This window comes from Emys orbicularis, chromosome 6, assembly GCF_028017835.1.
Source record: "Emys orbicularis isolate rEmyOrb1 chromosome 6, rEmyOrb1.hap1, whole genome shotgun sequence".
In the NCBI taxonomy this organism is placed as follows: Eukaryota; Metazoa; Chordata; order Testudines; family Emydidae; genus Emys; species Emys orbicularis.
This window is the reverse complement of record NC_088688.1, coordinates 129,938,468-130,009,451: the sequence shown is the minus strand read 5'-3', so window position 1 is coordinate 130,009,451 and position 70,984 is coordinate 129,938,468. Positions and strand designations below refer to the sequence as shown.

The following is a 70,984-nucleotide window of genomic DNA, read 5'->3' as shown; positions in this document are numbered from 1 at the left end:
ACGGGGGCAGAACTCAACCTTCCAGCAGCAGTATGCCACAGGGAGAGGGGCAGACTGTCAAACTGGCAGGCCTCAAGCCAATTTAGGCTTTATAGCATCTTAAACTCCACCGAGAAACCCACAGGTAGCCTGTGCAGATCCCAGAGCACTGGTGTCAGGTGCTCATGATGAGAGACTCCACTTTACTAGTGGGTAGTTAAATTCTGCACCAGCTGAAGGGAGCTGAGGTTGCATTGCAGTGGTCCACTCTAGAAGTGACAAAACCTTCCGGGGAGGCGCATGGGCCTATCTAAGCAGTCACCTGCAGGCTCGGGGCTCAGAAGTGTTGTACAATTGCCCTGTGCTGGGGAATAGGCAAGAAATAGCCCTGAATATAACCAGGCAGGATTGGGCCTATAGTGACTAGCAAGTGAAGCAAAAGTTTGATATTCTGCACTGGAACAATATGCAGCTTCAACATGGACCTTCATCTGATTGCAAAGTGGGTCTGACTCAGTGCAACGTTTCCAGGCCAAGACTTGGAGCCCTCACTTTTTAAATTAAGCATGTCTTTTTTAAAAGGCGAGAGAGGTGTAATTTGTTTTATTAATTTCCCCAATAAAATGTACAGTACTTTTAAGCTGATTGAGAGCCATGTCTCTCTTTGGCAAACAGTGTCCGCATCTCTCCCAGATCTATTCACGTGTTTCATCTCTGTCTGAAATTCATACCAGGGCTGCACTGAGATGCCAGATCACTGAAACCGTCTGCCAGCTAGAACTTTGGTTTTAAACTTTTCATAAATATTAAAAATAGAAAACGCCTCTTTGTTTTTTATGTAGACTACAGAACATTTTCTTATAGTAGCCAGTGGTATTTTGGACAGCCCAGTTTCAGATGATGCGCTCGATGGGGCATCATGATAACCCATGGATAGCCAGACTTTTAAATCAACACACTGTAAACTTAACAGAAACTATACAAATCATGATAGAAAATGAACCTTTTTGTAACTAAAAGCTGTTGGGCTTTTTAATTATTCCTAGAACTAATTTCTGACTCATTTTATAGATGTTTACAAAACTGGAGAAAAAGGAGCAAGAGAGATCTGCTGCGTCAGAACAGGAAAAGGGATTAAAAAAAGTTAATGTACTAAAGCCAGAAGAAAGTTAGACTTTATGGGGCAGTGTCAAGGACACTGAGCAATCAGTGTGGAAAACACCTTTGTTTATCGGCAGTCCCTAGAAATGTAATTACAATGTGTTACTGTAGAAGGGAGTGGGATTTTCTAAAGTGTTCCCGATTGGCCTAACTCCCCTCCTATTGAAGCCATTGGGAGCTTTACCACTGGCTTCAAAGGGAGCAGAGTTAGGTCAGTGGGAGTTTTACCATAGATTTCTGTGTGAGCAGGGCTAGGCCAATATTGAGGACTGTGAAAATGACTCTTTGCGGCTGCAACATCAGCTCAGCCATTTGTCCAACAAAAGTCAACTCCTGTAGCCAAATGCCTCCACAACTTTTCTACTTGGCCTCTACGTCCTTGGCAAGGCCTTTAGGCCAATGGCTCTCAACCTTTCCAAACTACTGTACCCTTTCAGGAGCCTGATTTGTCTTGCGTACCCCACAAGTTCCACCGCACTTAAGAACTACTTGCTTATAAAATCAGACATAAACGTACAAAAGTGTCACAGCACGCTATTACTGACAAATGGCTGACTTACTCATTTTTACCATATAATTATAAAATAAAATCAATGGGAATATAAATATTGGACTTACATTTCAGTGTATAGTATATAGAGCAGTATAAACAAGTCCTTCTCTCTATGAAATTTTAGTTTGTACTGACTTTGCTAGTGCATTTATGTAGCCTGTTGTAAAACTAGGCAAATATCTAGATGAGTTGATGTACCCCCTGGAAGACATCTGGGTACCCCCAGGAGCACATGTACCCCAGGTTGAGAACCACCTGCAGGGCTGGGGTTTGGGGTATCCCTGGGGAGCAGCTCACAGACTTGCCATCCTCCTGTGGGTCATCACTCCCCCATTCTTGGCCTGTCAGTCCAGCTCAAGTGGCCCCTCTTACTGCCATAACTGCTGCTGTTTAGCAGCAACTCACCTGTAGTTTTCACCTCTTCTGTAGCATTTCCAAACCAGAAAACAACCCCCTGGTCTTGCTAATTACAGGTGCCATGACTCGATCAATGTGCTCTGAAAGGAGCATTAGTGGCAAAGAAAAACAAAACTCCGAGGGACGTTCAGCCTTCAACGAGGGGAGGGGGCAACATGCCCCTATAGACCTCAGCTCTTTGGATGCAACATCTCACTCTGGTCTTGAAGTCCAATGCAGCCTTAATGCCCTGAATCCCAGTAAACCAAAACCCTGGTTTAATGGAAGGTGGGGTAAGCCCCTTAGGAGTGCACTGTCTGCAGCTCGGCTCCCATGGAGCTCCAGGCTTTGGTCCTGCCGGACTCCTAAGCTCTGCAGCTCCTCTGTCAGGGAGCTGAAGAGCAATGCAGGAGCTTTCTTGATCTGCGTGGCGTAGGAGTCCTTGAGACTGAGGCGCCAATGTACCTGGACCCCTGAATTTACCTGGGTTTTGGAGGCCCACAAGACGCTCCTAAAGTCAAGACTTACCTCTGTAACCAACTAAACAATACAGAACATGATGAGAACAGTCAGAGGCTTGGGGAAAGACTGGGACTGAGGGAAACATCTTCAAAAGCACCCAGGTGACTTAAAATTTTAACCTGGTTGCTTTACGGAGGCAATGAATGAGAAGGGACATGACAGAGGTGTAAAAAAAATGATTGACACAGAGATAGGGTGAATAGAAGGTCCTGGTTTACATTCTCATCACACAAGAACAAGGGAACAGTCCACTGAAATTGAAAGACAAATTAAAACATGACACAAACTAATCCTTTTTCACACAATACATAATTAACCAGTGGAACTCACTGCCCAGTGATATCATGCAAGCCAAGACCATAGCAGGATTCACAAAAGAATTGGACATTTAGGCCTGGTCTACACTGGGGAGGGGAATCGATCTAAGTTATGCAACTTCAGCTACATGAATAACGTAGCTGAAGTTGACATACTTAGATCTACTTACCGTGGTGTCTTCACTGCGGTAAGTCGACGGCTGACACTCTCCCATTGACTCTGCCTGTGCCTCTTGCCCTGGTGGAGTACCGGTGTCAATGGGAGAGTGCTTGGCAGTCGATTTATCGTGTCTAGAGTAGACACAATAAATCAACCCCCTCTGGATTGATCGCTGCCCGTCAATCCAGCGGGTAATGTAGACAAGCCCTTAGATGGATAGTGAGAACTTTCACAGTTGTAGTAACTAGGATTAATTTTTTCAATAAGGCATATAACTCATAGGCTTGAGGGCACTAGCCAGTTTCTGGCTGATGGGTTAGGAAGAAACTTCCCCCAGCGACCAGCTATTCTATAACTGCCCTTTCATGGTTTCTTTCAGGTTCCTCTGAAGCAGCTGGTACAGGTCACTGTGGGAGAGAGAATATTTGACTAGATGGACCATGGGTCTGATCCGCTCAGGCGATTCCTATGACATAAATGTAAGTGATGAAAGTTTCCAACTTCTGTGCTACACCAACTCCATGTCTAACTCCACTTGTTTGTCCTAAAAAGAAATATCCAGCTCCCCAGACTGGTCTGAACTGGGATGCAAAAAATGTCTCCCTTACCCACTGGGATGTGTCAGATAATGACCTCCACTCCCCTGAGTCTACACTGTTGCCCCACTGTAGGGCAGAAAATGCTGGCCCTGCTGACTTCTCTCTGCCCAGTGGCTGCCTTGTAGGAGGGTCTTACATCTAAGTAATGAGAGGAAAAGGTTGCTGAGAGGAGAAAGGGGAAGGTGCCCTGACAGCCACCTCACCAGCCATTACTTCCCATTGTGGACCAGATTCTCCTTATCTCTTGCATAGTGGGTTTTGAGGGAGCAATTCAATTCTGGTCAGCTGATTGCTAATGATGACATTCCCATTCCGGATTCATTAGCACTGCTGTACATCGAGTACAATATCCCTTTGCACATGGGGACAGTATATAAGGTATCTACCTAGTTCCAGGTTTGCATTTTAATTTCCAGGTTACATTGCATTTTCAGGGGCCACTGAATGCTCACGAAGGTATTTATTTTATTGTCTGAAAGCTTCTTGTCATTCTTTTGTTGCTGTCATAAAGAGGCGTTATCTTTCGTGTAGACTTGAACGGTGGCATTTTTAAAAAAAAAAAAGGTGACTCGATTTCCTTAACAGGTTCCTAATTTATTTAAGTACAAACATACTTATGAGCAACAGCGCCACTGTCAGCCGGTGCAGAGATAGGCTCTGGAGCATGGCATCCTTGTGTTTCTTAGGGAAAAGAATGAGAAAGCAAGAAAAGGGAAAATATTTGAGCTGCAGGCTTGGACCTTAGAGCTCGTGATGTCAAGAAATCCCTGGCTGCAGTTATAAAAGGATCACAATTGTATTTTTTTAAAGGCTACATTAAAATAGGCATTTTAGCAAAGTTTTGGGGGTTTTCCAGGACAGAGGGATCAATGCTTCCTCTCCAAATGTTTTGGCAGTGAGTCACCGATCAAATGTCAGCCACAATTTAGTCATTGTTGCAACATTCTGATTTCAACGCAAGGCCTGCGCTGAGTCTCTGAGGGCTGTTCTGGGATTCCTCCCTCTCCAATTTGCTTTTGTTCTTGAATGTCACCAGAGAGCATCTTGGTGGACACAAGCAATCAAAGCAGTTTTCTTAATCCAGCCAATTGTTTGGTAAATGGCTCACCAGTTAACAGAAAACCCCAAAACAAGTGTGCATGGGGGGAGGGGAGCCTAGTAAAGGGCACTGCTGGGTGTTGGAATCTGCATCCTTTTAGCTCTGAATACAATGTGTGCTTTGCATGAGTTCTGGGGAAGGTGTAATGCACCTAGGGGGACCAGAAAGCAAGTGTGAAAAACCGGGATGGGGGTGGGGGGTAATAGGAGCCTATATAAGAAAAAGACCCCAAAATCGGGACTGTCCCTATAAAATTGGGACATCTGGTCACCCTAAATGCACCCCTTAGCCTACTTTTTGGCATTTAAGGATACGTCTACACTGCAATCGGAAATGTGATTTCAGGTCAGGAGACATACCTGAGCTAGCTTTAATCTATCTAAAAATAGCAGTGAAGACTCGGATTACAGTGCACGCTTGCAAACCCTCCCAGAACCTGGTGACATAGCTGCGTTGAAGCCCATGTCAGATTCCATGCCGCCATGTTTTCACTGCTATTTTACCTAGCTAGATTAAAGCTAGTGCGGGTATGCCTACACAACATGCAACCACACCTCCGATTGCAGTGTAGCCCTACCCTAAAACACGCTGCCACACAAGAGTGTAAATACTTCTATACTCACCTACAGCTTTGGGGGACAGACCTTCAGTGTAACAGGTTTCCTAGCTGCCCAGTCAGGAATGTTCCAGGGTCAGTTATGCAGGACCAGGAATAAAAGCACTGCTCCAAAAGCCCGTCAGTAACAGCCAAGAATGAATTCAAAATTCCAGCACAACAGTTAGAGGCTGGATCCACAGCTGGCGGAATGGCAGTGTAACTCGTAGAAAATACAGTTAGACGGGACCATCGTGAACATCTAGTCTGACCTCCTGCACCTTGCAGGCCACAGAACCTCGCCCACCCACTCCTCTAACAGATCCCTAATCTCTGGCTGGGTTACTGAAGTCCTTAAATTATGGTTTAAAGACTTCAAGTTACACAGACTCCACCATTTACACTAGTTTAAACCAGCAAGTTTAAACCTACATGCCTCAAGCTGCAGAAGAAGGTGACCCCCCCCCCCCCGGGTCTCTGCCAATCTGATCCAGGAAGAAAAAGAACAGGAGTACTTGTGGCACTTTAGAGACTAACAGATTTATTTGAGCATAAGCGTTCGTGGGCTACAGCCCACTTCATCAGATGCATCTGAAGAAGTGGGCTGTAGCCCACGAACGCTTATGCTCAGATAAATTTATTAGTCTCTAAGGTGCCACAAGTACTCCTGTTCTTTTTGCGAGTAGCAGGTTTCAGAGTAGCACGGCTGCTACTCTGAAACCTGATCCAGGAGGAAAATTCTTTCCTGACCCCAAATATGGTGATCAGTTAGACCCAGCAGCCCAGACACCCGGGAAAGAATTCTCTGAAGTAACTCAGAGCCCTCCCCATCTAGTGTCCCATCACTGGCCATTGGGAAATATTTGCTGTGAGCAGTCGCAGATCGGCTACATGCCATTGTAGGCAGTCTCATCATACCGTCCCCTCCATAAACTTATTGAACTCAGGCTTGAAGCCAGCTAGGTTTTTTTGCCCCCACTGCTCCCCTTGGGATGCTTTCCCTGAACTTCACTCCTCTGATGGTGAGAAACCTTCATCTAATATAAAGTCTAAACTTCTTGATGGCCACTTTATAGCCATTTGTTCTTGTGTCTACATTGGTGCTTAACTTAAAAAACTCCTCTCCCTCCCTGGTATTTAGCCTGCTGATGTATTTAAGAGAGCAATCATATCTCCCCTCAGCCTCCTTTTGGTTAGGCTAAACAAGCCAAGCTCTGAGTCCCCTCTCATAAGGTGGGTTCTCCATTCCTCTCATCATTCTAGTAGCCTTTCTCTGCACCCGTTTCAGTTGGAATTCATCTTTCTTAAACAAGGGAGCCTAGAACTTCACACACTATTCCAGATGAGATCTCACCAGTGCCTTGTATACTGGTACTAACACTTCCCTGTCTCTACTGGAAATACCTTGCCTGATGAATCCTAAGATTGCATTAGCCTTTTTCATGGCCGCATCATATTGGCGGCTCAGTCATCCTGTGATCAACCAATACAGCCAGATCTTTCCTCTGCTCTGTCACTTCCAACTGATACATCCCCAGTTTATAGCAAAAATTCTTGTTGTTAGTCCCTAAATGCATGACCTTGCACTGTGCACTATTAAATTTCATTCCATTTCTATTACTCCAGTTTACAAAGCTATCCAGATCTTCTTGTATGATATTCCAGTCCTCCTCTGTATTGGCAATACCTCCCAACTTTGGGTCACCCGCAAATTTTATTAGCACACGCCCACTTTTTGTGGCAAGGTTATTAATAAAAATGTTAAGATTGGTCCCAAGACTGATCCTGGAGGCACTCCACTAGTAACCTCCCTCCAGCCTGACAGTTCACCTTTCAGTCTGACCCGTTGTAGTCTCCCCTTTAACCACTTCTTTATTCACCTTTCAGTTCTCATATTAATCCCCATCTTCTCCAATTTAACTAATAATTTCCCATGTGGAACTGTATCAGATGTCTTAATGATTAAATCCACTGCATTTCCTTTGTCTAAAAAAATCAGTGTTCTCAAAGGTTGGTCTGGCATGAGCTACCAGTTTTGTAAAACCATGTTGTATTTTATGCCAGTTACCATTTACCGCTACGTCCATAACTACTTTCAAAATGTGTTCCAAGACCTTGCATACAAGTGAGGTCAAACTAACGGGCCTGTAGTTTCCTGGATCACTTTTTTTCTCTTTCTTAAAAATAGGAACTATATTAGCAATTCTCCAGTTATAGGGTACGACCCCTGAGTTTATGGATTCATTAAAAATCCTTTCTATTGGGCTTGCAATTTCATGTGCCAGTTCCTTTAATATTTCTTGGATGGAGATTAATGGGACTAAATCAGGGGGCCCATATAAACTGTTTAAGCTTGACTTCCACCTCAGATGTGGTAATTTCTACTTCCATATCCTCATTGCCATTAGCCCCCCTGCCACTACCCCTAAACTCCTCATTATCCTTATTAAAAACTGATGCAAAATATTTGTTTAGATGTTGGGCCAGGCCTAGATTATCTTTAATCTCCACCCCCATCCCCCGTGCTTAGTGGTCCCCCTTCTTTCCTTGTTTTCTTTTTATTTATATGGCTATAGAAGTTTTTACTATTGGTTTTAATTCTCTTTGCAAGGTCCAATTCTACTTGGCTTTTGGCAGTTCTCACTTTTCCCCTACATTTTCTCACCTCCAGGAGGCAGCTTTCCTTGCTGAGCCTTCCCATCTTCCATTGCGTGTAGGCTTTCTGCTTTCTCTAAATCACCTGTTTCAGATGTTTGCTCATCCAGCTTGGTCTGCAACCCTTCCCTATGAATGTTTTCCCCTGGCTTGGGATGCAGGCTTCAGATAGCTTCTGCAACTTTGACTTAAAGTAATTCTAAGCCTCCTCCACATTCAGATCCTTGAGTTCTTCAGTCCAGTCCAGTTCCCTAACTAATTCCCTTAATTTTTTTAAGTTTGCCCTTTTGAAATCAAGGACCCTAGTTGCAGATCTATTTTTGTTTATCCTTTCCATTTAGTTAAACTGAATTAACTTTGATCACTGAAACCGAGGTTATTCTCTACAACCAGTTCTTCTATGAGGTCCTCATTACTCACCAATACCAAATCTAAAATGGCATCACCTCTTGTAGGTTCAGTAGCTATTTGGCGAAGAAATCTGTCAGATATCACATCCAGGAAAGTCAAGGCCCTACTATTATTAGTAATACTTGTCCTCCAATCTATAGCTGGGAAGTCTCCCATAATCACATAATTCCCAGCAGTATTTTTTCATTAAAAACTTTAAAGAAGTCTCTAACCATATCCAAAACAGATCCTGGGTGTCTGTAGCACACCCCAAGCACTATCCTAAGGGAGCCTCTGGTAGCCTTCTTCCCCAAAGTGATTTTGGCCCAAACAGACTGTTTTATCCATTCCATCACTTTTAGTTTCTTTACAGTCTACCACATCATTAATATACAATGCTACTCCATCACCTTAACCTGTATTTCTGTCTTTCCTGAACAGCACCCTGAACCCTTCAATACCTGTACTCCAGTCATAACTGCTATTCTACCATGTTTCTATTATCCCTATAATATCGGGTTTCACTTCCTGCACCAGTAGTTCTAGTTCCTCCATTTTGTTACCCAGGCTCCTTGCATTGGTGTACAAACATCTTATTAGTTTCCGCTTGGCTTCGCCCAGGTTCCTCCTCCAATGAGGTACAGTCATTCTACTGCCAGTATCGCCTACCTCACTCTTAATTTCATTGGTACTGGCACTTTCTTTCCTCTTAATGTCCATTCTCCTACCCACTGCTATTCCTTTCTCCATTGATCTTTCTTGATTTTCCTCCTGGTCAATACTAGAATCAGGTGTGGAGATTACATGAGCATCTCCTGACCGTCTCTCCTAAATTCCTAGTTTAAAGCTCTTTTAATCAGTTGCGCCAACCTCCATTCCAGAAATCTATTTCTCTCCCCACTCAGGTGGAGTCCATCCCATAAGAACTATCCTCTCTCCATGACTGCCTCGTAGTGGTCGAACATCTCAAATCCCTCCTTTTAGCAGGACTGCCTGAGCCATCTGTTGATCATTATAATCTTGTCTCACCTTCATTCTCCTCCTCTGTGGATTAGGTAGAATCCCACTGAAGATCACCTAACCTCCATTTCTTTAAGCATCATCCTGAGCCTGGCATAGACTCCCCTGATGTGTTCCAGTGAGAATCTAGCAGTATCATTTGTTTCACATGAAGAACTATCAGTGGATTCTTTCCTGCTCCCATTAGGATCCTCTTCAGCCTCAGGTCCATCTCCCGTATCTTAGCTATAAAGAAACTGTGCCAATTTACACTGGCTGAGGATCTGACCCTGAGTCTTTTCTCTGAGTATTCTCATGGAGGGGCACCAGAGTCAACAGCAGAACCGTGTCCAATCAATGGGGTCCCTTGACTCCTCCCTTATCTACTCTGCCGTGACACAGAACTTTCAAACAAAGATCCCCACGTCCACTTCTTAGGCCTGGTTCTCCTCTCACTCACACCGGTGGGAATCAGGAATAACCCCGCTTCGCTCAATGGCATTACACTGATGTAAAACTGGTGGGAGTGAGAAGAGAATCAGGATCACTGCTGTTGACTTCTCTTTTCTCGAAGGGCTTGAGTGTGAGCCAGACTGTGCACCTGCCACCAGGAGCCCTCGTACCTTCAGACACTGGGAATGCACATGGAGGGTCACAACACAGGAGAAAAAGCCACTACCCTTCTTGTGCACCTGGGTCGGGGCTGGGCAGGCAGGGTTGAGTGGATCATTGGCTTTCTCCCCCACCCCACCCCCGATAATGTACTGGCCAGAGCAGTTTAGGCAGAGCAGAGTGGGAAGCAATCTGCATCAGGTACAGGGCTGGTACAGCTAACTTTCCCCATGGACAAGAGGAAAGCAGGGACTGAATGTTCACAGTTCCTATGCTGTTTCTGGGGAGGCACACCTCCATGCAACCCCTTAGGGCAAATTGCCAGGGGGCAACGTAGCCATAGATCCGTTAATTTAAAAAATGGATGTTACTGCTGTATGTTGACCTGACCTTGTGACTAGAATGAGTCTATCTTTCTCTGGCTTTACCATCAATCACATTTCATTTCATTGAGCATGTTCCTCCCGATTTAATTTTCAAGATTAGCCTTACTAAAGTTATAAGCATTGTTGCTGTAATTACATTAAAATGAATGTGCCATTTTCTTCTGCACGGGAGAGACCACTCCAGAGATTAGTAATAATAAAAGTAACCGGGCTGCGACTTAGCCAGTGTCAGCTTGCTGTAGGTATCGATTTTTCAATTACAGCTAACACAGCTAGCAGGAAATGCATTCCCTACGTGGCTCTGAAATCTAAAGTCATCCACAGATTATTTTTCTTACTGTTTCAAATTTGAGTTTTCATCTTCATCTAAAATGTAGGAAAGGGATGATTTTAAATGTAACCTGAAATTTCCCAAGGAGCAGACACCAGCTTTCAGTGCTGTGAAGGTAGAGGGGAATTGCCGTTCAGCACATTAAAACTAGAGTGGATTTCAGGTGGGACTTTCAGCAGCATTCGGCTCCGGCCGAATACTGCTCCCGTTGAAGTCAAGGCCAAAACTCCTGCTGACTTCAGGGGGAACAGAGTTAGGCCAATGCTGAATGTTTTTGAAACCCCTCCTGCTCCATTTCATTTCCTCACAGGGTCCTAACATGTGCTGCACGCTCTTCCACTCCATTGGAGTTTGTTCAGCCAATTTCTGCCAGTCATCGAAGGCCCATTTCCTTCAATCCCAATTAACAGGCATGAGAAAGAGGTATCCCATATTAGCTGCTGTACAGTGACCTGCAGGTGGCCTGATACTTTTAAGCTACCCATGACTGTAGTTTTCAAAGCTCCATCAGCTTCAAATTTCATTTGTACAATGGCCGTCCCATCGATGGGTCATTAGACTTGGGCTCAAGAACCCTGGATTCTGTCCTTGGCTTTGCCACCAATCTGCTGTGTGACCTCAAGTAAATCATTTTGTCTCTCTCCTTTCCCACACCCAACCCTTGTGTCTATTTAGATTGCAAGCTCTTTGTGGCAGGAACTGCCTCTCATGGGGGTCCATGAACCTCTGTCTTTGTATGGCACCCCCTTTCTGTAGTGACCGAGTGTCTCGCACTCTTTACTGTAACCTCCCAGCATCTCTACAAGGAAAGGAAGTGCTATCGTCTGCATTTTTTCCAAACGAGGCCCTTTCACAGAGGTGCACTCACTGCTAGGGCGCCGCCTCCTGGCCGCTCTGGAGATTAGCTCTTTCCAGGTGCTGTGCCCGCCTTTGGTGATCTCTCCACCTGTCATTCTCTCTCACCCTGCAGCCCCTCTCACGCCCAGAGCTGCATCTTCTGACTTGACCGTCCAGCCAAGTCACTAGGGGCCTTCCTTTCCAGGGGATCCAAGTCTTTCAGAGCAAACTGTCCCAGGCAAACTACTTTCCACTGCCTGGTCTGTGCCACTTCCTCACTGACTGGTAGGGGAACCTGGGCCCACCCTCTACTCCGAGTTCCAGCTCAGGCACCCTCTGATCAGCAGCCAAGGTCTGCACTGTCTTATGCCTTGCTGCTTTTCTCTGAGTCTTTCCAATGTGTCTGGTTCCCCCACTCTCTGGCTTTGCCAGTGCCTCCTCCCTCCACCGCATTACAGGCCCATAGGGACTAAGGCCCAGATCCTAACTCCCTAAATACCTTTGAGGAGCTAGGCCTAAGTGACTTGCCCAAGGTCATACAGGAACAGAACCCCAGGTTAACATCATAATAACTGTAGCATCCTTCCTCCCTGTACAGTGCTTAATACAATGAGCCCCAATCTCGGGTGGAACCTCTCAGCCCTGCTGAGTAAGTCACTCTGGGGCAGAACCGTGTGGTGCATTGTATACATTCTCAGACATGGAGAACTGCTGGGCCATAGGCAGTCACCGTTTCTGAATCAGTCCTTTCCATTGCTGAACACCTAGTCTGCTATTTCACACTTGGAGGCATTAGTGACATATTCTTGGTACCTTCTTCACTGTGTTGCTGTTGCAGGTGACAGCTGTGGGCTGCATGCTACTCTTAGCAGAGCGCCTGCATTGCAGCTGCTTGGAGGTAGGCTGCTGTGGATACAGATCCATCCAGTTTGCTGATGCCATCTGGGATGGGGTGGTCCCCTTGCTGCGCCTCTCTTCCCACCCAGGACACAGTGGCAGAAGTGCCTTTCTTTGCAGACTGGAACCCTAAAGCTGCAGCTCTAACTCTCTCCAGGCCAAGATTTGTATATGAAAAGTGCTCTCTCTCTGTCCTCCTTCCAGGGTCCTTGTCCCAAACACAGAAGAGCTGGAAAGCCAGAAAGAGTTGACTGGGATGACTGGGGTTCCATTGTATCAGATGCCATACAACTACCTGAAAGACATGGTACCTGACCCATGACTTACAACCCAATTCAAGAAAGACACAACAAGAGAGTGTAACCAAGAAGAAGAGCAAACAGCTAGTATATGTGCATAACTTGATCTATTTACTTGATGGTTCTGAATCATTCCATTTTTAATATAAATATAAGCACTCCCAGTGGCACACTTTCTACCTAGCCATTGCCAGATGACAATTTTCTGTATGCATCATGGTGGAACTGATATTGACGAGGACTTTGAAAGTGGAGAGTGACCTCATGGATTAGGGTGTTCCATGCACAGGGAGAAGAGACACAAAAGTGATTTGAGGTCCGGAAAACATGCCTAATGAGAGACATAAGGAGCTTAAGCTATAAAGCTTATCAAAGAGAAGGTTAAGAAGCGATTGGATCACACAGACTATAAGTATCTGCACAGAGAGACGGCATCTGACATCAGGTCACATTGATCCAGCAGACAATGGAATAACAAGATCCAACAGCTGAAAGCTGAAGTAGGGAAAATTAAAATCAGACATCCGATGCAGTTTTGTAGCCGCGAGGGTAATTAACCGTTGGAACAGTTTGCCAGGGATGTGGTAAATTTTCCAGCAGCTGGAGTTTTAAATAGAAGTTATCTTTTTAAAAGGTATGTTTTAATTCAACCTTGATGCAGAGGTCCCTTAGACAGCAAGACAGATTAACTCCCTCTGCTGCAGGGACCACGGAGTGCAATCCGCTCACTTGTGCTATGCCGGAGGTCGGACTTGATGGTCACAGTGGTCCCCTGGTCCCATTTGGCTTTAAAAATACTTCTGGTTTTGCTGTGACAAATATTGGTGCTCTCCGTCCATCTCCAGTTGAAAAGGCATAGCCCACAGACATCACTATACACAAAGCACACTAGCCACGCTGACCAATCTGCATGACCAAGGGGTGAACCCTTCCAAGAACGCCCACTCGCCCTGCTGCCCCTACGGTTCTCTCACCAGCGTCTTGCTGAAACTTGGCAACATGGGAGTGGAGGGAACAAGTGTGTAGGAAAGAAGGGGGTGAGAGCCAGCAGGACATTATGTTTAATTATGTTAAAAGCTTCCTGTAAAGTTCTCATTAATCACCTGGGTAATTCTTCCACATTCATCATTACCCTGAAATATTGGCAATTTTGTGCCTTCTATTTAAAGGCAGAGGGAATAATAGTGTGTCTCCTTTCCCAGAAGGAACTGTGGGGGATGGGCTGGCATAAAGAATGGGGTTTGATGGAGATTGTCAGCTGATTAGATCATGGTAGGGAAGTCTGGGATACCGAGCAGGTAGCCACGGCTTGCAAATAGGCACGGTTATAAAGCCATTTCCCTGGGACCCCACTAGAAAGAGGACTCCGCCCCCCAGAGAGCTAGTTTGTCACTGGCTGAAGACTAAAAATGTGAATGATGGTTTTTTTCAGGTCCCTGGCAATTCCAAAAAATCGGGGAAATAGCTCTGGCAAATCTAAAATTAAAAACAAAATTATTTGGGGGTCAGACAAAATGTTTCATTCGACCTGAAACAAAAATATTTTGTTTAGATTTTGAGCATTTTTAACATTTTTAAATTAAAGGAAATTTCTAAACGAAAAGTCAAAACATTTCACTTCAAAATGCTTGGACTTTTTTGAAATTGTTTAAACTTTTTTTTTTTTACCCAACCAGTTTGGTGAAATTGACATGACTTTTCAAAATATTCTGTTGTCTCCAAATCTGCATTTTACCTCCCCACCCCCAATTTTTTTTTTTGATGAAAACATTTCACCCGTCTCTGCTAATGACAGAATTTCACTGACTTGCAATCCTGTTTTAAGGGTTGGACTTCTTTTAAAAATTATTATTATAATTAACAAATACTGGTTGTGGTAGCACTGAAAAGTGCAAAGCACGTTCCAAGCATATAAGGGCCTAAGCACAGACAACCAGGTAGGTAGATAGATCAGGGAAGGGTAACAACCGGGATTTTCTACACAAATCCATGAGAGTTAGTACAGGCAACATGGCAGAAGTGGGTTTTTAAGGAGGGCTTGAAATTGGAGAGGGAAAGGCCTTGCAGATGAATTCAGGGATGCCAAACCACGCATGGGGAAGCTGAGTCAAAGAAAACATGGAGATGATTGTTCAAGGGTGTCACGACTGTGAGTACCACCAGGCAGACTGTACGAAAACTGGCAGATACCCCATGCTGATGGTATGTTCTATAATTAGATTTCCCCAAGCGAGTAACAAATGTGAACTCCTGGATCACTATAACAGTCTGACCAGGGAGTCACAGGGAGTCCCTTTACACTCTACAATCTATCCTGCCACCCAGACAAACTGGACTTAGTGATAATGGTCACTTACACCAAAAATCACACCACATTTAGGTTGCTCCAAGTCCCACTTACCCTAGATCAATTGGTATTCCAGATCCTACACCAAAGACAACACCTGTAGCCAATCCTGCAATAAACTATCTAAAGGTTTTATTAACTAGGGGGAAAAGGAATAAGAGAGTTATTTACAGATTAAAGCAAGCAAACATGTACACACAAATGAGTTACCATCTAAATCCTAAGAGTGACAGAGCTGTAGAGATCTGTCTATTCAAAGCGCTCTCAGGGCAGCTCCAAGAGGCAGTCCCGAGGGATCTCTGGCTTCACTTTAGAGCCTCTGGTCCTTCAGAGTTCAAACAGCCAAAAGATGCAGCTTGTTCTTGTCAGGGATTTTTATTCCCTTCCCGCAGAGTTCCAGGTGATAGGACAAGTTGACATGCACGTCTCCTCTTCATGGGTGTCGGGGAACAATCAACAAAGACTTTTGTCCTCTGATGTTCCACAACTGTTTGTCTGGTGTCTATGGGCCTTCTTTTGTTGGGCAGGAGATAATACCTCCCGTGGCAAACTAGCATCTCACCCTTGGTAATATTTCTCTCCTGACTATCGGGGTTTACAGCTTCAGAGCAAACACCTACACGTTACCTTATACCATGGGATATAGCTATTATAAGTGAGATTAAATGCATGCAGCAACATACAAGCATTTCATAGATTCTAAACAGCCGCGTGGAACTGCACGGCGACATGGCTGGCTCCGGCCGGGCGGTGCAGCTGCCATTCCTGATGCTCTGAGCAGCATGGTAAGGGGGCGGGGAGCGGGGGGTTGGATAAGGGGCAGGAGGTTCCGGGGGGCAGTCAGGGGACAGGGAAGTAAACAGTAAACAGTTGGATAGGCATGGGAGTCCCGGGGGGCCTGTCAGGGGGTGGGGGTGTGGATAGGGGGCGGGGCAGTCAGGGGACAGGGAGCGGGGGGGTTGGATAGGAGGTGGGGTTCCAGGGGGGTGGTTAGGGGCAGGGGATCCTGGGAGGGGGCAGTCAGGGGACAAGGAGCAGGGGGGTTGGATAGGGGGCGGGGTCCCAGGAGGGGGCAGTCAGGGGTCAAGGAGCAGGGGGGGTTGGATAGGAGGTGGGGTCCCAGGGGGGTGGTTAGGGGCCGGGGGTCCCAGGAGGGGGCAGTCAGGGGACAAGGAGCAGGGGGGTTGGATGGATCGGGAGTTCTGAGGGGGGCAGTCAGGGGGTGGGAAGTGGGAGGGGGCAGATAGGGGGCGGGGCTAGGCTGTTTGGGGAGGCACAGCCTTCCCTACCCGGCCCTCCATTCAGTTACGGAACCCCGATGTGGCCCTCAGGCCAAAAAGTTTGCCCACCCCTGCAGTAGATGCAAACCCTTAGATCTGAAGCTAAAGGAAATTATCTCTAGAGGCTTTGATAATGAAACTGTAAATTAGGGAAGATTCTGAGCCCCTCATTAGTACTAGTGAGCAAGCTCTTCACATGAGCGGTCCCATGGGAGTCAGTGACTTGGGTGATGTCAAAGGCTGCTTCCTGTTATGCAGGAAGTATTGGACCAAAATATTTAATAAAAGCATCAATAAAAGCCACCTTACCTCATTGCTGGCTTGAGAGGGAACAGGTGTGTGTGCCATAGTCACCCTTCTTACTCTTGTGAGTTGAACGAAGAAGAAGAACACTGAGGGCAAAGGGGGATAAATTGGGGACCTACCATCACCATTTAGGGTTTGGGAGGGTAAAGGGGTGTCATTCCACCACTATTTTTTCAGTTCACGCACAGTAAACAGTCAGGCTGATAATGGTTAACAGTTGGGTTAACTGCCCAACAACCAACTCAAGGCATGCTGAGTATTTGATTTAGAAGCGGGTAGCCTGTTGGTGAGAGGCCTTTCCAGCAGCCACAGGCTACCAACTAACCAAATATACTGAGCTGAAGTCTATAAACATCCCCAGTCCAGCAAAGAACTTAAACTTCATGCACAAGAGTAGTAGCTTTGACTTTGATTTCTCCCATCTTAAGTACTTTGCTGGATTAGGATGATAGCGTCAAGTCAACTCCCGCTCAAATCAAATGAAGTCTTTCCATTGACTCCACTGTGAGTTGGATTTGACCCTTAATGAGAAGATCAAAGGTTTACAATGCAGATTCAGTTCACATAAAGCTGGTTGGATTTTTGCACCCCACAACAAATATCATCAAAAATTACGTTTTCATTTTTCCACAAACATTTTCTTCAAAATTATTTAGGTTTTGTAAAAAAAAAAAAAAAATTAAACTTTTTTAATGAAAACCCAATAATTTTAGATGAAAACAAGCATTTTATCAAAAAAACACTGTTCTGTTAAATAAAACATTTGGACAGGAAGTTTGTGACAGGTTCTTGTTTCCGGAATGGTATTCCCCATTTACACGCACAACCCAGGGTTGTGAGTTCAATCCTTGAGGGGGCCATTTAGGGAACTGGGGTAAAAATCTGTCTGGGGATTGGTCCTGCTTTGAGCAGGGGGTTGGCCTAGATGACCTCCTGAGATCCCTTCCAACCCTGCTATTCTATGATTCTATGACAGTTGAAGCTTCTAACTTTGCCAATTGCTAGAGCAATTCTCAAAGCTATCACTATGTAGATACTAAAATTCCTGGAAATAAAACACAAGGAGCACAAGAAATGTAGGAATAAGCCCATTATAAAAATAAAGCACTCAGAATAATGGATTATACCTATATGAACATAGGAATCACACGATTGTATCACACTTAAGGACTATGCAGACCTGTGTCCTGTCTCAAACAATTGTAAACACAGATACCCAAGAACCCCCCTATAGGCCAATGTGGGATATCTGCTATTATTAGTGTCTCATCCTAATCCCTAACCTAAAAGACTGGTTTAAACCCTGAAGCATGAGGTTTCTTTATCCCTTCCAAAACTCAGTTTGCGCTAATTGTAATAACTCTAGATATTCTTGCTAGCCATATAAATGACCAAATTTTGAATCTCACTAAGTTCTTGGCCTCGACAACTTCCTGGAGCAGTGAGTTCCACAATCTAATCACATGTTGTGTGAAAAAAAGTATTTTTTTATCAGTTTTGAATTTACTGCCTTTTAATTTTATTGCATGTTCCTTTGTTCTTGTGTTCTGAAAGCAGTTACCTTGTGGAAAATCTTTGTGACTTTTTTATATTCTAAATTTTGTGCATGCATTTGAAACCTGTACATATTGTTCCACTCTCTGAAGCCTAATACAAGAAGGCATCATTTGGGGTAGCAGGAGGGATTTTTTCTATCGAATTCTGATAAACTTAAGTGCTGCTCATTAATTTTCCATGCCCCAAGAGTGCTTCTGGAATCGGCACAATAATTTTGCTTCCAGCTACTTGCATAAAATTTTGCACTGCACTTTCGCTCTGTGTCATGTTGTCAGAATTATTATTTATTGCAGCTCGTAAAGGCTCTGAGGTCGGATCCTCAGCTGTGAAAATCAGAGCAGCTCTGATGACTTCAGTGGAACTGTGCCGATTTACATTAACTGAGGATCTGGCCCACTGAGTACCCGGCACAAAGACCAAAGACTACTAACAAAGATCAAACTACTGCAGCAATGTGAAAATGTGGCTGTAGGCTGCTTCTGAATAACTAATAAAAGGAAAGGGAGAAAGAAGATAAGAGTCCTTACAAGAGAACTGTCAGTAGCCTGGCCCAAAACCCCAGTGTTATAAGATCTTGGGTTCAGCCCCTTCCCCTTTTCCATGCTGGGACTTTTTAAATCCTTTTGTGCATGTTAACCATTAAAAACAATGTGCCACATTAGCTTCTCCCTAGACCTCAACACCAACCAGCTCTACACCCTGGGAGAGGCAGGCTGGTCTTCTGGTTCCGGTGCTGGCCTTGGGGTCAGGCGAGCTGGATTCTAGTTCTTAGATCTTCCACTAATAATACTAAAAACATGATGTACAACAGGGGTGGCCAACCTGTGGCTCGGGAGCCACATGCGGCTCTTCAGAAGTTAATATGCGGCTCCTTGTACAGGCACCGACTCCGGGGCTGGAGCTACAGGCGCCAACTTTCCAATGTGCCGGGGGGTGCTCACTGCTCAACCCCTGGCTCTGCCCCAGGCCCCGCCCCCACTCCATCCCTTCCCACTCCCTCCCCTGAGCCGGTCATGCCCTCGCTCCTCCCCCCCCCCCGAGCCTCCTGCACGCCACGAAACAGCTGATCAGGAGGTGCAGGGAGGGAGGGGGAGGCGCTGATCAGTGGGGTTGCTGGTGGGTGGGAGCAGGGGGGAGCTAATGGGGGGGCTGCTGACGTATTACTGTGGCTCTTTGGCAATGTACATTGGTAAATTCTGGCTCCTTCTTAGGCTCAGGTTGGCCTCCCCTGAAGTACAAAAAGAAAAAGAAAACCAGCCAGCTGGTCTGGGGCAGTTGCCAAAGGAAAGCTGCAGTGCTGCTTTCCTACGACCGAGGTGTGAAGAGTCAGCTGTGAGTAGCAGTGCTCACAAGCCCTTAACCTGGTGTCTACCAGCAAGGATTGCTGGCTGCTCCTGGACCCAGAGGAGGCCTGGAATGGCAAAGAGTCCTTCCTGGATGTGCAAGTGCCTGGGCTCCTTTTGAGGTAATCACCGTTAAACAACTTGGTGGATGGAGAGCTACAGTCTCCCAGCACTGCCTTGTATCCTTCCGGAATGGGGAGGGTGGCTGGGACACTTCCCAGAGGTACCCATGGGCGTGAGGCACCTTGCTACCACCTGCCATTAGCATGAGAGAACCTTGTCTACCACAGCAGACAAGCACTCCCCTATCATCCGACGCGTGCTCCAGCCTTCGCTGCCCCTTTGCAGGTAAGCAATAGATACACTCCAACCTCCACACGTCCCTCTGGAGTGCCAAGTCCCTTTTCCAATGAACACTCACAGATTCTCTACTCCCCAAGGGAATAGCACGCAACACTTACTAGTTTTACCTCAGGATCACCACACTGCTTAACGCATAGTGTGTAACGTACATATAGTGAAAACAAGGACAAGTTTATTATCGCAGAACAGAGATTCAAATGATAGGTAAGTAAGAATATTAGAAACAAATGGTTACATATAAAATAAATCTTAATACGCTTATTAGAGCCTAAACGTAGCTGACGGGACAGGCCCCTGTCTCCTATGGGTAGCTCACCCCGAGTCCTTTTCCTAGCGTTTTCCACCAGGATGGTTGAGAACTTTTATCAGGTCAATCTGGCTAGCAGCTTGTCTTCACAGACTGAAGGATGAAATCTTATCCCCTCTTCACTTCTGTTATGCAGTGACAGAAATATGGTCCCTTACCCCAGGCTGGTCCCTCTTCAGAGGCTTATTATGGGGTTCCTTTTTCTTTGTAAATGCTTGGGCCTGCACCTGGGCCAGACAGCAAACAGAGCCTGTCTCCAGGCACGTCCATTGGTTTTTATGCTGATTGAGTTGGCCCGGAGGCATACAATACACAATAGTCTGCCAGAGAGAGAACTGTTCGCTACCCCCTTCCTGCCTAGAATCTGTGTATCGCCTTCTGGTGACCTGTCTTAATTTATACCCTTTAAGAAATTAATTTTCTGTATACATACATACATAACTCCTTACACCTTATCTGCACATACATTTCACAACGAGTATGATGACAGTGTGACACATACTTTCAATAGAGACCGTACATGACCCCTTTTGGTGAACCGAGGGGATCCCTGTACCCCTACGTACCCCTGTGTGCTCTGCCAGTTGGCATCAAGTAGTTTCTCAGTCACAGGGGCTAAGCTTAAACCTCTGAAAACTAGGTGATAAAGAGTTACGGGCGTGCCTCTCCTGTCACACAGCTCTGCACTTTGCAGCCGGTTTCTCCTTCTCACTTGGCCTTGGGGCTTGATAGTAATTCCAATGAAGAGGTTTTATTACAGTTTTATCAAATAGCTATTTTAACCATTAGATCTATACGCACATGTCACTCGGGATAACAGGGCTTGAGAGGGAGAGCTATTCAAGGATTAATGCAGATATTTAAGGGTAAATACAAAGGCTGTGTCTATACTGGACTTCCCAGTGATATCACCCACTGGTGCACAATTATGGGTCCAGCGCCCCCCTGTGGTAGCAATAATGGGAGCACTAATCAGTTTGATCAGAGCCAGTCTAGACAATATGGTGGTAAAAACACTAGAGAATTCCGGTGCCTTGTTTATGCTAGTGCTGCCACAACTGCTATCACCAGAGGAGTTGCACTGGTGATAGTGCAAGAACAAGAGATTTCTCCAAAAAAAAAAAAAAAAGTCGAGAGAAGATAAGGCCATTGAAATTAATTGAAGCTCACGTGCACACACATGTGAAAATATATTCTACCCCTTTCCCACACGTACCTAATCCTCTGGGCTGGCCAAGTGAAGGCAAGCTACCACCCATCTTCTTCCTACGAAAATTGGAAAGAAAAGGTGTTTTCCTGCAAGCTTTTGCCATGAGGATCTATCACTGCTTCACTTACTGACAAAGCTAGACAATGAGATCATTATTCTCCTCAAATAAACAGAGTTACCAGCTCTTAACAGCAAAGGCAATCTCTTTTTATACTCCCACTGAGACGGATTCTGTTGCCTTCTCAGATTGTGCATTTGGGCTGGTTGTTATTCTGATTGATCTGTGATATTTTGCACTTTATTTTGTATTGTTCAGCATTGAAATCCTTTGTCCCAGGCACTGTATCAATGTGCTAAAAAAAAGAAGGATGTAGCTGAGGTACCGAAGACAGCAAATCTGTACTGTTAGAGTTTTTGTTTTCTGCAATCTCCAACCCAGAGTGTCTCGTCCTTGTAACTTTTGGGGGTTAGGTTCTTTGTATTCCATTCCTGTACTCAGGTATCTGATGAATTTTGAAAATATGCACCCATCTGAATAGACATAGGTGTGGTGCAGGCCTTTTTTTTATTGGTCTAAAGATATATAATTAGCTGTTTAAATGAGCCAGCTTTGTATTTCAATCTGACCGGGCCCTTTTTTAACTCAACTACTTTGAAGTGTTTGTGGGCCAGATCCTCAGCTGGTTTAAATCAACGTAGCTCCATTGATTGCAGTGAAGAAATGCTGACTATCTAGGCCTAGACCTTTCTTTCCCTGCACTCTCATAGGTCCCTTGACTTCAGTGCAGGGGTGCAGATTTACATCAGCTGAGGATTTGGCCCTACATCTTTCGCTCTCCACACCCTCGTGTTAATTCCTTTTCAGATCTGTGAGGCTGAGATTTTTCAAGGCCACTGAAGGAATTTGGATGATGCATTCCCCTTGAAATGAGTGGGAGTTGGGCATCCAGAGCCCTCATTGGCTTGGCAGATTTCCCCATCATGTTTACTAGGTGAAATGGATCAGTTCTGTAGCTACAGCAATAAGAGACTGATCCAAAGTCCATTGAAGTCAAGGGGAGTCTTTCCATTGATTTCAGTAGGCTTCATAATAGGCTCGATGAGCCTCCAGAAGTACTTTGACCTCTTCAAGTCCTTATTTAGCATCCCCGAACTCTGCCTGTTTCTCATGCACCAGATCTGATTAGCACAGTCTTGACCTCCTTGGTTTTGTAGTGCTGACTCATCATCCACCTACTTCCCCTCCCCCCCCCCCGGATGTTCAACCCGATCGATTGATGGTAGCTCGTGTTTCTGCCCTTTTTTCCACTTCCCTGAGATTAATATTGCTGTTATTTGAAGAGCACATTACAGTGTCTGCTTTTCTTGTCTGGTGCTATTTTTACACACGACTCCCAATCGCACGGAACCTTCTCAAACTTGCCCTGCTGTTGCTTTGTGACATGTTCATTTGAACTTGAGCATGTGTGCCATAAACAGCGGTTCTACATTAAATAGCTCGTTTGGCTTTGGTTATAATCCACTCGTATTCCAAGCCAGGCATATGCTGGAGATGTGCAGGGTGGCTTTCATGTCTGGTGGTTGTGCCGGAGACAGACTGCAGGGAATTGGGACACTGGATTATGGTTTTCAGACCGGTGGGTGGGTGGTCTAGAAGCTCTGAACAACTAACTTCTCCCCTTCTCTGGCTGCCACAGATGATTGGGAGCTCTGGAAGTAGTTGAGTGATCAGCCTCAGCTTTTCAAAAGGCAGCTGTCACAGTAGGGTCTAGTACCAGATACTGCCCTATCTACTTGTTCCAGAGTATCGCTGCATGCTCTTGGTCCCTAGCCCTTAGTAGGGAGCCGAGCACAGTCTGTGTGATGCCTACTTGCTCATAGGAAGAACATATATAGGACCAGGGTGATGTAATGAGGATTGGGTTAGAATTGCAAGCTGTCACTTTAAGATGGGGGAGGAAGGGGAGGTTTCTGGGCTTACTTGTAAGCTAAGGGGCTCTGCAAGGAAGCCTTGATCTGGGCCTCAGCAGTCAGTCTGCAAAGAGCCAGTCTAGAGCAAAATGGTGGGAATTGTGCCTCTCTGCCTTAAGGAGCAGCCTGCTTTGTCTCTTTCTGTTTTGATTCCTTTGTATTGTCGGCTTGAATTCTAAGAATTCAAGCAGTGATACGCTGCAACCTTCCAGCAAGAGTATTCTATGTATTTTTTTAACCTAATTTCTCTGTTTGTATCCCATGAAAAAATATAGCACCCAGGAAGCATACAAGATATCTGAATGCATATGGTACTTGGAGCAGATAGCTCCAAAAGGGAGTTACTGCAGTGGCCAGGACCTTGTTGAAGGGGCAGAATGGCATGGCTGCACGACCAGTGAATAAGGGAGGGAGAGTGACTAAGGAGAAACAATGCTCTCTCATTGGCTATATGCAAATCAGCCACCGAGTGAAACCCCTATTGTTGCAGATTAATGGCTTTGGTGAACAGAACATAAACATAACATATGATCCTGTGTCATATCACAGAACACAGGGAGGGTCACATTGAACTGTAGAGATCCAAAGGGTCTCCCAGCCAATTACATCCATGAACCCCCACACACACACACCCAGAACACAGCAGGTACGTGCCACTGTCAGCACAGTAAGATATTACTCTCCCTTTGAATGATCACAGGCCCAAGGAGGTTGGGGACAAATGAATGCATGGGAGAATGGACAAAAACGCATAGGACCCACTCTGGAAACACTGCTTGGTGCTGTGCGGCCATTTTAAGAATTTTAGAGATGTGGATGTGCAGTTTAAAACTTAAAAAAGGAAACTTCTTCAGAGTGGCTGGGCCTGTTGACAGGGGATCACACCCTTTATTGCCATTTGTATGACAGCAGCACGTAAAGGCCCCACCCAGGACTGGGGAGCCATTATGCTAAGCGCAGTACACATACCTAGGGAGATACAGCCTCTGTCCTCACCGTTTACACGGGGTAGTAGTATCTCCATTTTACAGATGGAAAACTGAGGCATAGATTGTTTATATGGCTTGCTCAAGGTCACTGCGGCAAAACTAGGAATTAAATCCACCTCTCCTGAGTCTGTGCCTTTACCTGAAGGAAATATCCAGAAGTTAGTTTTATGCATGCGGCGGGCTTTCTCCAAACCCCCCTTCTTCTTTTCCTTCCATGTCCCTTAGAGGCTCCTACCCTGTGGCAGTGCTTCCTTTGGTTACACAGGCTGGTTGTGGATCCTTCCAGAATCCATTAGCACCACCCTATGAATAGACAACAAGGGATTGCTCAGGACGGATTTGAGACAATCTTTTCCCTGAGGGTGAGCTGCCTCCATCGCTTTCCCAGCAGTGGTAAGGCTGAGGGAAGGGATGCACAACGTCTATCGCTGAAGAGGAGGAGACTGGCTGCAAGGAGATCCCCACTAGGTAGCATCAGCACAGCCATATTCGCTACAGATGGACCCAAGCCGTGAAGCTCAGAGGCGGGTGCGAACTGCCGCCTATTTTTAGGAACATGTCTGAGCTCTTCTCCCCTGCCCTGTGTAAAAGGCAAACTTGGACAGGCCTTGTCCTTTCAGTTCATATTTTCTGTGGAATAACGAGAGGTATTCCCCTCCAGCGTGTCCATCACACTGAATCTTGAAAGGGAGAGCTAACGATATAGCCACGATCACATGAATTGGTTTTCCTAGTCCTCTACCTGCTGTGTGGCAAAGCTCAGGGATAATATTCCAAACAGTTATTGCTGGTGTTGGGACTTGGGCACAGCATTGCCTGCAGGATCATGAAGTCCTTTGAATGGACTTATGGGAACAAGGGAAGGGCCCCGAGTTTCAGTAGGGTTCTTGTGGTGGAGGCGAAACGGATCTCATTCAAGACTAGGCTGGAGCAATTGAGGCTCAGCAGGCCCCCATTAGCCCACTCTGAGATATGCTGGGCATGAGCATCCCACTAACACCTGGGCTGAGCTTTTTAAAAGGCTTCAGCTCCCCTAACTGGACAGAGTCAAAGCAGCAGTAGGGGCAGGAGGGCCATGTGGGCTGGCCTGGTCCCTCTTCCTGCTCCCTCCCAGGTGATTGGGCACCAGGCCCTCATTGGTACTCTCCCAGCCACGCCCCTCCAGCACATCTACAAAGGGCCCATCCCAGCCCTGACCCCACTCCTCCGAGGATAGCAGAGCTCCTGCTCTGAGACCCCTCTGAGTCAATGGATCAACCTCGCGTGAGCTGGTAGCAGGGAAGAGGGGATGGGCCTGGGATCCCTGCACTGTGTTTGGAATGGACTCTGGGGAAGCTTTCGCTGGGAAGCAGGTTGTGGCTGTGGGGCAGACAAAATTGAGGGGTCGGGGGATAGGGTAAAAAAACCCTGTGTGCAGGGAATAGCAAAGAAAAAACACGGGGAAGACGTTAACCCAAGTGTTGAAAAAGGGAATAAATAGGAAAGAGCAGGCCAAAGGCAGTGGGGAAGCGTGAGAAAAAAGCACCGTGGCCAATCCCTTTATTATTCCTCGTATTCTGGTAGCAGCTAGAGGCTCCAGCCGAGACTGAGCCTCCGTTGTGCTAGGCGCTGTACGGACATGGAGCAAGAGACGGTCCCTGCCCCATAGAGCTGACCACCTAACTAGACCAGGCAGGCACAGGGTAAGAGGGGGAATGGTGGGGAAGTGACTTGCCCAAGGTCCCGCATGAAGTCGGTGGCAGAACCAGCATAGCGCCTCTCCCCCCAGTTTCCTGAGTCCCAAGCCAGGGCTTTAAGCACTGACCTGTGCTGCCCCACTCCTCTCACCCTTGGCTTGCATTTAGCCTACAGTCCCGCATCAGGATCCACTAGCCAAAGCCCCCCTGCCCTTGTGCAGTTCCTGTGGAGAGCGTCATGTAAAGAGCCGCACGCAAGAAGCCATTTGCAGTGCAGCCACTCGAAGCGTTATTGGCTCTACAGTTCCCAGGAACAGTGCAGCATCCTATGGAGCACCATCTACTAGCCCCTCATGTCTGGACTATTTACATTTGTACAGAGACCGCTCCTTTGTAGCGCACGCCTGTAACAATTCCACTGACGTCAATAGAACTCTGCAGACCCCGGTGCAGGACCAGGGCCTTATATTATAAACCCTTCATGGTGGAGACGTGTCTTTACTCTTTGTCTGCAGGGTGCCAAGCACCTGTCTGATAGATGGTAATATTAGCCCTGATTTGGGAACTGCTCCAGGCAGAGGAAGATGTCAGGAGCCCATATATCATTGTTGGGACGATAACTCATGGCATTTTTGAATATCGTGGATGGGTCTGATTGGAACCCTCATGTGATCACTTCACTACCAGCACCTTGTCCTGCTAATGAACCTTACCTGCTACTGTTGTAGTCATGGCTGTTATCTTCCAGCATGTGTGTGTCTGTGTCTGAGAGAGAGGGATAAATGACCGTCTGTTTTCACTTTTAAAAAACTCTGCAGCGTTCCTCAAGCCTTTTCCTTTGTTTGCTCCTCCGGTGACACAGTTGGCAATTCAAACCTCCTGCAGTAGAGGTGGGAGTGGGACACAGCCCATGGACCTCCGGTGACCCAAGTCAGCCAGCATGCTTCCCGGGGGATCTTCTTGTGTTGAGTGCACCTCTGCACAGCCAGAAGGAATGGTGTTGCACCATTTCTCAAACCATTTCTGCTTCCGCAGTGGCTAGAAGTGCTAGGCAAGGGCTTTTGTCATGACGTCCTAATAAAAAAGTGGCCAGGTCCTTCCAGCTGGCTGGAACATTAATACCTTAATTAGAGATTTTTTTTAAAAGAGAGAGAGAGAAATCTGGAAGGCTGCGAGATCTTAATATAAAAAATAGCCAGGTATTGCTGGCACCAGGCTGCTTAATCCATTTAATTGGGCAGAGAGAGCTTTGTAGCTGCACCACAGATGCATTTGGTAATGCATGAAAAAGACAGCAATCTATATCTGCAAGCACATTACAGCAGATTTGGATTGGAGGAAACCAAACTAAAAGCTGATGTTACATTTAGGAGGTTGACATCTTAGACAAACATGACGGGGTCTTTCCTTTCCCCCTTTTTTTCCTCCTTTTCACTCGATCTCTCATTTTGGTCTAGTGTTTTGATTAAACAGCTACCAAATGGCTAATCAAGTAGCTGATCATAACGGTGCAGGTGCAAATGTAGTCTTTACTAACACGTGATTGGTTGGATGCTTTGCTCTTTCATCTCCCAACACACCTCTCCAATACCTCTTTTAAAGCAGTAGTGTGAGCCATACAGTTAAATACCCACATGACTGTCGCTAGAATTCAAACTTGAGCTTTTAACAGGGTGGTGTGGCTTTCAAAGCTCTATCCTATGGAACACAGGTACTACAGCCTCATTCACCCCACAAATCAGGGGACATCAAAACTTGCTCTTGGGATCAGATGGGCCTGAGCAGAAAAGTTCTGCTCTGGAGTGGCTACAGACATGCAAAGAGGTCCTGGGTGTTCCATTCCCAAAGTCTTGACTCATACCTATCTCTATCAGGAACATACTGTATCATTCTTACCCAAGCACAAACACGTCTTGTGTTTGTCATTGAACACTACAGGCTGGTGTAAGCTGACGTCAAGTCAATGGAGCTGTCAGTATTGTCAGCCCCAAGTGTTGAAAAATCGTGAGTCCTCCCCCTCCCCCCACCGCACCCCTGAATCACTGAATTTTCAAAATAATCAATTGTGGGTTCTTTTTTTTTTTTTTAATTTGCCTTGTGACTTTTGACTGCTCAGGAGTCTCATACTCACATAACTCCAGGAGCTGGGGCTTTAAAAAAAAAAAAGCATCAACTCTTGCAAGTCTTGGGGGGCTATAAGCTAAGAAACGGCTCCTTTTGTTCTTGTTTGCTTCTGCGTTCAGAGACCTAGATCTTTGTACAATCCTGGTAAATAAACAAGATTACATCAAAGAAAATACCAGACTCCATCAATTTCTGCTTCAAACAGGAACATTCCCCAGGGCCCTACTTTTGACTAGTCGTTCGAGTCGAAAAGGGGCAACATAATACTAAACCAGTGGTTCTCAACCAGGGGTACATGTACCCCTGGGGGTACACAGAGGTCTTCCAGCAGGGGCTATATCAACTCATCTAGATATTTGCCTAGTTTTACAACAGTAAGCACTAGCAAAGTCAGTACAAACTAAAATTTCATACAGACAATGACTTGTTTATACTGCTCTATATACTATACACTGAAATGTAAGTACAAGAGTTATATTCCAGTTAGGGCTGTCAAGCGATTAAAAAAATTAATCGTGATTAATCGTGCGATTAAAAAAATTAATCACAATCACGCGATTAATCACACTGTTAAACAATAATAGAATACCATTATTTAAATATTTTTGGATGTTTTCTACTATTTCAAATATATTAATTTCAATTACAACACAGAATACAAAGTGTACAGTGCTCACTTTATATTTGTTTTGGATTACTAATAATTGCACTGTAAAAAACAAGAGAAATAGTATATTTCATTTCACCTCATACAAGTACTGTAGTGCAATCTCTTTATAATGAAAGTTGAATTTACAAATGTAGAATTATGTACAAAAAATAACTGCATTCAAAAATAAAACAATGTAAAACTTTAGAACCTACAAGTCCACTTAGTCCTACTTCAGCCAATCGCTTAGACAAAAAAGTTTGGTTACAATTAGCAGGAGATAATGCTGCCCACGTCTTGTTTACAATGTCACCTGAAAGTGAGAACAAGCATTCGCATAGCACTGTTGTAGCCGGCATCGCAAGATATTTACGTGCCAGATGCACTAAAGATTCATATGTCCCTTTATGCTTCAACCACCATTCCAGAAGACACGCATCCATGCTGATGACGGGTTCTGCTCGATAACAATCCAAAGCAGAGCGGACTGATGCATGTTCATTTTCATCATCTGAGTCAGAAGGTTGATTTTTTTTTTTTGGTGGTTTGGGCTCTGTAGTTTCCGCCTCGGAATGTTGCTCTTTTAAGACATCTGAAAGCATGTTCCACATCTCGTCCCTCTCAGATTTTGGACGGCACTTCAGATTCTTAAACATTGGGTCGAGTGCTGTAGCTATCCTTAGAAATCTCACATTGGTACCTTCTTTGCATTTTGTCAAATCTGCTGTGAAAGGGTCATCATCCAAGACTGCTATGACATAAAATACGTAGCAGAATGTAGGTAAAACAGAACAGGAGACATGCAATTCTCCCCCAAGGAATTCAGTCACAAATTTCATTAACACTTTTTTTTTAACGAGCATCATCAGCATGGAAGCATGTCCTTTGGAATGGTGGACAAAGCATGAAAGGGAATATGAATGTTTAGATTATCTGGCACATAAATACCTTGCAATGCCGGCTACAAAAGGGCCATGCGAACAACTCTTCTCACTTTCAGGTGACATTGTAAATAAGAAGCAGTCATCAGTATCTCCCATAAATATAAACAAATTTGTTTGTCTTAGCAATTGGCTGAACAAGAAGTAGAACTGAGTGGACTTGTAGGCTCTGAAGTTTTACATTGTTTTGTTTTTAAGTGCAGTTATGTAACAAAAAAAAATCTACATTTGTAAGTTGCACTTTCGCAATAAAGAGATTGCACTTCAGTACTTGTATGAGGTGAATTGAAAAATACTATTTATTTTGTTTATCATTTTCACAGTGCAAATATTTGTAATAAAAAATAATAATATAAAGTGAGCACTGTATACTTTGTATTCTGTGTTGTAATAGAAATCAATATATTTGAAAATGTAGAAAAACATCCACAAATATTTAATAAATTTCAATGGTATTTTATTGTTTAACAGAGTGATTAATCACGATTAATTTTTTTAATCTCAGTTAATTTTTTTGAGTTAATCGCGTGAGTTAACTGTGATTAATGGACAGCCCTAATTCCAACTGATTTATTTTATAATTATATGGTAAAAAAGAGAAAGGAGGCAATTTGTCAGTAACAGCGTGCTGTGACACTTTTGTATTTTTATGTCTGATTCTGTAAGCAAGTAGTTTAAGTGAGGTGAAATTTGGGGGCACACAAGACAAATCAGACTCCTGAAAGGGGAACAGTAGCCTGGAAAGGTTGGGAGCCACAGCACTAAATCATATAATTCTAGCTTCTCTATCAGTGTTGTGCTAGGAAAACATGGTCCCTGCTTCAAGAGCTTACGTATTCACTGTCTCTGTTCAACATACTGACATTCACACTGCCACATACTAATGTCTCCGCTACAACCCCTTATCTAGCCCTACCCTTCCCTAGCATGCTCCTTCCCTCCCCCGACAAGCCCCATTTACCAGGTGCATGTCTGTAAGTGTTGGCTTCATGCTAGCAGAGAGTTCCCTTGCAGCAGGAAAATTTTATGCAGGCCAGTTATGGCAAGAATCTATCTGAAGGGCAAGAATCTGGTCCCTAGGTAGACACCCACACACAAAAAGAGATTGTCAATTCTTGGTCCTTGTTAGCTTTGACCAATTATACATTATTACTCATTCTCTCTAGTTGGGAAACAGCTTCCTGTTAAAAGGGTGGCATGGCAAATATATTGGTATAAACTGGATTTTATTACAGCATGTCTACCCGAGAACTGCCCAAGCTGAGTCATATATACAGTAGCATTTTTCTCTCTCCCTTTGCCAGTACTCTCCTTATTAAATTGACCAATACAAGCTCCCAGCTGGCAATGTTTAATTATTAGTCCACACCGGCCTCTTGGAGTGAGAATAACCATTTTCAATACTGTTTGTTTTGTCTTTTCTTCTTTTTAATTTTGTCTATTGATTCTTTTCCAATTAAGGGGCAAGCTGGCCAACTTTGTCATGGTGAACTTCTTGCTTGCGGTTTAAATCTCAACCAAATACAGATTATTCAAAGCAAGTGGCCAAACACATTGAAAAAGCTGAAGATCTGAGATAAAGGAAAGTGTAGGTCCTCTACTTATCAGGGAAGGAAAGTTGATAGCTGATGACATAAAGAAGGCTGAGGTTTTATGGCTATTTTGCTTCAGTCTTCACTAAAAAGGTTGATGGTGACCAGATACTCAATACAATTAATATTAACAACAAGGGGAAGGAACGAAAGCCAAAATAGGGAAAGAATAGGTTAAAGAATACTTAGAATCATAGACTATCAGGGTTGGAAGGTACCTCAGGAGGTCATCTAGTCCAACCCCCTGCTCAAAGCAGGACCAACCCCAACTAAATCATCCCAGCCAGGGCTTTGTCAAGCCTGACCTTAAAAACCTCTAAGGAAGGAGATTTCACCACCTCCCTAAGTAACCACCCTCCTAGTGAAAAAGTTTTTTCTAATATCCAACCTAAACCTCCCCCACTGTAACTTGAGACCATTGCTCCTTGTTCTGTCATCTGCCACCACTGAGAACAGTCTAGCTCCATCCTCTTTGGAACCCCCTTTCAGGTAGTTGAAAGCAGCTATCAAATCCCCCCTCATTCTTCTCTTCTGCAGACTAAACAATCCAGTCATGTGCTCCAGCCCCCTAATCATTTTTGTTGCCCTCCGCTGGACTCTTTCCAATTTTTTCACATCCTCCTTGTAGTGTGGGGCCCAAAACTGGACACAGTACTCCAGATGAGGCCTCACCAATGTCGAATAGAGAGGAATGATCACGTCCCTCGATCTGCTGGCAATGCCCCTACTTATACAGCCCAAAATGCCGTTAGCCTTCTTGGCAGCAAGGGCACACTGTCGACTCATATCCAGCTTCTCATCCACTGTGACCCCTAGGTCCTTTTCTGCAGAACTGCTGCCTAGCCACTCGGTACCTGGTCTGTAGCAGTGCATGGGATTCTTCTGTCCTAAGTGCAGGACTCTGCACTTGTCCTTGTTGAACCTCATCAGATTTCTTTTGGCCCAATCCTCTAATTTGTCTTGGTCCCTCTGTATCCTATCCCTACCCTCCAGCGTATCTACCACTCCTCCCAGTTTAGTGTCATCTGCAAACTTGCTGAGGGTGCAGTCCACGCCATCCTCCAGATCATTAATGAAGATATTGAACAAAACTGGCCCCAGGACCGACCCTTGGGGCACTCCGCTTGATACCGGCTGCCAACTAGACATGGAGCCGTTGATCACTACCCGTTGACCCCGACGATCTAGCCAGCTTTCTATCCACCTTATAGGCCATTCATCCAGCCCATACTTCTTTAACTTGCCAGGAAGAATACTGTGGGAGACCATATCAAAAGCTTTGCTAAAGTCAAGGAATAACATGTCCACTGCTTTCCCTTCATCCACAGAGTCAGTTATCTCATTATAGAAGGCAATTAGGTTAGTCAGGCATGACTTGCCCTTGGTGGATCCATGCTGACTGTTCCTGATCACTTTCCTCTCCTCTAAGTGCTTCAGAATTGATTCCTTGAGGACCTGCTCCATGATTTTTCCAGGGACTGAGGTGAGGCTGACTGGCCTGTAGTTCCCCTGATCTTCCTTCTTCCCTTTTTTAAAGATGGGACTTAGATAAGTTAGATGTATTCAAGTCGTCAGGGCCTGATGAAATTTATCCTGGGGTACTTAAGGAACTAGCTGAAAGAATCTTGGAACTGTTAGCAGCTGCCCTTCGAGCACTTCCGGAGGACGGGTGAGGTCCCAGAGGACTGGAGAAGGGCAAACACAGTACCTGTCTCTAAAAGGGGGAACAAAGAGGACCCAAGAAATTATAAACCAGTCAGCCTAACTTCAATACCTGGAAAGATACTGGAACAAATTATTAAACAATCAATTTGTAACCACCTAGAAGATAATAGGGTTATAAGGAATGGCCAGCACGGATTTGTCAAGAACAAATCATGCCAAAGCACCCTAATTTGCTTCTTTGACAGGGTTACAGGCCTAGTCGATGGGGGAAGCAGCAGACATGATATATCTTGATCTTTAGTAAAGCTCTTGACACAGTCCCATATGACATTCTCATAAGCAAATTAGGGAAATGCGGGCTAGATGAAATTACTCTAAGGTGGGTCCACAAACAGTTGAAAGACTGTATTCAAAGATGTATCTAGTGGGGTCTGACAGGGGTCAGTCCTGGGTCTGGTACTAGTCAATATTTTCATTACAGATTTGGATAATGGAGTGGAGATGTTTGCAGATGACACCAAGCTGGGAAGGGTTGCAAGTGTAATGCTGACAGATCCCGGGTGTTGGCAGGCAGGATCGAACATGGGGCCTCTGGAGCGGAATGCATGAGTCTCTACTGCATGAGCTAAAAGCCAACTGGCTCTTAGCTAAGGCTGTAGAGCAGACTCATTAATCTCTAAGTGGTCTCAGTGCCACTAGAGGGGACAGAACACCACACCCAGGAGGTGTGTGGGTTACACAAGCACCATGGAGGACAGGATTAGAATTCAAAAATGGCCTTGACAAATTGGAGAATTTGTTTGAATTCAACAAGATGAAATTCAATAAAGATAAGTGCCAAGTATTTCACTTACGATGGAAAAAATCAAATTCACAACTACAAAATAGGGAAGGCGAGCTGATAGTACAGTTGAAAAGGATCTGGGGGTTTTAGTGGATCACAAATTGAATATGAGTCAGCAATGTGATGCAGTTGCAAAAAAGACTAATATCATTCTAGGGCAGGGGTGAGCAAACTTTTTGGCCCGAGGGCCACATCGGGTTCCGAAACTGTATAGAGGGCCAGGTAGGGAAGGCTGTGCCTCCCCGAACAGCCTGGCCCCGCCCCATCTGTCCCCTCCCACTTCCCGCCCCCTGACTGCTCCCCTCAGAATCCCCAACCCATCCAACCCCCCCTGCTCCTTGTCCCCTGGCCGCCCCCTCCTGGAACCCCCCTGCCCCTAATCGTCCCACCGGGACCCCATCCCCTATCCAACCCCCCATGCTCCCTATCCCCTGACTGCCCTGACCCCTATCCACACCCCCGCCCCCTGATTGGCCCCTTGGGTCTCCCACGCCTATCCAACCACCCCCTGCTCCCTGTCCCCTGACTGCCCCCCAGGACCCGCTGCCCCTTATCCAACCCCCCGCTCCCTGTCCCCTTACCATGCCACTCAGAGCAGCAGGACTGGCAGCCGCGCCGCCCGGCCTTAGCCAGCCTCGCCGCCGCGCTGCCCGGCAGGAGCTCGTAGCCCCGCCGCCCAGAGCGCTGGCGGCACAGCGAGCTGAGGCTGCGAGGGAGGGGGGACACCAGGGGAGGGGCCGGGGGCTAGCCTCCCCGGCCTGGAGCTCAAGGGCCGGGCAGGACAGTCCCGCGGGCTGTAGTTTGCCCACCTCTGTTCTAGGGTGTGTTAACGGAGTGTTGGATGTGAGACGCAGGAGGTACTTGACTCTGCACTGGTGAAGCCTTAGATGGAGTACTGTGTCCAATTCTGGGTGCCAACCTTTAGGAAAGATGTGGACAAAGTGCAGAGAGTCCAGAGGAGAACAACAAAAATAATAAATCGTTTAGAAAAACCTGATCTATGAGGAAAAGTTTAAAAAATTGGGCTTGTTTAGTCTTGAGAAAAGACGGGGGGATCTGATAGTCTTCAGATATGCTAAGAGCTGTTAGAAAGAGGATGGTGGTCAACTGTTCTCCATATCCGCTGGAGGCAAGACAAGAAGTACTGGGTTTAATGTGCAGCAAGGGAGATTTAGGTTAGATGTTAGGAAAAATGTTCTAAGTATAAATGAAGTTAAGCCGTGGAATATGGTTCCAAGGGAGGTTGTGGGCCCCCCAACATTGTAGGTTTTAAAGAACTGGTTGGACACAGGGATGCGCTAGGTTTAGTTAGCTTTGCCTCAGTGCAGGGGGCTGGACTTGATTTTTTTAGGTCCCTTCCAGCCCTACATTTCTGTGATGGATTGTCAGGCAGGCTGATGCAGTCGACATCCTGTTCTGGATTAATTTTAATTCCTCCCTTCCCTTTCCCCCCAATTCAATTGTGCTTTTCTCCTTGGCGTTTTCAATTTCAGGTGCAAATCACGACACTGTAAGATGTCTACGAGTTTAATTCTTTACCAAGGTTGTTTATGAAGATTCACTTACGAACTCATTTTCACCATCCTTTGAGTTTTTTCCCCTTTGGCTTTTAAAGAAGCACTTCATAAGCCTGCATGCTGTTGAGCATAACTTCTGCAACTATCTGTCTTAGTACTTACCCGAACCCTTGCATCACTGTAGCATCTGAGCACCTCACGGTCTTTAATGTAGTGATCCTCATAACACGCCAGTGAGGTAGGGCACTGCTATTATCCCCATTGTACAGGTGGAGAACAGAGGCACAGAGAGCTAAACTCTGTGGCAGAGCAGGGACCAGAACTTTGGTCTCCCAGGTCTGGGCTATTGTTCTAACCATGGGAACATCCTTCCATTCAGTCCATCTCTTTTTAGCACAAGCTCTGCTGGTAATGTGGATGGGTGATGGGGGAACAGCTTTCTCAGCAACTTCAACAGCAAAATGTATCTCCACTCTTTAAATCTGATTTAGGGCTAACAGGCAGCCCAGAACCAAAACAAGCAGGGCCAAGCTAAGGCATAGACATAATAGGCATGGGCTTAGGGACTTGACTTCCAGTCATGTGATGGCAACAGAATCTAACATTTCTTTTTTAAAGGTATGTGTTTCCGGCTTTCATGGTGGCAAAGAAACTGTGTGGCTGATGTAGTGCTGTCTGCCTAACATTCACGTTAATAAAGCCTGCTCCCTGTGAGTCCACATCTGACAGGTAGAACTCATGTAACAGCCATGAGTAGTATGTGTAAGAGGCACATCGGGGAAGGTGTCAGGCGGCTATAAGCAGCCTATTGGCTTCACAATTGACTAACCAATTATTACAACAGCTATTAATTGATAAAGGGTCAATAATCTATTTATAAATATATAAGATACAGTGTGAACCAATTCTTAATATACTGTAGGACAACTCAATTTTTCTGCTGTGGCACTAGGTTTTTTTCTGAGGCACCTCTCATATACTTGGGTGTTTTCACAATGCTCCGACTCATAGGTTTCTTAGTTCTTTACAATGTTTTTGCTCACTGTAAAATTTTGGTACATTCTGTATTTCAACTGGATTTTTATTGCTTTGTAATATAGCTAACTCTTACATCATGCTCTTCTTCCATAGATCTCAAAGCGCTTTTACATTATCCCCATTTACACATGGGGAAACTGAGGCACAGAACGGTGAAGTGACTTGGCCAAGGTGACCCAGCAAGCCAGTAACAGAACTGGGACTAAAAACCAGGTCTCCTGAATCACAGTCCAGTGCTCTATCAACTAGGCTACACTGCCTCCTCATAGTTAGGGGGAAGTGGTGGAGGTGATGGCTCTTGGAATAAAAGACCAGTTGTCCTGAGCTGAGTAAGAAATAATGTATTTATAGAAAACAGCAAAAGAGAAATCATATTATAATCTGACAGGTGTATCCAGCATGGGCACAGACGTGAGGTTACAGTTCTGTAGACAGGCACATTCCACAGAAAATTTCATCCAGAACAGTTTGTGTAACACACAAGAAACCACAACACTTGAACTTTTTTAAACCCTGTAATTGAAGAGGGGCGGCAGCATGGTCAATGGATAGGGCCCTGTCTTAGGAAAGCTGGGTCTGTTCTCTGCCACTGGCCTGTTGTGGGACCTTGGCGGGGCATTATACCTGCCGCCATAGGCAGTTAGACCAGCCTTGGCAGTTAGAACAATAGCCTATGCCAGCAGATTGGATGTTGTGCCAAAGTGGAATCCCACTGAAACTGGGAAGGGAAAAACTTCCCATTTCTTTACTGGTTTAAATGCATGTGCTCAGCAGAGGAGGCGGAGCGGAGGTGAGCTGGGGCGGGCTCCCCGGGTGGGGGTAGCTTCCGTGGGGGGGGGGGCTCCCCGGGCGGGGTTAACTGCAGAGGGGGGGTAGCTGCTGGGGTGAGGGGCTCCCCGGGCGGGAGGGGGTCGGGCTGGGTTAGCTGCCACGGCGGGTGGGGTTAGCTGCCGCGGGGGGGGCTCCTCTGGTGGGGGGGCAAGGGGTGTGGTTAGCTGCCACGGGGGGTGGGGTTAGCTGGGGGGGGGGGGCGCAAGGTGGAAGTTTCGCCTAGGGCGCGAAACTTCCTTGCACCGGCCCTGACAGTAGTATTACTGATCAGACTGTATGTAGTTAAATGTACACCTTAATATATAGGGCATGTTGAATGTGGCCAAATTAACATTGCTCTAGGAACTCCTTCATTTACTTCTGTGCATTCACATCATCAGCTGGAGGGTTGCAATAACGTCATTAGTCTGCATTTGGTAGATTTATACCTGTGTCCTCTAAAACTGATAAAGGACTAAAAAATGGAAAAACTGCTGTGTCATTTTTGTGCTGTATTCTATAGTGTCCTCTTCCTAGTTATGTAATAGCACTACAGGGTCAGCTTTTAATGCGCACTAATATTGTAATAATGAATAGTTGATGGAATTGCAAATAAATCAGATTTGTTTACTTGATTATATAACAGTCTAACTATGTGTCTAAGTGTAGACATTTTGGTCCAGATTCTCAAAGGTATTTAGGTGCCTACTTTCCAGTGGGAGTTAGGCACCTTAGATAACATTGAGAATCTGGCTTTTAGGCCTAATTCTGCACTCCATGCAGTCAATGGCAGAACTTCCATTGGCTTCTTGGCTATAGAAGCTGGCCCTTGATGCGAAGGTAGTCAGTGTGCAAACTACAAGTTAATTTAGACCAAGGATAACATTTTCAAAAGTGCCTATGTGATTTAGGAGCCATTGGAAGATAATGGGACTTAGTCACTTGGGTACTCTTGAAAATTTTCTCCCCAATTATTTTGGTGTAGGGGTTTAACGTTCAGCACCTAAGTCCATATTTAGGCCCCTGTATATTCAGGTTGGTGATACTCGATTGACAGATCAAGCGGCACAAGGGAATTCAGTGTGCGCTGACAGGACTCCGCATTTATGAAGACTGAAACATTTATTTAGGTGCCTAATATGGGTTCATGGGCCTCACCCAAGGCCCCCATATTTAAAATATTGGCCTTTGACCTTAGGTCCAGATCTTCAGTGGGAGTTAGGCAACAAAATACTTCTGGGAGAGTCTTGACCTTGGTGTTTGTGACGGTGCTCCTGGATTGATGGCTCAGGGGTCTTAAATTCTCTGTTTATTCACAAGGCTGGTGCAAGCCAGGTAGCAGTGTTACAAGCTTCCTGACACTGCTCTGCCATTGAGGGACCATATCTCTGGGTGTGAGGATTCTTAGTCTCAATAGTGAAGTCCTGGCCTTTTTGCTGAGCTTGCAAATGAGAGCCAATTACTTTGTGTCAAGAATGGACATGAAATCACTGATAGCAAATAAATAAGCATGGGTGTCCGTATCCTACTTAGGCAAAGGAATGTAAAATCATTGTTGTTATGACTGTCTGTTTACCGAGAAGTGTATAACCTAACTGGAAACAATTAAAACAATTCCAAAGGACTTGGGTCTGCCTTTAATCCAGTGGTGGTACCCTGCACCACAGTGACATCTCGTGGTCAAAGTGCAGATTACTTGTTTCAAGAGCTCATCCTATATGATACCCCCTGAAAGGCACCTGTTTGGATGCCACTCCGAAAGAAAAGGCCCGGGCAAATTCATTTCAGCTAAAATTGCCATTCATTCTCAGGCTGTGGTTGGAAGTTTTACCGGGTAAAAATAATGTGGTGTAAAAACCAATCCGATTTTAACATTTAGGCAAGACGATGCATCCCAAAGTACTGAGCAGATTCTCCCTCCGTTACTTATAACCCCATTACTGTAGCATCTGTACAGAACCCCTGTGAGGTAGGGAAAAGCAAAAACCACAGAGGGACTACACTGCACTCAGGAGGTGTAGGTGGTCGCACTGTGAACACGCCCAAGCTCCCTTTGATCTAGCTGGCCCCACCCACCCCGGACTCTGGGTGCATACTTGAGAGGCTGCCACCCATGCCACTGCAGCTTCACTACTATTATTACTCGAGCCAGCTGGATCAAAGGTGGCTTAAGTAGGTCCACATAGGCTGCAGTCACACCTGTGACTGCAATATAGACAGACCCCCAGTGTTTTAAGGTCACACAGGCCATGTGTGGCAGAGTAAGGAATTGAACCAGACCCCTCAAGTCCCAGACTAGTGCTCTAACCATTGGCCCACCCCTCCTCGCCAGAGTGCAGAGACGATTAACTAATGCATTCTCCCCACCACCACCCCGTCATGTTCACGTAGGCCCCAAAAAATCAGTGGAAGGCTCAACACTGACTTCAGTAGCACTGAATCCGGCCCATCCTGCTTTACAAAGAGAAGATGTTGGCCTTGACATGAAGGCTCAGGATTGGGAATGCATTTCTGGCCGTGGGAATGCAGTGCTCCTCTTCACCCTGACACTTCCTCTCCATTAGGAGTCTGCTGCTTGTTCATTCTGGTTCCATCGCTGGCCCTGCAGCAGGCCTGCAGCATCCTGACATTTACGTTCATGCATCTGGACTTAGAAGTGGACACAATGCGCTAGGTTATGTTGCACTGTGACAGTCCGAGTCACTGTCTGAAAAGAGTCCTGCTTGACAGAGATAAATGAGAAGTAATTTTTATACAGGTGAGACTTCGCTGTTTTCATTGCTGCTTGCTGAATAACTTCCACTGGAGAAACTTGGGGTAAACAGCCAGGGCCCTCCTAAACTGGTGTCAAAGTGGGAATTAGGCCATTTGAACTGAACAAAAGACTTAAGCACTTTGCTAAATCAGGCCTCTAAATCAGTAGCTAGGCAACTAAATAAGTATCCTGGATTGCCATGGTGCTGAGCTCCCAGCCGTTCCCACTGACACTGATGAAAAATGTGGCCTAAGCTTTCATATTTTTCTGAAATAATGTCTTTAATTCTTAAGGTTGTCAAGGAAGCCTTCTGAATGTGAGCCCATTTTGCCTGAGTCTGCAGGCAGCCTGAAATAGTAATGCTGACTAGTGTGACCTCCCCCGAGACAGCCCACTCCTTCCATCTTCTGCCTGAGCAATGAAGTGTAGTACGTGGATTCAGCTACTTGGCCACAGAAGTGCTAAGCAAATGGTCTGTTCCTGGAGAGTAGCCCTGTGTAATGCATCTTGGGATCTGGCTGCCTTTTTTAAAAAAATTCCATGAACCCGCACGGCCCTTCTTGCTTTCCGCCATCTCGGACAGGAGCATGGAACTGGCACAGCCCTGCACTGTGCTGTTCAACATATTCATAAATGATCTGGAAAAAACGATCAACAGCGAGGTGGCAAAATTTGCAGATGATGCAAAACTCATCGAGATCGTTAAGTCCCAGGCAGACTGCGAAGAGCTACAAAGGGATCTCACAAAATTGGGTGATTGGGCAACAAAATGGCAGATGAAATTCAATGTTGATAAATACAAAGTAATGCACATTGGAAAACATAATCCCAGCTATACTTACAAAATGATGGGGTCTAAATTAGCTGTTACCACTCAAGAAAGATCTTGGAGTCATTGTGGAGAGTTCTCTGAAAACATCCACCCAATGTGCAGCGGCAGTCAAAAAAGCGAACAGAATGTTGGCAATCATTAGGAAAGGGACAGATAATAAGACATAAAATATCATATTGCCTCTATATAAATCCATGGTATGACCACACCTTGAATACTGCGTGCAGATGTGGTCGCCCCATCTCAAAAAAGATATATTGGAATTGGAAAAGGTACAGAAAAGGGCAACAAAAATGATTAGTGGTAATGGGACAGCTTCTGTATGAGGAGAGATTAATAAAAAAGGGACTTTTCAGTTTGGAAAAGAGAAGACTAAGGGGGGATATGATAGAGGTCTATAAAATCATGACTGGCATGGAGAAAGTAAATAAGTGTTATTTACTCCTTCTCATAACACAAGAACTAGGGGTCACAAAATGAAATTAATAGGCATCAGGTTTAAAACAAACAAAGGAAGTATTTCTTCACACAAGACACAGTCAACCTGTGGAACTCCTTGCCAGAGGATGTTGTGAAGGCCAAGACTATAACAGGGTTCAAAAAAGAACTAAATAAATTCGTGGAGAATAGGTCCATCAATGGCTATTAGCCAGGATGGGCAGGGATGCAAAACCATGCTCTGAGGTGTCCCTAGCCTCTGTTTTGCCAGAAGCTGGGAATGGGCCAGGGGATGGATTGCTTGAAGATTACCTGTCCTGTTTATTCCCTCTGAAGCACTTGGCATTGGCCACTGTCAGAAGACAGGATACTGGGCTACATGGACCTTCAGTTTGACCCAGTGTGGTTGTTCTTATGTATTATCATGGCGTTGCAAGCACAAGACGCATGATCCTCCAGTATTTGCAAAGCCACAAGAAGAACTGCATCACTGGGGAACATGACAATTTCATGGAGGACAGATTGCTGTGGGACATAGCAAAAATCAATTCAGAGTTCTTGGTGGCCTTCATGGAGCAGCTGCAGACAATGGAGCACTGCTTCTGGGCCCGAGAAATGAGCGTTGACTGGTGAGATCTCACTGTAATGCAGGTTTGGGATGATGAGCAGCTGCTGCAGAACTTTTGGATGCAAAAGGTCACATTCCTGGATTTGTGGTCCATGCTCGCCCCAGCTCTCTCTAGCAGAGGGACACCAGCATGAGATCTGCACTGAGAGATTGCTACCAGTAAGTAAGAAATCATTTGCAGTTGGAAGATCTACTGTGCGGGCTGTTGTCATGTAAGTGTGCAGGGCCATTAATTGTCTCCTACTAAGCAGGACTGTGAATCTCGCCAGCATGCAGGACATAGTGGATGGATTTGCAGCAATGAGGTCCCTGAACAGCAGTGGTGCGATAGACAGTTCGAGACCCCTATTTTGGCATCTGCCGATCTTGACCCACAGTATATCACCAGGAAGAGCTGCTTTTCTATGGTTATGGAAGTATTGGTGGATCATCGGGGATGCTTCAGGGACATCAGTGTTGGCTTATGTAAGGGAGTGAGGTGTAGGCAATCTGGCCTAGCAGTAACAGCTGGGCTGAGATCTGCCCACCAGGGATGGTAGTCGCTGAGCAGGAGTTGGGGGAATCGCAAGAGCCCGGTCCCGTAAGCAAGAGTCAGGCTGGAGTCAGAAACCGGACACCAGGAGACAAGGCACAGTCTGGCACTGCAGCCGGCCAAAGTCTGTGTGGTTGCCCAGACAACTTCCTGGGGTTGAACAGGGCGTTTGGCCAATCAGAGGGCCGCAGGGTATTGTCACTGTGGGTCTCTGGGGCAGTACTTCCTGCAGTGCCTACTCTCCACAGCGCTCGCTGGCTGTGCCTGGCCTCCAGGTGGCACTGTGAGAACATCAGCTGTCCCAGCGTTCAGAGCTGGGTTCTTGAAAAAAGATCATTACAATAAATCGATTAAAATCCAGACTCATTCTAGCGCATATATTAAATGCATTTAAACACACAGAAAATACATCAATCTGCAGTAAATGTCCTTAAAATAAATTAAGCAACACCAAACCACCACACAGTAATATTGAATTTTATAGAGCCTAGTCAGTAAAGAACAGAACTTACAGGCTTTGCTGGCTGGGGCGGCCAGCTCCGCAGTGGGCCTCGGCAGCGTATGGGGTGCGCTCAGCGGTAGGGGCTGGGGGCAGAGGCCTCCAGCTGCTTCCTCTCCAGGGGCCCTGTGCCAAGTCTGATCCCGAGACCTGCTGGCAGCGCTGTGGGGTGAGCACGGGCGGCGATTGGGCATCCTCCCCACCTCCCCTCAGAGTTCCCAGGCTCCTGCGCAGTCCCAGACCAGGTGATTTACCACCAGTCCCAAAGGCTGATGGACGGGGAAGCCCTGCTCAGTGGCCTTGGCCAATTAGGGGCCCTGGAAAAATGAGCACCCCCACACCCCGACCCGCTCCACCCACCTGGCGCTCCTGCTGGGGAGCGGGGTCAGGGCGAGGGAGCTTCATCTACTTTTACACTGTACAAAATATAAGCTGTGTTGAGGCTTTCTCTATTGCTGAATGTGTCCGATTTCGGCAAGCATGGAGCCGCGGCTTTCATGATGCTGTATGTGTCATTTTGAAAGCGGCAGTTCAATTCGTGAAGTTGACAATCCAGCATTTGGTTCCACATTGCTCTCAAATCTTCATCAGAACGTACCTTGGTTGATTTTCCCAAAGATGAATTCACAACTGAATCTTCCAGACAGCTTGGTCATTTTCTGTTTTGAGAAAAGGCTACATCCCAATTCTCAAGGCCACATTTCTCCATTAGTTCATCCGTTAACTTCAGCACCTGACTGACGCTGTTTATTTCGTTGCTTCTTAAATCAGAGAAACTCTCTTTCAACCCCGCTATCAGATCAATGCAGTCAGTAATGGACAGAGATGCACTCTGCAATCCTTTAGCAGCAAAGTCACTCATTTCAAACAATTTCCCAAAAGTTACTAATAAAAACAAGAACTTTTTCATTTGAATTTGTTGGAGAAGAGACTGAACCTCCATTTTTGTTTGTCCACCACAATCTTCAAATTCCGCTAACGCTTCAATAATTACATTATAAAGTATTAGTACTTTGCCCACCACACCAGACTTTCAACTCCAGAGAGTATCGACTGCCCGTTCATGCTCAAGGCACTGCTGCTTGGGACGTGGTTCTTTTTGAATCTCCAGAAACCAAGCGTGCCTGTAAGTCCCAGTCATAAAGGTGTGCAAGGACTTTGTGGTCTCAAACTCTGTGGCAACATCTGCAGACGTTTTCGACACTATAGAAAGAACCAGGATAAGACAGTTTGAGTTACAATGGACATAAATTGCTCGCTGGAATTTGTGTTTCAAAATCATATGTAGTCCTCCTTTATTCACAGACATGACAGATGCCCCATCAAAACTGAAGCCAACTGTAGTGAGTCGGCGTGGCTCCCCTCCGCCTCCGGCAGGGTAGAGCTGCTTCCATCCCCAGCGTGGGCGGAGCTACCGGGTCCGGGGCCCGCCCCTCCGAGGTTACGGCCCCGACCCGGAAGTATAAAAGCCCGCCACCAAAGCTCAGTAGGAGCCAGCCGGCCGGAGAGAGCAGATGTCCCGGGCCGAGCTCCCGCTTGGGAGACACCGGCAGACCGCGAACCGCCTGCTAACGCCCCGCGCCGGTCTAGCCTCCCTCTCGCCAGGTACCCCGAGGAGGACTGGCCCAGCCTGCCCCGGACCCGTTACCCCGAGGAAGACTGGCCCAGCCTGCCCTGGACCCGGTACCCCGAGGAGGACTGGCCCAGCCTGCCCCGGACCAGCGGCCCCGAGGAGGAGTCAAGTCTGCCCCGTGCCAGCTGTCCCGGGGAGGAACTACCGAACCAGCCCCCCAGCCCCGCCACCGAGGAGCCGATGCTGTTGGACTGGCCTGAACCCAGCCCTGCCGCCGAGGTAAGCCCCGAGGGGGAACAAGGAAGTAGCCCGGGGGTAGCCGACCCCGTCAGGCTGCAGAGGCCTGTGAGCCGATGTCAGTGTGTTTCGGTCAGGATACCCCACTGACCGGCAGCGACAGTAATCGCTGCTAGGGCCCCGGGCTGGGACGCAGTGGAGTGGGTGGGCCTGCGTCCCCCCCTGCCACCCCTACACACGGGTGGCAGGCTTCCCCCTCACCCAACGCTCAGGTAGGAACCTGGGCCCCCTTTAACTACTTGGCTGCTCAACCCCTGCCCCAAAGGGCCTGAGCTGTGACTTTTTGTGCCCCGCCCTGACCCAGGGCCTGGGCTCCTTTAACTGCTGTTTGCCCAGCCCCTGCTACAAAGGGCCTGGGCCCCTAAACTGCTGTTTGCCCAGCCCCTGCTACAGAGGGCCTGGGCTCCTTTAACTGCTGTTTGCCCAGCCCCTGCTACAGAGGGCCTGGGCCCCTAAACTGCTGTTTGCCCAGCCCCTGCTACAGAGGGCCTGGGCTCCTAAACTGCCGTTTATCCAGCCCCTGCTCCAGAGGGCCTGGACTCCGTAACTGTTGTTTTCCTCAGCCCCCACGCCAGAGGGCCTGAGTCCTGAGCTAACCGGCTGTTGATTTCGTCTACAGTGAGTCAGCGTGGCTCCCCTCCGTCTCCGGCAGGGTAGAACCCCGACTCACTCTACTACACTAACACACAAATCGGGATCAAGTTCAAGCATTTCCAAAACTTGAAATATTTTTTCTGAAATTCCATTTGCGGACGTGTTCATTGTATCCACAAATCCTACTGCTCGTTCTTTAATTACTCCACTGTGCAAGTATCTGACACACACTGCAATGAGCTCGTGTTTTGAAAAGTCTTTGCATTCATCCGCAATAATTGCATAGTAAGTGATCGGTGCCTCATGTAACTCCTGTCTGATTTTGCACAGAAGTAATGAAGCTGCAGCTTCTAAAAGTTCTTTTTGTATGTCAGGGCTCATCATAATAGTGTTTTTCAGAAGCATTTCAAGTCTACTTCGAATTTCTTCGTCATATTTACTGAGTAGTTTGAAAAGCTCTAGAAAGTTTCCTTTGTTTAAAGCTTCCTGATCCTCTCTGTGCCCATGTGAAGCTATTTGCTGTTTAGCACAGAACAGTACACTATCAAGGGCCCCTTTAATATGCTCCCGATTTGTATCGATTAAGCGCGTATTCATTGCTTCTTTGTTTCACTGGTTAAGAATATTTCCATGGCCTGATAACTGACACTGTTTGTAGCTGACATATTTAGTGAATGCCACAGCATGTGCTTTACTAGTCTCATGTCTGGAGCAGGCCTGGTGCATATGCTTCCAATCACTAAATCCACTGTGACTGAACCTGTCTTCAGAACAAGTCACCAAAATGCCTACACATTTTACAAAACACTGCGTTTTTAGACACACTATATATTCCACCCACTGATGTTTCTCATACCAATGTGTCGCAACGCTTCGTTTTTTACCACTGATAACAGAAGTGGGAAAAGACTGACGTTTCGGCTGAGTCGGTGGTTTGTTGATATTTGACAAATCGGAAGGCCATTTTGTAGTTTTAGTAGAAACAGCATTAGTTGCAGCTGTACTGGTCCCAGGCTCACTTTTAGTTTTACATGTTACCGTTTCCTTTGCTGAATCAGATGAAGATGGAGAATTTGCAGATTTAGTGGAAAACGATGATACGTTGGTTGGTTTTGTGGATTCGCTTTCGGTCCGCCGTCTTTTTAAGAAATTAAAGAGACTAGTTTGTTTTGACATTTTGATTCTCTGGTTCAAGCATCACTTGCAGCTATACAGTGTAATAGAGCTGAATATTAAAACACTTTCTTTGAAGTACTTCCGGCAGATAAATTCCGGTCTCATACATCACTGTCAATCAAATATTTCTTGCGTATAGTTGGTTGTATAAGCAAAGATCCCACCCACACATTTCCTTACAGACATGGCTTTGTTTTTAATTGGCTCAAGTCTTTTCAAAAATTGCCTCTTTGCCCAATAGGATGCACCATTAAAAGAAATCCCGGTTGAACTTTGCATTTTTAATGCCATATTTTAGTGGGGGGCCCACCCAGGGGGTCCACCCAAGCCAACCTGTGCAGAATGTCAGCTGAATGTGCTTTTGGTAGATTGAAGGGATGCTGGTGTTGGTTACTCCCATGATTGGATCTCTCTGAGGAAAAATATCCCTATAGTTCCAGCTGGCTGCTGTGTCCTATGTAATATCTGTGAGGCAAAGGGTTGCCGCTGGAGGTGAGGGCTATTAGAAGAGTTTAGCATGGAGCTATATGGCTGAGGGAGGCCTCGAAAGAGCATTTTAACAGTGAGCCACAGTAATGCGGATTGTGCTCTACCTACCTGCCCCTGAAGTTTTGGGGCCTTTTAGGAATTACGTGGTGCTTTCTGTACATTTATGAATATAACACTGTGTGTCACTGACCCTATGAGTTCTGTCACACTGTACAATAACAAGTAATTGGGTGCTTTCAGTACCACTAGGCATTCTGCAGCATACGTTAAGAACATAAGAACATAAGAACGGCCATACTGGGCCAGACCAAAGGTCCATCAAGCTCAGTATCCTGTCCTCTGACAATGGACAATGGCAAGTGCCCCAAAGGGAATGAACAGACAGGTTATCATCAAGTGATCCATGCCCTGTCACCCAATCCCAGCTTTTGGCAAGCAGAAGCTAGGGACACCATTCCTTCCCATCCTAGCTAATAGCCATTGATGGACCTATCTTCCATGAATCTATCTAGCTCCTTTTTGAACCCCGTTATAGTATTGGCCTTCACAACACCCTCTGGCAAGGAGTTCCAGAGGTTGTGTGAAAAATACTTTCTTGTGTTTGTTTTAAACCTGCTCCCTATTAATTTCATGTGGTGACCCCTTGTTCTTGTATTACGAGAAGGAGTAAATAACACTTCCTTATTTACTTTCTCTATACCACTCATGATTGTATAGACCTCTATCATATCCCCCCTTAGTTGCCTCTTTTCCAAGCTGAAAAGTCCCAGTCTTATTAGTCTCTCCTCATACGGAAGCCAATCCATATCCCTAATCATTTTTGTTGCCCTTTTCTGAACCTTTTCCAATTCCAATATATCTTTTTTGAGATGGGGCGACCACATCTGCACGCAGTATTCAAGGTGTGGGCGTACGATGGATTTATATAGAGGCAATATGATATTTTCTGTCTTATTATCTATCCCTTTCTTGATGATTCCCAACATTCTGTTCGCTTTTTTGACTGCCGCTGCACATTGAGTGGATGATTTCAGAGAACTATCCACAATGACTCCAAGATCTCTTTCTTGAGTGGTAACAGCTAATTTAGACCCCATCATTGTATATGTATAGTTAGGATTATGTTTTCCAATGTGCATTACTTTGCATTAATCAACATTAAATTTCATCTGCCATTTTGTTGCCCAGTGACCCAGTTTTGTGAGATCCTTTTGTAGCTCTTCATAGTCTGCCTGGGACTTAACTATCTGGAGTAGTTTTGTACCATCTGCAAATTTTACCACCTCACTGTTGATCCTTTTTTCCAGATCATTTATGTATATGTTGAACAGCACAGTGCAGAGTGGATGGCCCCACTGGTTGTTTAGCAGGCTTTCTGCTTCTGATGTATTAAAAAAAAAATTACTATTACTTTTGGAGTGTTTGGCTAGCTGTTCTTCAAATTCTTTTTTGGTCTTTCTAATTACATTTTTACACTTCATTTGCCAGAGTTTATGCTCTTTTCTATTTTCCTCATTAGGATTTATCTTCCACTTTTTAAAGGATGCCTTTTTACCTCTCACTGCATCTTTTACTTTGTTGTTTAGCCACAGTGACTCTTTTTTGGTTCTCTTACTATGTTTTTTAATTTGGGGTATACATTTAAGTTGAGCCTCTATTATGGGCGGTGCCTGCAGGCGAGGGCAGTGCACAGAGCCCTCTGCCCCCCAACCGCCAGGGGCCGCAGGGACATGGTGCTGGCCGCTTCCGGGAGTGGCGCGGGGGCCAGGGCAGGCAGGGAGCCTGCCTTAGCCCCGCTGCACCATGGGGCCGGCAATTCCATGGGCCAGATTGAAAGCCCTGATGGTCCGGATGTTGTGTGAACTAATAAAGATTAATTATTTTCCATGCCAAGTCCTGGCCTCTTTGCTGAGATTGCAAACAAATGGGGCTACGAGACTGTCACGAAGGTCCGGATTCCGTGATTTTTCGTAACCTCGGTGACTTCACGGCTTCGTCTGTCAGTCCCAGCCCCTTCCCCGGCTGTCAATATTGTTCCACATGATGGAATTTCTGCTTTTCTAGTTCTCTTTTTTAAAAAGCCTAGGCAATTTAACAAATTTTTGTTTGTAAAGATCATAAAGGTTGCAAAGTCAAGCATTTAAAAGTTAGGAAATGCCAGAATTAAGGATGCCTGTGCAAGCTTAATTCAACCCCCTTATGCATATGCAGTATGATACCGTCTTTAATTACATGATCACATACTTCTTGTTCTACAGCAGCCCTGCCTCATTCACAGGATAGACAGTGAATGAGGTAGATGGTTGCAAGAAAAGAGAGGATGTTCTCTTCTCTTCTGGATATGGTACTGAACTGAAACGCAGAAGGGCTGCATTCTACTCCTGGCACAGACTTCTTATATGCTATGGCAGAGAAGGGCAAACTAGGGTTTTGGATCCGGCCCATGGGATTGCCAGCCCCATGGCACAGTGGGGCTAAGGCAGGCTCCCTGCCTGTCCTGGCCCCCGCTCTGCTCCCAGAAGCGGCCAGCACCACGTCCCTGCGTCCCCTGGGGGTGAGGGGGCAGAGGGCTCTGTGCACTGCCCTCGCCTGCAGGCACCACCCCCCACAGCTCCCATTGGCCAGGAACAGGGAACTGCAGCCAATGGGTATTTCGGGGGTGGTATCCACAGGCAAGGGCAGCACGCGGCAGAGCTGCCTGCACCCACACCACCCTGAGGAGCCACTGCCGGACATGCTGGCAGGGAGCCTGCCTTAGCCCCACTGTGCGCCACTGCCATCCCACTGCTCGAGGTAAGCAGCGCTGGGCCAGAGCCCGCACCCCAAACCCCTTCTGCACCCCACCCCCTGCCCTGAGCCCCCTAGCCCCCTGCCTTGAGCCCCCTGCTGCACCCCTCCTGCACCCCAACCCCCTGCCCTGAGCCCCCTGCCACACTCCGCACCCCCTCCTGTACCCCAGCCCCCTGCCCTGAGCCCCCTCCTGCACCCACACCCCACACTCCCGCCCACACACCAACCCCCTGCCCAGCCCTACATTCATGGCCCTGCATGCAATTTCCCCACCCAGATGTGGCCCTCGGACCAAAAAGTTTGCCCACCCCTGTGATATGGTCATGCTTGACTTTGCAACTTTAATATTCTTTTAATAAAGTGTTTTGTATGTAATACGTACATATGCTAGATGAAAAAACTTCCCAGATATTCCAGATGCCGAATGTAAATAATGCCTTTTTTTTTTTAAAGGAGCATATTAAGAGATGAGCAAACCAACTACATTACAAACAGTCATTTAAAACTGTGTTTAGTAGACATGTTTACACAGATGCCTGGAAGCAAGGGATCAGTATTTTTAAAAACCATTCAGCAGAAAATGTAGGGCAGTTAGAACTTTATCATAACATTGCTCTTCCTCCTACCCCTTCTGTATATGTATAGTGATGCTACACTATTTTTGTAATGTTTGGTTTCTTACAAAGATGGCTGTTAGATAAACTGCTAAAAATATTATAAAATTTAGCCCAATAAAAGATTCATAGATTCATAGATTCTAGGACTGGAAGGGACCTCGAGAGGTCATCGAGTCCAGTCCCCTGCCCTCATGGCAGGACCAAATACTGTCTAGACCATCCCTGATAGACATTTATCTAACCTACTCTTAAATATCTCCAGAGATGGAGATTCCACAACCTCCCTAGGCAGTTTATTCAATGTTTAACCACCCTGACAGTTAGGAACTTTTTCCTAATGTCCAACCTAGACCTCCCTTGCTGCAGTTTAAGCCCATTGCTTCTTGTTCTGTCCTTAGAGGCTAAGGTGAACAAGTTTTCTCCCTCCTCCTTATGACACCCTTTTAGATACCTGAAAACTGCTATCATGTCCCCTCTCAGTCTTCTCTTTTCCAAACTAAACAAACCCAATTATTTCAGCCTTCCTTCATAGGTCATGTTCTCAAGACCTTTAATCATTCTTGTTGCTCTTCTCTGGACCCTCTCCAATTTCTCCACATCTTTCTTGAAATGCGGTGCCCAGAACTGGACACAATACTCCAGTTGAGGCCTAACCAGCACAGAGTAGAGCGGAAGAATGACTTCTCGTGTCTTGCTCACAACACACCTGTTAATACATCCCAGAATCACGTTTGCTTTTTTTGCAACAGCATCACACTGTTGACTCATATTTAGCTTGTGGTCAACTATAACCCCTAGATCCCTTTCTGCCATACTCCTTCCTAGACAGTCTCTTCGCATTCTGTATGTGTGAAACTGATTGTTCCTTCCTAAGTGGAGCACTTTGCATTTGTCTTTGTTAAACTTCATCCTGTTTACCTCAGACCATTTCTCCAATTTGTCCAGATCATTTTGAATTATGACCCTGTCCTCCAAAGCAGTTGCAATCCCTCCCAGTTTGGTATCATCTGCAAACTTAATAAGCGTACTTTCTATGCCAATATCTAAGTCGTTAATGAAGATATTGAACAGAGCCAGTCCCAAAACAGACCCCTGTGGAACCCCACTTGTTATGCCTTTCCAGCAGGATTGGGAACCATTAATAACAACTCTGATGGGGGGTTACTTTGTGGAACATTTTTTTTTAATTTGGAAAATATTTAATTTACACTCTGTTTAGTTTGATATATGAAGTATAATCATTACATAGAGTAGAGCATGCGGCCAGATCCCAAGATGCATTACACAGGGCTACTCTCTAGGCATGACCACTTGCTTCGTGCTTCTGTGAAGAAGTAGCTGAAGCCACATGCTATACTCAGGGTGGATTTGATTTAAATCACTAGTCAGGAAGACTCGATTTAATCATGGATTGCTACATAAAAGTGCATTCTTGTTGGTTGTTATAACCTTAATACATATTCTTCACAAGTAGAGGAACTTCATTAAAATATTCCCAAACTGGGTCTCTTTTACGGCCTGCTGCCATTATAGGTTTTCCCTTCTACTGAGAGAATGCTATGGTAGATCTCAAATCAATGAAGGCTACACTCAGAAAGACATCAAGACTTCTGGAATATGCTGCTCAAACAGTTTCACTTTTGTTTCTACTGCCTGTCCCTCCCTTCTCACATTTATCTCCAGTCTTCTTCTCCTTGTCCAGATCTATTCCGCCCCCAACAATCTTCTATTCATTGAACTTTTTGAAACTTTGCACTTTTAGAGAGAGGTAAGGGATTGACTCTGTGTACACAATTTTGAAGAGGGACAATAGGGTTGAGATCTGTTATTTCTCACTTTTATATATTATTTATTTATTTATTTTAAAACATTTTGGCTGTTAACAAGCATGTTATCTCTGGAGACACAAATCCACAGTTTGAGAACTGCAAAACTAAGTATCTCTGATGGAATCTTCTAGACTGAGCACTGAGTCCCATTGGGTAGATAGAAAGATTAATCTAAATAATCTATACAGAAGCCCCTGGAGCCCCATAAGATTGGGTCCCTAATCCATGAACTATTGGAACTCATTTACCAAACTTTTCTTAAACATTACACGAATATATTGTCTCATACTATAGAATTAGAATTTATAATCCGTATTCCATGATGAGATATCTTTGAGCTATAATGTAGCTTAATTAAAATTATCTTTAGATAGGTTTTTTCTTCAAAAAAACATTTTATCAAAAAAATCCGATTTAAATAAAAAAAATCAGATTTTTTGATTTTTTTAAAAAAAATCATTGCTTTTTATCCACCCTGGCTATACTTCATTGCTCGGGAGAGCAGATGGAAGGAATGTGTTGGGGTGGACAGTCGATGTCTTAAGGCCCAAACAGAGATGCCCCATGTGCTGTTCTTCCCAATCCACTGCCATAAAGGCAGATGGGAGACCACTCACTATATCACCATATTTCTTGGCAGGCAGACACAGGGCCGATGACTGGTAAAAGGCATCACACACGTGATAAGTGTGCAGCACCTATCGCCTTCAAGCTGATTTTCAGTGGCACTCACACTGCCTGGGTCCTGGCCACCGGTCCGGGGGGGCTGTGCATTTTAATTTAATTTTAAATTAAGCTTCTTAAACATTTTAAAAACCGTATTTACTTTACATACAACAATAGTTTAGTTATATATTATAGACTTATAGAAAGAGACCTTCTAAAAACATTAAATTGTATGACTGGCACACGAAACCTTAAATCAGAGTGACTAAATGAAGACTCGGCACAGCACTTCTGAAAGGTTGCTGACCCCTGCTCTAATGCCTCGCACGAGAACGGATTTGGCTGAATCTCCAATGGGTGCCACCCCATCTGAGCATTCTGTGTGCAGGAGAGAGCCCAGTCATTCACCCGCAGTGTGACCAGGGCCCATGCTGCACAGAAATGAACACAGGAATTCTTATATTGGATTTCTTTAATTACTTTCTTAGTCATTGATTCAGTGTAAGATTTCTAAGTTAGTCGCTCCATTGTTCTCCTACTTTATGCTTAGTTCATCGCTCTCAGATGGCCTGATCATTCCAGCATTAACCCTCTTCACAGCTTCTTAAAAAAAAGAGAGAGAGAGAAAACAAAGCAATATTTTACAGCTGTTGGTGTTATGTTAAAAGGTAAAACGGGCAATTTTTTGAAGATTGCATGTAAGGGTACGTCTACACGGCAAACCAAAAACAAGGCAGCCAGTCTGAGCCTGAGTCAACTGACTTGGGCTCATGCAACAGGGCTAAAAATAGTAGTGTAGATGTTCCCACTTGGGCTGGTCTCAGAGTCCGGGCTCCAGACTGAGCGGGAATGAGCCCCGTAGCACAAGTCCCGCAGTTGACTCAGGCTCTGAGACTCGTTGCACAGTTTTGATTTGGTTTGGTTTGGGGGGCTTATTTTTGCAGTGTAGACATACCTATTGATATCCGATATGCTTCACGGGTTTGCTCCTATCGAGGACTAGGCACTTCGGCTCTGTGACAGCTCTGTTGCAGCTGTGCTACTGTAGCATTTCTAGTGTCGACATAGGTAAGGCTTTGCAGCAGGATCAGGCCCTTCATTTAATCCCTGCTTCACCCAATCGCATCCTTTCATCTTTGTGTGGCTATTATTGTCTAAGTGAATGAAAATAGATTACCACAGAATAAACCGAATTAATTAGTCTGGAGTGACCCCCTGGAGGGCAAAAATTCATACGGTTCTGTTTTAAATAGGAGATGGTGGTTAAATCTTACCCAGCATTTTTCATTCTTTCTGTCCCCGGGCAGTAGCAGATGGAGTTTCCCAGTGCTAAATACTGATGCATTTTACATTCCTACTCAGCCTCAGGACGTTTTAGCTTGCCAAGTCCGAACTCAAACTGTGAATGCCAAGGGGACTGATGATAAATAGACATACTGAGCAGCAGGCCTGATCGCTACACCTGCCTCATAGCCTGTGAGTGTCAACCCAGCAATGTGGGAGCTTGGATCAGAGAAGGCGAAGGGCTTGGTTCTGCTAGGTCTGCAAGGAAGGGCCTGATACTAAGCAAGTGACTGTGGTGCCATTAGCTTCACTGGGACTACTCATATGCTTAAAATCAGGCATGTGCATTAAGCACCTTCCTGAGTCTTAATGCTCAAATGTCCAAGCTAATGACAATTAGTATAAAAATACAATTTTTAAAAGACCGCTGAGGGTAATTCTATAGTTTATCAGTACTTACTGAGTACTGTACCTATTACATTCTATCTTACAGGACAATGTAACTCCTTCCTGTACTTACTGACCTACAAATGTTAAGGCATCGTGCAAAAGAATATTACATATCTGACTCCTTTGGGGAGCTCACTCTGTGTGATAGCCTATCGTGTTTCTTCTTTGAATACAAGTGTCCAAAATTCCTGAGCTGTAAAGTTCATATTCCTTTCCACCAGCTGTCTCAGTGCTTGGGCTTCTTTCTTGGATTGTTCAAAGCTTGGTATCCACATCTCTTGCAGAGATGTCCAGCGTACGTTTGGAGAGGAGAACAAGAAAGCCTCAGGTTTCGGGCAACTCAGGTGGTTAACCTGTGCGTTCCATCTCCTGGGTGGCAATCCCTGGCAATGGAGGAGAAACACAGGAAGGGTTTAATTAGACTCCAGGTCATGGATAGCTGCACTGATTAGTAGAAAGTATTCTACCCCCTCCCGAATTCTCTTTCTCAGTTAAAGAATATTTCACTGTTCCTTGCACCGTAGGAACATCTCTTTGTGAAGTTCATGCTCTGGACTGTATCCTGCCTGACTGCTTTGATAGAATGGGCATAGCACATGCAGTGAAACCGAAAACTTCCCTACCCTGCCCTGCAGGATGTACCTTAACGATGCCCTGGAGAGTGAAAGAGTAGGTTGGTTTCCCTGCCCATCCACATGAGTTGTTTGCAGTGTTGTTGTAGCCGTGTTGGGATAAGAGAGACACAAGCCGGTTGGTCCTTTTATTGGACCAGCTTCTGTTGGTGGAAGAGAGACGCTTTCGAGCTTCCCAGAGCTTTTCTTCAGGACACTGTGTCAGCTCAAACGCTTGTCTCTTCCACCAACAGACGTTGGTCCAATAGAAGATATTACCTCGTTGTCGCTCTCACATCCATGAGAGTGGCAGTCATGGCGCTGATTTTCGGAAGGGAGACATCAATTCACTGGGAACGGGACTGAAACCAAATTAGTTTTCATATAGGCCACCAAAAAAAAAGGAATCAGATGGTAAAAGCTTCCAGATGAGACAGAATTGGGCTACACTGAACTGACAACCTAACTGCGAAGGGTTCCCTGTAGCTACCAATCCACTGAGTCATTTCAGCACCATATTCTAATCCCTGCTCTGGGGTCTGATTCTATGCTCATTGCAGTCATTAGCAAAGCTCCCACTGATTTCAATGGATCAGGATCAGAGAATAATAGCCAAAGCCTCAGCTCATAGAAATTGATGATGTTCTCTTGACTTCGACAGAGCTGCGCTGATTTATACCAGCTAAGATTCTGACTTTAAGAGTTTAGCAATTAATTGTTATCATTTCAATATATATATGCATTGTGTGATAGGAGCTATGAAGCAGGCACTGGTGAACTCAGCGGGCCTTTTGGTCCTGGAAGCCTCCTTGATTAGGGAGACCTAGCAATGTGGGAACTAGGAGAATCTCAGCTTTCAGTTCTATAGTTACTCTCTCCTACACCTGCTTCCTACACTTGCATGGTTAAGCAAAAAAGAGGTTGTCTGACCAGAAATTTGCAGAGTAGGTTAAAGGCTCAATAGAACTGACAATCCTAGATAAGCTGAATGCTCAATAACTTGCATGGCAAAATTTTTACTCCCATTTAACTAATGATCAACAGACAAGTATCTGAAAACAACATGAGTATTCTTAGTCCAATTTTCCATAGGAGTACAGTTCATCTTCCTAAGAGTTTTCTGTCTCCCCTTGCCGGTTGATGAGAAAGCGCTACAGTTCAGACTGCCGCAGTAGAAAACAGCAGAGGAGATACAGTATCACAAGCCAGATTGTGTGATAATGTAAATGTAAGCAAAGTTCCTGATTTGGATAAGCAGATGTAAAAATAATTCAATCCATATTGATAAATGACCAAGGGGAAAAAATTCAAAATAGATTTTGGGCACCTCCATTCTTGGTGCTTGAAATTGGACACCCAAACTGCTGTGGAATCTACAATCAGTGGCCACTTTTGAAAAGGTGGCTGCCCCTCTTTACTGCGTGATGATTGAGGCAGACATTAAATGAGTTTGTGGTTTCAGTTTAATTCCAGGTGTGCTGTGTCCCTATCAGAAAAATCCACCACAACTAGTAATCCCAGGAGAGAGGCCCAGGAGACAGAACTACTCTCTGACCCTAACAAGTGGCCCCTCATGATTGTAACTACTGAACTTATGAGGCAGTGTTCTCTAATAAAGTGTATATCAGTCTGTGTATGTCAGCATGGCACCGGAGTTTTAGCCCTGCTGGAAGATCAGTCAGATTCTGTTCGCCAAAGCTAGCTATACTTAAAAGAAAACAACCCCAAACCCAATGAGAGTTATGAGTACCTTTTCCTGCCTTCTGATGTTTTCCCACACCCTATTACACACCATGCACTCAAACACATCAATATAATTGTCCTGCGTGATATCCTGGACTCCCCATTTGCGTTCTTGGATAGCAGCGAGCAGTCGTTGATTGGAGATGGCCCCTTTCACTTTCCATTCTAGGTAGGCCTCGTACTCTTTGTCATTTGTATCCAGTGCCTTGATGTAGTGTGCCAGCTCCCTGGGATGTGAAAATCTTGTTACAAGGATTGCACTCTTATTGCTAGGAAGCCAGTCTGTAATGCTGGGGGACCCATAGTACACTGGTACCACTCCCAACTTGAGGGGCCTCCAGAGCTTTTCAGTGATGTAATCCTCGCAAACTGCGTTTTCAAAAGCAAGAATGAATTTGTACTGAGCAAGTATTCTATAGAAGTTACCATCGTCCATGGAGGCTGGGTTTTTGAGGTGCTGGGGAAGGTCTCTGTTATGCAAGCATTCACCATAGGCGTCCACCTGGATGTAGCTCATCAGCTCACGCACGTAGCTGTCCCGGTCTGAAGGAGGGTCGCAATCGGACTGCACATACACAAGCGGTGCAAGTCCTTTTCTCAAGCTATTCTTCTTTTGCAACGGAACCATGTATCTCACAGACTTTATGACCTCTATGCCCTCCAGATACTGAGTAGTCAGTGGCAGATGGGAGTGGCGACTGAAGGTAGCTGTATGGTTGAACAAGGTGATGGTAGGTTTGTGGAAGAGCTTGTAGTTGTTTTTGGGCGACTCTTCATGGAAAAGGGCCCAGTCGTGATGGCGTTTACGAGGGAGGGGTAAGCTATCTATATTAAAGTCAGTACCTAGACAAACACAAATAATGTTACTAGCCATATCCTTAATATATTGAACTAGGAAAAAAAATATTTTTAAATCACTGTAAAAGGCCCTTGTAATTTACTTCGGGCCTAGCTGTGCCACTGTTACTCACAATGAATATGATTGTATGTGTAGTAAGGTTCTGTTGACTGCAAAAGGACTAGTCCTGTAGTATGGTACTACTCACCATAAGTAAAGGTGGCACAACTGGCCTCTTAATATTTCCAGTAAACTCTGTAATGGAATAGCAGTGTTTTAGATTACAGATAGGCTGAAAAGGGTTGTGTTAATTTTGCATTTTAGTGGACTTATTATCTTTAATTGTTGTAAGACACTTAGAAATAACAGGATTGCTTTCTTCTCTGGAACGATGGGCCACAGAGTCAAAATAAAATTCCAGATACAATAGTCATAATTATGAAACCAACAATTACAGCACAACAATAAACACTAGTGTGAGGATGTGGGTATCTGTACCACATGTTCTTGTATAACCAAGTTCTCAGATTATAGGCCTTGGAGCATATGAGTTACCATTAAGGTGAATCATGTGTGGTGGATCTGCAAAGCTGGGGACTTCAACTCCTATCCGCCTCCTCCTCACTGTACATCCCCTTCCCCTGGCCAGGTAAGGTCCTGAACGAGGATGTGGCAGGGCCCTGTTTGGGACTCAGAAGTGGGAGCCACTTAGCGGCAGGAAGCTGAAGAGACGCCTTGGGAACTGTTGACAGGGCCACAAATGGACAGGCTGTGACTGCTGGACGTCATAGCTGGGTGCAGGTCTCTGTGGGGCTTTTGGAGGAGCAGCAGCAGCTGGGCAGGGAGCCAATGCAATGAGGGACACTAACTGAGCCTGGCTTGGAAGCCTGCAGATGCTTATTTGCTTGAGTACAGACTGGACTGGAGAGGGCACCCCAGGAACGAGGCCTGAAGCGCCCTGCCTCTCAATTGGACTGCCCACAGGGGCCCAAACAAGAACCACAATTGCTCACTTTGAACTGTAACTAAGCCTCTATATCCAGGGTATCGGCAACCTTTCTCCTTTCCTGCCAGCCCTAGTAAAAACCTTTCCTTAGCCATGTGTCTGATTGGCTATTGGGTTCCACCAGGGCTAGCGCCTACAAGGCCTACCTGCTGAAGCACCTACTGTGCTTGCCCGCAAAATGTGGTACACCAGGCATGCTAGTGGCACCCCTAAGGTTTGGGGTACACAGTAACCCCAATAATTACACATGCTTATTGGAGCTTGTGTCCATTTACCTTTAAAGTAACTGTACTTTCCCCAACCCCCAAGGATAAGAAAAAGTAGAAAGAACAGGAGTACTTGTGGCACCTTAGAGACTAACAAATTTATTTAGTCTCTAAGGTGCCACAAGTACTCCTGTTCTTTTGCGGATACAGACTAACACGGCTGCTACTCTGAAAGAAAAAGTAAGACATTATTCCAAAAAGCTTTAGTAACCAAATATCCAGGAGTTATAACAGATAAGAGAATTAATCCAGACAAATGGAAATTTGGGACAGATTCACTCAGACCACTCCAGCAATGCAAAGTAGCCATAAACTTGGCCTTTCAACTGTCCCCTTAGACTGGGGTTTTGGCTGCTTTGCATCACTAGAATGACCCAAAGCAGCCAGACCATGGTGGTAAATCAGACACTCTCGCTCCAGGACTTTTTGTGTGAAGTTCATTTGATTAGTCTGTGATTTGTGTTTTAGGATTAACTGCAAAGTGCTTAAAAAAATTATATTAGGACAACTCCTTATTGGTTGGGGACTACGGTATATATTATTTGATTGTAGTTTAAGTGCTAGCAGTTTGGAGATTATATTTTAATCATTATTCTCGATCGAGGGGATCTGGCCATGAAACAACGTCCAGAGGTCATCAGGTGAAGCCAAAGTCTGACCATCTTTAGGAAACGCAGCAAGACCTGATTCTTTGAAAAAGACTTCCCATCATAAGAATGACACTCCCTTCAATCCAACCAGCTCCTACAGTGATGGGTGGCAGTATAAAATCCTAATACCAATAGTGCAAGAGCCATAAATGACAATGGATGGTATTTGGGGGAGCTAAAGCCTTCTGTATCCTCTTCTTTTTACATGTGATTCTGTGTGGTGACCATATGTTCCCACGATGAGGCATCATACTGCACATAGGAAAATGATCCTCATTTTTTCTGTTTTCGCTGTGTTATTGCGATGTGAGCTGCTAGCAGTGGAGGTGAATTATTAGAACAGTAGCTCATGAGAGCTATTTTATTTTTAAAACATGCTTTCAAGTGGTGTTAGGAAGAGCTAAAGAGTAGAGGATAGTGAAATACCGTAGACTTCTGAGTAACCTTGACTTCGCTGGCTTTTACATGTACACCTCCTCTTTGAGGAGGTGTCAAGAAAAACGGGACTATAAAGAGGATGTGAGAAAGCAGAGGGAGTGGAAAGGGGAGTGTAAAACTGACTAACTGAGAAGAGGAGAATTAGGCAAAGGGAAGCCTGTACTCAAGGTAAAAGCCCTGAAATGACTGGTTCCAATAGCACACACTTAATCTTGGTCAAGCTGGTAGACAAAGAACTTTTAAGGATTAAAGAGATGATGACCGTACCTGCCACTGTGGGACAAAGGGGAATTAATAAGATTATGACGAGATGAAGAAGGTGGAACAAGATGGAAAACGCTCATAATTATAGTCTCCAAAGTATTAATTAGGAAACCCGTAATACGTGGCAAAGTGCAGAGGGGAATGGGGGATATGAAAAGGCTCTGCTCCTTTGAAGGCACCTTGCACACAGGGTCTCATCCCCCAGGGGTAGACAGGGCAGAACTCCCCTGGCTCTTAAGGTATGTCTACACTGCAGTCACCGGGTGCCGTTTCAGCTCGTGTAGACATACCCGAGGTAGATTTCATCTAGCTAGCTCAGGTACCAGAGCAGTGAAGCTGCACGGCCAGCCTATACTGAGCATGCACTGCCTGGCTTCTCAGCTCCGGTGCTCAAGCCAGCTGGATTCAAGCTAGTTTGGGCATGTCCACATCAGCTGCAATCACACTCCATAACTGCCGTGTAGACGTACCCTTAGAATTCTCATGTCTGCGGCTTTGGTAGTGGGGACGCTACCCCCGCCAAGAGGTTCACTTCTAGCAGCCGGCACCTTGGCTCCTGGCAGACCCTTCTGAGGGTTTGTCTCCACTGCAATCCGGGGTGTGACTGAAGCTAGAAGAGATATACCTGAGCTGGCTTTACTTGCGCTACTGTGGCTAAAAATAGCAATGTAAATGCAAAGCGCGGGTTTCAGCACATGTGGGACCCTACGTACATAGTCACATTACTAGCCCACGCTGGGGTCCATTCCTCCACAGCTATACCGCTATTTTTGTCATTAAAGCTAGCCAGAATGGCTACCCTAGCTTCAATCACATCTCTGACTGCAGTGGAGACATACCCTTAGTTGGCTCCTAAATCCACAGGAAGCAGGAGCTCTCCCTGCAAATGTAAACGCTGTGATCCCAGTTTTTAAAAGGGAACTGCATGGAAACCCTCCCAAGGGCAGGCGTAAAATCCACTGTTGGGGCAACTCTCCACCTTTGAACAGAACCCTGAGCTCTGAGGAGAGGAGTGGGCCTCTGCGACAGGTCAGCAGTGCCTCTTTCGAGACATCACCCACACAGGATGCCTGGGAGAGTAAAGAGGGATGACTCGCCATAAACAAAAGCAAGTATTGCTAGGAAAGCAATTCCACCGAAAAGCACCTTCTTCTTTCACTTTAAGGCACAAAATCTTCTGAATATCCACAGGCAAAAATTTCAGAGGCAGAGCAGGGACGCTTCTCCTTTGAGGATGCAATTCCCTGGCAGGTATCTAGAGCTGTGGTTCGCAACCTATTTACCATTGTGGGCTGCATCTGTATGGCCATGAGGATGTCACATGGGCCACAGCTCTGGGCTGCAAGCGGCCCGCAGGTTGAGATCTTGAGATACAAACACCCAGATTTCCATCCACAAGACAATGGCAGGTGTAAACTTCACAGTAGTAAACTGAACCCTCCAAGAGATGGCTGCCCTTCTGAAAAGCTTAACCAGAATGTACAATAAAGGCAAGTTAATGCTAATATGAGAGCTTGCTTTATGCATTCCTTAACTTTCCTATGTTTAAATATGTGACAACCTTGCATTAACATAGGGTTTCTTTTCCGCATTTAATATAATAGGCGAGCTTGGAGTCTGGCTTGACTGGCAGTGATAGATCATTCCCTGCTATTTTAAAACCAAACATTTTTGAATTTGCCTTTGCAAAAGGTTTCAAAATGTGCACTGTCATCATGATTTAAAAAAAGGACTTGGAGGGTCTTTTTGCTAATATATTCATTCCAATTTAATTAAGTATATTTAATCATCTCCCCAAGCTTGGTACAATGAGCCACTTGTATTTCTGTTAGAGCTGGGGGTGGCAAACAGAAGCACTGTCATAGGCCAGAAATATCACAGACTTTATAGTATACATGTGATGTAAGCTTTGGTTTCCTTTTATTTAAAATGGGTCAGCGTTTGATTCCTTTGCTAATTTTTTCTTCCCATTCATGCTTCAGCACAGCCTCACTAATAGACTAAACTGACCTACTTATCCTTTGGAATTGGGTGTCGTTTAGAGCTCTCAGAATGGAAGAGGTGGGAAGTTTGCAGTTAAATAAAGCTAACTGATTATCACAAGCCATTTGTTTCCTGTGGTTCACATTTTGTAAAAAAAATAAAAAACAACCAAAAAACCACATGCGCCCCCCTGAGCTAATGAATCAAGGTACTGAACCCTGAAATAGTCTTCTAATATCAGATATTTTAGTTGACGGCAGCCTACAGTCAGAGAATAAAAAAATCTTCCTTGCACGAAATGCATAAAATGCAGTTTTTCTCTAAAAGGAAACTTTGTACAAATTGCAGCTTCTTAACTGATGTATTTTGAGTTATATCTGCTTACATTAGTGACAAAAATGTTGTTTCTGCTTTTGACTGCAGAGCCAACACGGCTCAGAGAGAGAACTAGATTCTACTCTTTGGGCATCATCAATGATAATTGTTTAGTGAGTTCCACTCACAGTCAACTAGTTACCCCTTTGGCAAGGAAGGGAATGGCGTGGTATCACATAAGACAAATGGGCGAGGCTAGGAAAGAAACAAGCTTGACTCTCAGATCTGGGGCTGAGTTTTCAGGACTGGCAGGGAGAAGAATGTCCATGTCACATGTAAACCGAGCACATTTGATCTAGAAGTCAGCGAGAGACAATACACAAGTAATTCCACAACGCCATTTCACAGGATCACTTTTCAGAGTAGAACTGCACTTTAGGTGCAAGTGGAGATACTTGCCAGTGCACTTTATCACCAGAGAGACTTTAACAACTTTTGCTGTGGAGGTTTACAGTTGCTCTGTACTTGATCTATAACAGAAATAGCAGGGGAATAACAGAGAAATAGTCACACATTGAAAATGACTCAATTCCTTACCATAGAAGAGGAAGGCTTTTGTCATGTGATTATGCTGGTAGGTCCTCTTGATAGTAAAGAAACAGACATCCTGTCCACACTGACCTAACCTCCCAGTCTCACCAGTCAGCGGGGACCACCAAAGCAGGATAGGGTATCTGTCCGCATCTAAAACTCTCCTGGTATTGCTGTAGAGTTCCTGTTTATTAAAAAACTGATATGCATGTTTCTGCTGCTCCTCCAGTTTTAATGAACCATCTTGTAAACTGGAGACTTTTATCTTCCTTTCAGACTTGCCCAGTTCAAGAACCACCTTTGGAGAAAAACACATACATCATAACTTGCATGGCCAGGGACACAGAGTTTGGCTAGCAGACGCTAATTTCCTTGTGGAAAGTTTGTCAGTGAAACGCAGCCATCTCTTGGGGAACGTTGGCAGCTGTTTAGTAGCATTAAGCAGCACTTCATGGCTGTTTTAGTATAGGAAGTGAAAAATACTATACCCATTTGAAACTGTAAAGGGAATTTAAGTAGACAAAGTAAATTATTCAGCTTGAAGCTGGTGAGGGGCCCCAGTGGTTTATAATATACTTTCTGCTGTCTGTCTGGTAAAGACTTACAAAATGGAGGGTGGCCCATTTTTAAAACTAGCCCTGCCTGTTACAGGCGTGCTCTAGAAAAGGGAGGTGTCAGAAAACAGTGAAATTACAAGAGAAGAGGCAAGTAGATGGCGCTCAAGAATACACAAAATTGCCGCAGGGTTTTGTAGGATCACTAAACCCTTGTTACGTTGCACTGTAAATGGTTCTTTGTGCACAGGGCGAAGAATGAGATTGCTTAATAGTTGGGGGCAGGGGGGAGGGTTACACTCTAATATCTATGATTATATAATTCAACTCCTGGCCAGACCAAATGAACCTGCTTAGCTTGTGAGAGCTATTGAGATTGCAGCCTAGAGGAGTCTGACTGCAAGCCAAGACTGACTGACATTAGCCGTGGTTGCTGTCTATTAATAAAGGCCAGTCTGGTCTAAGCCAGCAGCAAATTAAGATACTGCCATGCTGGTTCAGCTGTGCCGGCTGGCATGGTGTGAGGCAGAACCACGTCCCACTGCTCTCCTCCCAGCTGCTCTGGGTGGAAGGAAGTGGGCACACAGCAGACTGAGAGAGATCCTGGAGGGCAGAGAGGAGGGTCTCAGACTTCAGGAGAAGAGGACCAGCAAAATGCAGGACGAAGAACAATTTTGGGGTGGGAAAGGGGAAATGAAGTCCCAGTTTTCTCCAGGGGAAGAGGAGGAACTGCCCTGAAGATACTGCAGGAGGAATGGGCCTGTTTTCTGCTGCCCAAAGATGAGCTAATTAAATATACTCTGCAATAGGTAAGATTATTTATATATCATGGAAAAAGATGAACATATTTATCTTTCATGTCAGACTTTTTTGCTGGCCTGACGCTGTGCTTCCTACCACCATAAATGGCCATTGGGTCAGTACAGACTTGGAAGGAAGAGTCACCATCACCATTCGCGGCAGTGCCTAGGTTTCCCTGGTGGTCTACTGTCCCAGTACTTAACAGGTGGCCCTGCCTACCTCATGGGAGATGACAAGCCCCGGGCTACTATGGAATGGCTGCAGATCCAAACAGCCAGGATTTAGGAGTTTTGTGATACTATGATTGAAGGACAATGCATTGGAGGCAATGCTCCGGGAGACACCCAGCTCTGAGAACACTTTCTCAACTCTGTCAACTGTGTCAGGGCTTCCTGGCCACAGTTTGCAGTCAGTAGCTGAGTCCAAACTTATTAATGACTTTAGACATCTTTAAACATGCATCAAAATGTCATTTGTCTGGAGGAGAAGGGCTACTGAGGAATGCCTATTAATAATAATAATAATAATAAAAAAGTAGAAAGATCAGACTTTAAATGAATTGTGGCCTTTTGTCTTCATTTTTTATATAAGATGCCATAATTATTAGTGTCATTGAAAGTTTTCTAAGCCCTTATTACCCACATTGATTCTTTGCCCTTGGGTTTTGTCTTTTCTCCTTGTTTTGTAAGTAAGTTATTAATTCATTTACCTTTCCCCTCTAGCCCTGTGCTCTCAGTGAAGTACCCAACTAATAGACATTATTTACACGGATTCTTCTGAAAGTGTTATTTATTAATGAAAATATTCAGGGCCTTTAATGGCATCTTTGTCCTGCCAGAATTGTGTACCAGTTGGAGTGCAACCACATACATCTCTTTTCCCTCCCTTCCCCGACTAGAACTCCGCAGCTACCCAATCTGAGGATTAACGGTACCTGGAGTGTAAGAAGAAGAAAAAAGAAGGCCGTAAAGCAGAAGAAAGATGCCCAAAGTCTCTTCCTCCCAATTCTAATCATGCTGCGCTGCCAGGCACACAGAGTGCCAAGTGGTGGTCAAGGCCTGTTATCAGGGATACCAGCTCCTCCTGCAGCTTCAGTCATTCCTGCCGTGCCTTCCCATTCTGTCATTGTTTCTCTCAATGGCCACAGCTGCTCAGAAGGAGGCTCCATCAAGGATTGTATCCCAAGCTCAGTGTTTGGTTCAGTGTCTAGACAGGACTGTGTTCTTCTGTAGACATCAGACCAGCGTTTTGAACCAAAGATACCTTGGAGGTGGATGCACTAGCTAAATCAAACACAGAGTGAAGGGGCAAATATTAGAAACCTATGTGCTGTAAACAAAAGTGCAGTTAAAATTAGTACCAGGTGGAACATTGAGATGCACTCAGCTGATACCTTTACTACATACGTTTCAGACAGAAGCCAGGCCTGCTAAGCACACTAACAAACTAGACAGAGCCTGATTCTCCACTGATAGGAACCTCATAGGCATTGACCTGTGAGCAAAATACCTGTAAAAACACCTGTGTCATTGAGCGGAAGATTCTGATTTGCACTCACTGTACACAGGTGTAAATGACCAGAGCTTGACAATTTACCCAACATCTACGAGCCTGAGAACTAATAACAAGAGTGAGAAATACCTCTATCCGCCCCATCAGAAACCATGTATTATTACTTGTCCTTGCTATCAAGACAGTGCCTAGAGACCCCCTTGTGGACATCACCAGCTGGAGAGGATTAAAGCACCCACTAGGTTGCTCTACTCTGTGCCTGGCTGGCCTCAAACTGGCCCTAGAATCATGGAGCTACGACCGGCTCCTTTGTGACTCCCCCTCTCAACTGTACCCCACGGAAGCTGGTTGCAGCAGCAGCAAATGTTGCCCAATGAGTTTGCCACCATGTTCTCCATCTGTGCAGCATAGGGCTGAACTATTAGCATGCTGAGGTGGGAGGGTTTTACATGCCCTTTGCATAGTATAATTGGCTGCACACATTGGCGCGGGGAGTACGGGTGCTGGATCTCCTGCATGGTACCAGACTGAGCCAGAGGACATACATCTCTACCTTGGGATGAATGGGAAACTAGACGGTTTCAAAGCTCTTTGAGGCAAACTACACCAGGAGTTCAGCTGGGAGACCCTATCAACAGAAGTCTGTAGTGAAGATCAAGCCTTGGATATTTCATAGACTAAGATTAATATTTAAATGGTTCAATAATTTTATATTTGAGATATGAGACCAAAAGCAAAATGTCTTCAACCATATCTCTTTACAAGGGTCTCCCTCTGGAGTGCGCTAGACTTTTTGTACCTTTCTGCTTGTTAACAAAACACATTCAAATGAATTCCTCATTAATATTTTCATTGTGTGCAACAGTTAATATTAATATAAAACATCCAAAACCACTACATTAAAAGCATATTCACATTACAAAGTTAAGCACTCAAAAGTTAGGAAATGCCAGAATTAAGGCTGCCTGTGCAAACTTAATTTAACCCCCTTACTTCCATGTATTTTATGAAACAGACTTTAATTACGTGATTACATACTATTTTTTCCACAGGACCCGGCCTCCTTCAGTGAATAGGTAGTTATTCAGTAACTCTATTATCGTCATTCAATAGGTGGCCTTAAACCTTATTTACCACACACCATTCAAACCCAGCACTGAATACAGAATTATGAATTTCCACCCAAGTGGGGGGACTTTAACTACCTGATCAAGGCCTTTGACACAATGACTCGCTAGGGCCTATGGAAACTCCTTCATACACTTAGTGGCCCGGAGAAGATGATTGCTGTTATTCACTTATTCCACAGTGGCCAGGATGATGGACTGTGCCGACTCATCAGAAGCCTTCGCTGTCACCAACGGCACCAAACAAGGCTACGTAATGGCTCCAGCCCATGCTTTTGTTTGCATTCCAGGACTTCGATGGAGGTGTACACAGCCAGTTCAGATTGGATGGGGGCCTATTCAATCTACAGCGACTCAGGGCCCACACCAACAGGAGCAGTGCTAGGGGTGGCTTGCGAGGCTATAGTCACCCCAAAATTTGCCTTAGCCCCCCCTATAGCCACCCTTTCCCAATCAGGAAGGGCTCCCGCCACCGGGCTGCTCATGCTCCCACAGGCTCTGCTCGCTCTCCCCTGCCATGCTGCTAGCACCACAGTTTTCAGTTCTCAAACTGGGGGTCACAGAATGTATTCGGGGTGGGGTGAGCTCTGAAGGCAGGGCAGAAAGCAGCAGCTGCTGGCCGGGCACCCAGCTGTGAAGGCAGAGCAGAGAGCAGCGGCTGCTGGCTGGACACCCAGCTCTGAAGGCAGGGCAGAGAGCAGCGGCTGCTGGCCGGGCACGCGGCTCTGAAGGCAGGGCAGAGAGCAGCGGCTGCTGGCTGGGCACCCGGCTCTGAAGGCAGAGCAGAGAGCAGCGGCTGCTGGCCAGGTGCCCAGCTCTAAAGGCAGAACAGAGAGCAGCGGCTGCTGGCTGGGCACCCAGCTCTGAAGGCAGCGCCGCCTAGCCACAGTGGAGCAGTAGAGGTGGCATGGTAAGACTGCCAGGTGGGTACCCTAACCACGGGGTTAAAAGTTATAAGGGTTTGTCATCACCGTGAACTTGCCTGAGGGACCCGATCCAGTAGGTGGCCCTGGTTTGTGAATCTCTCTGAGGCTTATATGGGAGCTAAGCACCCAGACACCCACAAGGAGGCAGCAGTGCACACAGGACCGGCTCTAGGCACCAGCAAAGCAAGCACGTGCTTGGGGCAGCACAATCCCAGGGGCGGCTTTCCTGCCATTTTTTTTTTTGCTTGGGCAGTTGCACTCTCGGAGCTTGGGGCGGCAAATTTTTTGCTTGGGGTGGCAAAAAACCTAGAGCCGGCCCTGAGTTCACATGCTCAGAGGCAGAAACGTAAGGGCCTAAGGAACTTTTCCTGCAAAAACTTAGGAGCTGAGTGAGGTTAGGCACCTATAGGATTTTAGCTGGAGTTGTTTGCATTGCATTGGTGCCCAAAACTGGGACGTGGATGCCTAACTCCTTTGGGGCATTCACACCTTTGTGCTTCGTCTCACGATAGTAAGATTGTCAAAAGAGCTGAGTTCCCATGTAGGTACCTAAATGAACCGGCCTTTTGTAAATGTGCTCAGTGCCTCAACAGCTCCTATTATTCTCAGTGGGAGTGCTGGCTGCTGAGGACTCTTGGAAAGCTGGCACGGTGTTCCCTCGAGAAGGGAGGGGGAAAGCAGTGAAATATGCTGTGCCAGGACTTCTAAAAACGGTTGCCTGAAGTTAGGCTCGTACGGGTGACTCGACGAGAGCTGGCAACACTGGCTTTTTATTACATGCCTCGTGGATTTGACATTTTTATTAAAGCTGCAGCTCCTGTCACATGAATACATGCCAATCTCAGCTTCTGTTTTTAAAATCGTACATTTCAAATAATCTTTCTCGCTGCAGAGAAGAGTTTGAAAACATGAGTTCACTCTGAAAGCTGAGAAACCAGAAGACAAAGAACACAACATGTATTTTTTTTTTTTTTTAGGCCCGTCTCATGATTTCTGAATGCTTTGGGGTTGGCAATACTGCCGAGGCGCTCGGCACTTTTGAAAATCAAGCCACTTGTTCCAGGGCTGACTGCAGTGCTTGAAGTGCACAGGAAACAAAGTGCACATATATAGTGGGCCAAATTCTACCCTCTGTTAGACTGGTGTAAATCCAGAATATCAACATCCAGAGCACAACAGAATTCAGTTCAGTGTCTTTAATACAATGCACCGTCTCTTTTCCTGCTTAAACCAAAACTAAGAATCTGATTGAGTAAAAAATTCCAGCCAGAAATGAGGCTAGCGTTGCTAATTTTGGAGGATGGGGGTGACATTTCCTTTCTCCACAGAGTACTGCCATGTTGTGTCTGCCATCTGTGATGGTATTACAGGATCTTGTGCTGATGCACTGCCAGCATACTGAATCTGCAATGCCAAAAGTAAGTTCAGAACTTTCAAATAGTGGTAACAGTAAATATTTGTTTTATGGTAGCACCCCTAGTTGTTTCGAAAGCTTAGCTGGCCACCTATGACTATCAGGACTGTCCAGTGAATTTCAAAATGGGTGGAGACGCTTGGGATTTGAGCCATGACTGGAATACATTACAAACTTTTAGTCTCCTATGGAGCGAAACAACCTCATTTAAATTCACACAAATGCATTTTGGAAACCTCGTCTATTCAAAATGCCAGATTTTACAGCCCAGCAACACACGTAGATTATTTGTTTTCCAACATCCAACTACATCTGTTTAAACAATCCAGTTCATAACAGCAATCAAAGGCTCTAGGGTTTGCTGATCCTGTTCTCCATCTCAGCCCTTTACAGGGTTGCAGGCAGCTCTTTGCATCTCTCTCAGCATCACTGCATCCTATGCTGTTAGATAACCAAGAAATCCACACCAGTGATGATTTTTTTTCCTTACCTCAGGAAAACTGCTGCGCTCTTATGCCATTGTTGCTATGCGCTTTTTACTTTCAGTTTGTGCAGCTGTTCGAGATCAGGATAAAAACCTGGAGCTCAGATTATTTCTCTTAGCAAAATAAATATGCAGAGAATCCCTCTGAGAGGGGCCAGTTCCTGTTAATCCAGTTTCCAGAGTTTCACTAGTCCTATTGCAAAGCAGAGCCAGTCTTTTCTAGATCCTGAATGTTCTGCAAAGGAAAACTCAGGAGCCAAATGACATTAATTGTGCTATCATTTTTGTGAAGATTGCGCTTCCTGGAAGTCCCGGACAAGGAGATCTCAGCAAAAATCTGTTCTCTTTGCTGACTTCTTTTTTTGATAACAGTGCAGTTATTTTAGCCAGTCCCAGTCTCCTAACAGGACTTAGATTCACGGTATTCTGCCAGAGGGGGGTTGTTCAGTTGTAAAAAGAAATGCGTCATAAAAGTTTGGCGTGTGTGGTGAGCTCTGTGCTTCTCAGGCCAAGGGCAGGCTAAACTGGGCGAAGTCTGTGATCAGATGTGTCACTTGGAAATAAAGTTGACATGTCGAGTATAAAAATGGCAAGACCGATTCTCTCTTGCCTGGTGCATCTCTCTACATAGGCATCTCCTGAGTAAAGTGAATGTAAAGCAGGACCATTCCAAGCTGCTAGCACTCAGTGTAGGTG

At 45.5% G+C, this 70,984-nt stretch overlaps 1 protein-coding gene across 1 annotated transcript; it reads right to left on the bottom strand.

The window, feature by feature from the left end:
* Nucleotides 1-54,914: 54,914 nt before the first annotated feature.
* FUT10 (fucosyltransferase 10) lies at nt 54,915-65,840 on the bottom strand. The gene is made up of 4 exons (XM_065406696.1): nt 65,760-65,840; nt 63,477-63,768; nt 57,127-57,962; nt 54,915-55,148 (listed from the first exon to the last, which is right to left on the bottom strand). Exons 1-4 carry the CDS (start codon nt 65,838-65,840, stop codon nt 54,915-54,917), a joined length of 1,443 nt encoding a protein of 480 aa, XP_065262768.1.
* Nucleotides 65,841-70,984: the final 5,144 nt, after the last annotated feature.

What these genes read in the sequence shown, in the direction of transcription:
- FUT10 (XM_065406696.1), bottom strand. Translation starts at nt 65,840, where the DNA reads ATGATTAGAATTGGGAGGAAGAGACTTTGGGCATCTTTCTTCTGCTTT. An exon ending in AAAAGCCTTCCTCTTCTATG is followed by an intron (nt 57,963 to 63,476) that starts GTAAGGAATTGA and finishes GTGTTTGTCTAG; the next exon opens with GTACTGACTTTAATATAGAT. An exon ending in ACATCAGAAGGCAGGAAAAG is followed by an intron (nt 55,149 to 57,126) that starts GTACTCATAACT and finishes CTCCATTGCCAG; the next exon opens with GGATTGCCACCCAGGAGATG.